Genomic DNA, 72,089 nt, shown 5'->3' with positions numbered 1-72,089 from the left:
TTTTCTACTCGTCCATTTATTTCCATTTGCTATTCGTCCATTTATACTACAGTGTGTAAGGGTTTGGAATAAATCGTTCCACAGTATATAAGTGACTAATTACTGTACCAGCTTCGTTCAAATAGCTAACAAATCAGCGATTCCGTTAGATTTTCCATTACTCAGCCCAAACTGCACGTATATGGTATAACCCCCTGTCAGATAAACCCTTGCAATGTCGAATGTCATAAAAGATTCTATACGGAGAATAGAGTCTTTGATATCATGCGAAATCAATGCTCACTAATTCTCGGTTGCCGGTATGCGAGGCACTCGTATAGACCAATTCGGTTTGGGCACTGTTTTTATGGTAATTTCTAATTGGGGGCTTCAAGCATGCCTGACAAAAGATAATTCATGCACTGACATTGCAACGCAGCTGACTCATCTCATAACCCATTGAAAGTGCTTTTGTTCTTCTTTGGAAGCTCCCAGTTACGGCTGCCATATAAGCTACAGTGCTCTGAAGTCAGATTTATCTATACTATTACCATGTGAGGCGGTTTGCCCTCGGGAGTGGGTAACATCGCTATAAACTATCTGTTACGAATAATGTGGTATTGTTAGGCAGAACAGTAAGGCCAAACAAGCAGATATTGATAGAAGTTGAATCCAGAAATTAAAGAATGGAAAGCTTATGACTATCGAAGTTTGTTGCATTTTCCAAAACTGCAATGGCCGTCACAAGCACATTAGTATTATGTGACGAGGATATTGTCATTGCCTCACAATTGATATCTGACTTGCTTGTTCATTTAAAAAAAAAAAAGATATCTAAAAAAAGTGTTGTTTTTTTTTTTCAATATGGACAGGGAGGTGTCATCTCCCTGTCCATATTCACAAACAACATTGTAAAGCCGAATGCCCCGTCCTACTAATTGACGCAGACTAATTGAAACTGATGCAAACTGATGCAAACTAATGCAAACTAATGCAAACTCAATACAAACTACTAGTTAATGCAAACTAACTCAAATTACTAATTAATGCAAACTAATACAAACCGTTAGCGGTGAAAATTAGGGAGAATTACAGCACCTGGACCTGGCTCTTCGTAGGCCACTTGGTCGCCTCGAAACAGATATCGATCAAGTAAATCCATCCTATCAAAGAATGACTAAAGTCAGGTTTACTTCAGTTCTTCAAGCAGCTCACCTCAACAGTCAACTAAAACGCGGAAAATCATTTGTATTGAAATATTGAAATATTTTTTGACCAAATAGATGTCAGGTAGATATTATTTTGCTTTTAATATGTAGAAAATGTAGAGCATAATGATTAATGATTACTTTAAGGCCGAAATACTAATTAATGCAAACTCAACACAAACTCCCAAGACACAACGCTATCCTATGTGAAAACCACGTAATATCGATTACAAATATCGAAAAATGACACCCCGAAATACTAATTAATGCAAACTCAACACAAACTCCAAGACACAACGCTAACTTATTGAAAACCACCTAAATCGATTCTAAATATCGGAAAATGACACCCCAGTACACGAGACGACGTTATCCTATGTGAAACTGACCTAAATCGATTACAAATATCGGAAAATGACACCCCGAAATCTTTACTCCAAGACACAACGTTACCCTATGTAAAATCGACCTGATTCGATTACAAATATCGGAAAATAACACCCCAAAATATTTTAAAAATCTAAATATTTGACAACCTAGGTTTCACTGAGAGTTGGTACAATCAAGCATCAAATCTCACTCTGGCAGAAGCAAAAGTTCACTTAGCGCCAGATTAAATGAAAATTATAAGGAATAGTGGCGCAGTGATGTATAGAAGACATTTTAATCTCCAATGTTTGCACTATCGAATTTTCAAGCAGGAGCTTCATTTTAAGAAATACCTCCAACACTGGAATGATTCGCAGGGAAATTTTCATGCAAATTCCGTTGTGCTAATCACAAATTCCCAACAATTTCTGGAAGATATTCAAATACTTCAAAATCAAAGATTGTGTAAATAAAAGTCGTGATGAATTCTATTACCTTTTCATTGCAGCCTCTGAATGAACAGCGAAAGAAATAGACCTGTTTAATAAGATAACACAGTAAAATACCCAAAATGAAGGTGGATCATTTAATTGTGAAAAGTATGAAAAGAGGGTAGTATAATGACACATGTTAAGATAACTATATTTCGTCCTTTTCTTAGTTACTGCATAAGCCTTTTTACAGACTGTGACTTCTTTATTTGTAACGTGTCTTTTCACTCTCCCCCTCCTTCTCTTCATTTCTCCTCCTCTCGCTCTCGTCTCCATTTTCCTTTATTCTTTGTTCACTTATCATATACATACATTTCCGTACGTCTTTGGGTTGTCTTTTTTTTTTAATTTTCCCTGTTTGTTTTTCTTAACTATACGTGACTCGTATTTCTTTCATTCTAAATTTGTACAGCTGTGCTCATGTCATCAGTTTTGGGTCCTTCTCACTCTTCCCCTCCCCCTCTTTTTCTCTCCCACCGCCTCTCTCTCTCTCTCGTCATATTTTCCTTCTTCTTTTTTTTGTTCACGGGGTCGTGTATTATAGTAGGCCTATATTACATATTATTTCTTGGTTCTTTTCATCAATCGTAACTCACTCTGATTTACTTAATTATAGTTATTTTGTATATTTTCAAAGTTACTTGCAACTCTGTTTGTATTATTGAATTGAAATATGACTTTACATTGGACTCCGATACCAAGAATATGGGTTATATAGTGAAGGAAATGAAATTTTAACTTTCCAATAATCACAGTACTGCAAACTTGTGAAAGGAAGGTGTCTATCGATTAACAGGTTCTGAAATGCAAACTCCTGAGTGCTGTTTACCCACAAATTACCTACAATTACTGCACCGAAACAATCAAAATCACATTAGCTATATTAATAGTTGCCTTTGTATGTTAGTACTTTTATCAATGTTTGTTCACAACATGAGGTTAAACAAAACCCCACATACAAAGAATATTTATATACTAACAAATTTATATTCAACATTGACACATCGACAGTCTATTATCATTTATTTTAAGAGACAATTTAGGAACCAAATATCACAACAATGTTATGTTTGAAATGTTAAATCCTTCTGTTCGATATCAGCTCCCCTCTCCATCTCTTCTTTCCCTTCTAATCTCAATTTGTCTCCATCTATTCCTTCTGTTTCGTATCCTTCCATCTCATCTTCTGTAATCATTGCGGGGCTTTATAGTTTCAGTTGTTATAGTTATTGGCTTGTTTTTAAAGATATGAATACTTTGTTGTTGTTGTCGTTTGTGTAAATTACGGTTATGTTATGATGGGATTTTTTTTTTCTCGGGGGCCTATCTAATATACTGGCTGTGCTTTTGATTTAGACTCCTCCACTTAGGTTCTTATGACGACTAGTCATTTACGGTTTGTTGCAAGCGTGTATGTTATTTGAACATGTTTTGAGATTATTATGTTTTTTACATAAAAGATAGATTTTCCTGTTTTTCATAATCATTGTGTGTATAACTCATTTTTTCCTGTTCTTGTGAACACAAAGTGGAAATGAATTCAGATCAATTCAATCAAAGTAACGATGTGATTTATTTGGGGGGCCCGTGAGGTAATACAAGCTGCGTAGGCTGCCCCTTTTGACTATATAAATTCTCTTCTGTTGCCAAAGTTTCACAATAATGCTTTATCATTTTTGTACGTCCAAAAAAAGGACAAAAATGCTATTGTATAATCATTGTAAGTCAATTATGTTTGTTTTTGTGAAAGCGAACACAAAGTGGAAATAATTTCAAATCGAATGGAATTAATCAATCATTCATACAATCAATCAATCAATCAATCAATCAATCAATCAATCAATCAATCAATCAATCAATCAATCAATCAATCAATCAATCTCCTAGACGGTGCATTTTGTTTTACCTATTGTTGTGAACAAGCATTCATGAAAGTATTAACATACAAATATAAGTCAATTATCAATATTGATATTACCTATTATTCCATCGTTTCGGCAGAGTAATTGGCAGCAATTTGTAGGTATCAGATATTATAAAGAAAATCGATCTAATGCGCTCGGGAGTTTGCGTTACACGATCTGTTAATCGATCGACACCTTCCTTTCATGACGTGTTTGCGGGACTGTGATTAGTCGAAAGTTGAAAGTTCATTTTACTCAACAACCCATATTGTGGCTATAGGAGTCCAATGTAAAATCATATTTCACGTTATTACTTCAGCAATACAGAGTTGCAAGTAATTTTAAGTTTATGCAAACAACTATAATAAAGTAAATAAGAGTGAAATACGATTGATGAACAGAAACAAAGAAGAATGTACAGAAACACATGCTTTACATAAACGATATATAGTGAACAAGAAAGGAAGGAAAATATGACGACAGATGAGAGAGGGAGAGAGAGAGAGAGAGAGAGGATAAATAAACAGTGAGAAGGACACAAGCTGATGACAAATTCCTTGGACAAATTAACAAAAAATATGAGTAACATATAATTGAGGGGAAAAAAAGAAAATTAAAAAACGTAAAACGTATAGACATATATTCATACGATGAATAACGAATGTTAAATGTTTCTTAGAGGCAACATGTGTGGGTTCACAATGTCTACGGGCAATAGTAAATAACTTTTGTGTCCCCTGACCCTCATTCTGGCTCAATTTATTTCATTTTCATTTTGTGTGACATATACAGTACAGTGTATTCCTTTGTAATGTTCATTCTGGTTTTGTTTCATGTTTGAAATGTTTATGATCTATGTATCCGATATTCTTTACTTGGTCGAATAATGGACACAAGAGCGAGAAGAGAAAGGAAGAGAATGAGGGGAGAATGGGATGCATGTTGCAGATAAGGAACAGGCTGTAAAAAGGGTAATGTAGGAATTAAGAAAAGGTCGAAAAATTATTAGTCATCTAAACATATTTCATTATTGAAAACTTGGTTTAACTAGAAAGGACTGCCCTCTTTTCACAATAAATAATTGATCCACCTTCATTTTGGGTATTTCCTGTGACATCTTGTTAAGGGGTGCTGTTCGTTATTCCGAAGGTTCGATATTCCGAAGGTTCGTTATTCCGAAGGTTCGTTAATCCGAAACACACAAATTCCCTATACCTAGAGGTTCTTTAGTCCGAAAATGAAAAAGGGTTCGTTAATCCGAACATTTGCGGCGTTATTCCGAAGGTTCGTTATTCCGAAGATTTGTTAATCCGAAAATGAAATTCGGAAAAACGAACCTTCGGAATAACGAGCTGTAACCCTTGTTAAGTATTTCTTTCGCTGCTCGTTTAAGAGGCTGCAATGAAAAACTAATCACCACTTTTATTCTTATTGGAATAGGTACAAATTCTTTAATTTCTAGGAATGTGATTATATCTTCCAGAAACAATTGGCAATTTGGGATTTTCCCTACGGAATTTGCTTTAAAATTTCACTGCGAATCATTGAAGTGTTAGAAGTATTTCTTAAAATAAAGCTCCAACTTGAAAATTCGAGAGTTCTTAACATTGGGAATTGCAATTTCCTCTACATCAATAACCCACTCTTGCTGGAAATTGTTATTCAGTCTGGTGTTAATTGAATTTGCGCTTCTGCAAGAGTGAAAATTTGTTACAGGAAAATAATAGTGTTTTGTGAGAATCGTTTTATATGTCCTATATATAATATCGTTTTGTTTTGTTTTGTTTTATATCGAGGTGTTCTTTTCCGATATTTGTAATTGATGTAGATAGTTTTCAAGCAGAAAAACTTTTTTTGTGGAATTTGCAGTACTATAGTGTTTCGATGTGTCATTTCCCGATATTTATAATCGATGTATAGGTTATTTTAACATTGGAACACGTTATGAGTTTGCATTTATACATCGGGTGTCATTTTCCGATATTTGTAATCGACATATGTGATTTTCACATAGGATAGCGTGTATCTTGGAGTTTGCATTAATTAGTACTATTACTACTAAAAAATCCCACCTTTGATGCCTAATAGCTCGAAAACTACATATCAGATAAAACTGTCATTGATATGAGTAATAGCTGAATAGTGTACATTTCAGTTGGAGGTGATTTGAATATGAAAACCTATATCAGTTTCATGAAATCCATGATTAATTTCAAAGTTAGGTTCCAGATTTTGGTCACATTTTAGCCCTCTGTACAAAACCTGAACTTTACACAGGAACTAATGACGTGTATGTGTGTACATGCAATGACCCTGAACAATGGACCTGGATACCGCCTGCTCAGAGCTCTGCTCAAGGCACATGAATGCTTTATTAATCATTCATTATGGATTGCCTGGGCACTGCTAGTTTGAATTCCTATCGAAGGGTGAAATGCATGCACATGACAAAAGTAAGCACATGTTTCCACGTGCTTGCATACACCACATTTTAGAATGAATAAAGACTAGCTGTGATAGTGGGATTTCTCATGAATAATATTGTAGCATTCATATCCTGGTCATTGTCCAGGACCATTGTCTGGGTGTCAACTACACACTCCCATAAGTTAAAGTTTTGTACCGATAGTCCATGGGCCAGGCCAGATATTGGTACCATCTGAGGTGGCAAAACCTTTTTGGTGTCATTTTGTTTGTCGGGCATAGATATGCTTATTAAGCTATGATAGCATTTCCAAATGAGTAGCTTAGTCATAGTAAATGAATTTTTAACCAATTTGGTCTCGATGTTATATCCCTATACTTCTGAATCGAAACTAACCGCTATACAAAGAAGAGCACTGTCTTCTGTATGTTCCATAGAGCTGTAAAATGCAGCTCTATGGTATGTTCACAGGTGTTCTATTGTAAACGCGGTGCGCTTAGTCTTTATTCAAGGCAGCGAAGGGAATATCCAAAGGTTATGATGTCCACAGCGCTTAGTCTTTATTCTAGACGGCGAAGGGAATATTCAAAGCGTATAATACAGTGTATATCCTTTTATCTAAAAACAACAACAACAACAAAAGCAATTCCTCGTGAATTTTACCGTATCTTTCAATTATTTATCATTTTCCGGCGAAAACGCTACGGTGAAAACGCTGATACCACTCCAATGTCGCTTTATTTCCCTCCAACAATATAAGATATGCAAAAACAATGTACCGGTACACTACAATACATTATAATGAATGATATTGTAAATGAACAGAGTGATTTTTGTTTAAAACTGATGTATTTGTTGATAGGGTAGTATAAAAACAGTATAGATAATCCCTTTTATGAGGAACTTTAGATATGATAACGGTACATTGGTCTAGATAAAGACTAAGCGCACCGCGTGACAGCTGTGGACATCATAACCTTTTGGATATTCCCTTCGCTGCCTTGAATAAAAACTAAGCGCACCGCGTTTACAACAGAACACCTGTGGACATACAGAAGGCAGTGCTCTTCTTTGTATAGCGGTTTAGTTTCGATTCAGAAGTATAGGGATATAAAAACGAGACCAAATTGGTTAAAAATTCATATATTATGACTAAGCTACTCATTTGGAAATGCTATCATAGCTTGATAAGCATATCTATGCCCGACAAACAAACTGACACCAAAAAGGTTGTGCCACCTCAGATGGTACCAACAACCCATTTTTCGGGTCTTGGCTCATGGACTAAGAGGGTTGAAATTAGAGCAAAATCTGAAACCTATCTGGAAAATTAATGTTTAATTTAATGAAACTGAATTATGCTGTCATTTTGAAATTGCCTCCAACAAAATTGTAAACTATTCAGCTATTGCTCATATCAATGTCAACGTTATCTGGTACATGGTTTTTGAACTATTAAGGATCAAAAGTGGGAAATGTTTTTTTTTTTATAACATCTAATATTATGGGGTGTCATTTTCCAATATTTGTAATCGATATAGGATAGCGTTGTGTCTTGGAGTTTGCGTTTGAGTTTGCATTAATTAGTATTTCGGCTTTTAATGATCGATCATTAAAATCCGTATTTCTGTGCCTCATTCTGTTCTACATTTTCTGAATTTTGAAAGCAAAATAAAATGTAAACGACATCTGTTTGGTCAAAAAAAATATGAATTTAATGATGTTTCTATAAAATGATTTTCCGAATTTTTGTTGACTGTTGAGGTGAGATGCTTGAAAAGTAGCAAGTACTGAAGTAAACGTGACGTTAATACTAGATTTACTTGATCTATATCTGTTTCGAGACGACTAATGGTGCGTTTATCAACTCCTTTTCTCGGCAGAAACAGGTTTTCAAGGAATTTTTTCGAGTTGATAAACGCAAAGCTGTTTTGAAAGCCCTTTCGGAAAGCCTTTTCGAAAGGGTGCGTTTATCAACTCTCCCTTTCTCGGCAGAAACAGGTTTTCCAAACAGCTTTCAAGTAATTTTTACGAGTTGATAAACGCAAAGCTATTTTTGAAAGTTCTTTCGGAAAGCCTTTTCGAAAGCAGCAAATTTGTGGCTTTCCAAACAGGTTTCCTTAAAGCCTTTTGAAGTTGATATAAACGTAAAGCTTTTTTGAAACGGCTTTGTAGTATTGTACTGAAGTTACGAATAATGCACGCCTTATATTATGACCTCTTCTCCTCGGATCGGGTCGAATTGCGCAATGCATCTGTGCATGTGACAGGCCAGTTATCGTGTTCGCGAAGAGTTGATAAACGCAACTATTTTGGAAGCCGTTTCTAAAGGGCTTTGGAAAGGGCTTTGGAAAGGGCTTTGGATAAGGCTTTTGAAGGCCGTTTAAACAGGGGAAAGTTGATAAACGCAGCCAAAGTCTCATGCCGCCACTCAGAAATATTTGAAGTATGTGCTAAACTGGAGCTGCTTCACAGATAGGAAGACAATTGATCCATGTGGCATTGCATCATGACTCGTCACTCTCAAGGGAAGATATGTCTTTATGATGGTAATTGCTTTTCGCCGTCCCTTCTTAGAAAACAAGCGGCACATTAATACAGTATAGTAGGCCTACAGGACTTTCAGACTTTGGAAAGGGCTTTCGAAAGGACTTTGGAAAGGGCTTTGGAAAGGGCTTTGGAAAGCCGTTTAAACAGGGGAAAGTTGATAAACGCAGCCTAAGTGGCCTGGGAAGAACCAGGTCCAGGTGCTGTAATTAACCCTAATTTTCACCGCTATAGGTTTGTATTGGTGGGCATTAATTAGTATTTTGCGTTAGTTTGCATTTTGCATTGAGTTTGCATTAGTTTGCATTAGTTTGTGTCAATTGACACTGAATAAAAAAAAAAAAAGAAGTAAATTCCAGGACTGCCAACTCTCACTCATTGAGAGTGAGACTCACTCATTTTGGTCCTTTCTCACTAAAACTTTATTTCATTTGCATGCATTTCTATTTATCTCACTCATTTTGACTCCTAAATTATAGCAGTGGCCTACGAGAGTCTTACTCTCAACTAGTTTCCAATGTTGGCAGCCCTGAAATTCAGCTGTAGCCTAGTTTAGGCACCTAACTGTTAACGTGAGACCCATGAGTACGATGTACCGGTATTCAAATGATCTAACTGTTAGGCCTAACCGTTAGACCTTCTTTCTAGAATTTAGATTTATCTTACAAATTTCCTTCTTATATCACTTGAGATGGATGCAGTATTTCATATTTCAATCAAACTTTTGTCAGCGTTAACTGGGCCTGTGTAACGTTTAATAGGCCTAACGTTACACCGTTTCGGTTTTGTTTGTTTGTTTGTTAGTTTTTTTTTTTTGGGGGGGGGCAGTGGGCAACAATGAAATGAAATAATTTTTAAAATTATATATTGTGTTTACAGATTAATTAAACAATACAAAGATCTGCCAGTGTTTATTTTGATTAATGCATACAAAGAGAAACTGCATGACCAGAAAGATATAGACCTATGTATAAATAGGCCTATATGAAAACTGCTCAATTTCTCTGTTGAGTTATCATTAACGGATATTTTCCTTACTTTTTGTATTGAAAAAAGTTTCACCAGGTGTGCACCAGTCATTCAATGAAATTCACATGCAGAAAAGGGCTGAGGAATACCCTATATCCCACATCCTCCCATTGCTCAGGTCATCTCCTATTGTTGTACACTGAAGTCTAGCAAAGACGCACAGACAATAAAGTAGGAAGAATAGATAGCAGTGGCAGATCCAGAGGGAGGCGCACTGGGGGGCGCATCCCCTCTTCATTTTTTGTTTTAAAAAAAATGGGAGGGGGCAGGTGCACCCCCCCCCCTTTAATTTTGTAAAGGCGACTAACTTTTTATAGAATTCCTGGATCTTACTTGCATGTTCCCCCAAGATATTGAACAAAGTCATATTCTTGCCCCCCTCCCCCCCCCCCCCCATGAAAATTTTCCTGCATATGGCCATGTTGATGAACTTGTGTTGTCAAAGTCAACCAATTGAAAATTTGAGTCGTGTGTTTTAATCATTATCACATACATATCACTATCTTCAGATTATTACAGTATTAGGCGATTATGATCATTAGAAGGCCCTGGCATTTTTATCATTCAATATGAAATCAGTACTTTATAAATGAACATCTTGATGTCACTTCGTATAAACTGGTCTTGATAAAGACTTAGAAAGAAAGAAAGAAAGAAAGAAAAAAGACTTCTGAACAGTCTGACTAGTGGTACAACAGACTAAACAGTGCATGACAAAGGGCACAAGACATACATGTATAAACATACACACACATACACACACACACACACACACACGCAGTCAAACACAATCACACACATCCTTCATAGTACCTTCCCGAAAACACATTGAATTGCCAAGTGCATATCAATGTCAAACAGATAAGGCATTCTTGTCATGTTTCTTGTCTTTTCTCTCATTTGTAGTACTGTTATCTAAGCAAAAATGTACATCGACTTGCAATAAACACAGGATTTCTACAATTGCCATGGGACTAATACATTATATTGCCAATGGCGATTTGCTGACTATAGTAAATGTCCTCTTTCATGAAAATTTTCATAAGAAAAACATTTAGAAAAAATGGGACTTTTTTAATGTATCGACTTGCATAATTTTCGACTTATGATAGCTTTTTCCTGTATTTGTCTTGTGCAATGTGAGAATGGTGCAATACTGAAAGGTGATTCAAGAGTATCATTATTAAAAGCAATTTGTCGTAACAAGTGGTTCACAAACTACATGAAAAGAGCACGACATGCCTGGCAAAAAGTTGGATAGCTTTAATAAGCAAATAATCATGTTCGCTCTCTAGCTCCAGTATATCCATAGCACAATGATTAAAAAAGATGTTGAAGATACGTAAAAAGAAATAAGTTCATACACTGTATTTGATTTGGAGTAGAAAGCACAATCAATGAGAGATTTAGTTACAGTTTATAAATGATACCATATTCACTACGATGTACCACAGTCCATTAACACAGAGCTGTAAAACAATATGAACAGCTGCATCCAACAATTGATGTTTGTTGACACTAACATTTCACCTTTTTATCCATTCAAGATTTATTGTAGCTTATGACAAAAATGGGCTGACAAAATAAAAGTATTAATGCAAAGGACAGTATTTACTTTAAGTTGCTGATTTGAACTTCTGACCATCACACATGTTCAATATCTACATACATGTATATCAGTCATAACAGTGGCCATTCTGTATTCCTTCCTTACAATGTATTACTGTGCATCTTTTGACAAGATGCTATTGCTTGCAATGTTTGTGTATTTGTTTATGAAGACATTACCAATAAAAGTCCATATCACAGTAGAACAGCACTCACAGAGCTAGAATAATATAAAATCCAATGCTATATGTGAAATGTTGCTGTCCTAATTTTTCACCTGAAAATATCACTCATAACACTCTCCTTTATAAATAGTTTTTTTTTTAATCTAAGAAAGTGTGGTCGTAACGATTGAATTCTCAGAACACATTCAAAGATGATCACACTTAATTAGACAAAATATGTTGAGTCACAGTTTTTCTTTAAAATCATGTCATACATGTACTGGCAAAGAAAAGGGAGTAAAGACAATTACACAGTGACAGTGCCCTTTGTACTCTCATAGCGAGTGGTGAAACATAACCAACATGTGTAACCAACATGCGTGACCTGTTACATACTATCCTTATAAAGCTATAGACTAAACAGCCAAGAAAACTGAAAGATATGGTCATATAGCTGACACATGTACTACAATTTTTGATAATTGTTCACAGATTGCAAGTTTGATATCTCGCCTACATCTCTTTCATATTCATTGTCTAGGAGCACTGAAATTTGAAAATGTCTGATTTGCATGATAACATTTTACACTGGTTTTTTTGTCTTCTATTTTTGCTTCAATGTACATTATACTGTGTTTATACGCCTTATCTTCTGCATACCTGACTGCATTCTATCCTAAAAAAGCAGTCCTCTCAAAACCTTGTTTGTCTGGTAGCCAATTTTCTCATTATTACCTCCCCCACGGAAGGAGGTTATGTTTTCATCGGCATTGGTTTGTTCGTTTGTCTGTGTGCAAAATAACCCAAAAAGTTGTGGACAGATTTAGATGAGACTTGCAGGAAAAGCTGATAATGACACAAAGAACATGTGATTAAATTTTGGTAGTGATCTAGAAATTTCTATGGATTTTTGAAGAATTTTTTATCTTTTTGCAGATAGGGTCAAGCTGCACATATCTGAGGTTTGTATACGTGCTCTAAAGCGTGTGCTCTGCTCGGGCGAGGCGCTCTCACTGTGCTTTTCTAGTTTTTGTAATAAGTTTTTAGGGGAAGAAAGTGGAACAATTATCATTAAAGCTTCATAGAGTGATGCTGCAACCATGTTGCCAGTGTTTGGTGGTGACAGGTCATGTACTGTAAAAGTGGTTTCTTTCGCGTACAGATACTTTCGCAGTTTCCATCGGTGCCGACTTTTTCGCATGTGTTTAAATTTGCGTTCGGCAAAATCGGTGAATTCACAGTCGGCAAAAACTGTTTTATTTTGCACATGAAAACCCAAACTATAATCCAATTATTCTTTTATTTATTAAATAGAAATTAAAATTACATGCAGGCTTACCTGGCCTGAAATCCCGTCTCTCGAGTACTTTATAACATGCTTGTACCTACATTGCGCGGTATCGCTGTGTGTGTGTTGACCATCAATACACTCAATGCGCGGAATCTTTGTGTGTGCATGTGCACAATAGCGTTGTAACAAGCGGCAAGTTCAAAACATTTCCATGCGTGGTTAATTTCGCGCGACTTTTCAAAACATTTTCGCGTGATGTTAAATTCGCGGTTCAACCTCAAAGCGCAAAAAGCGCGAAAATAAAACCACCGCAAAAGAAACCACTTTTACGGTATGACACTGATGATCATGGTGGTTATGTCCTTGTCAACACCAGAAAGATGCCAGTACACTAAGGCATTATTCACGGTGGCTGTACCAATCTGAATAAATAGTGTCTGTCACTGTCGATGTGACTGTTTAGTTACCCGCCTAAAATTTGCTGCTAGTAGTGAACTCATACCCTGGACAGTTCTCATCCAGTGATTTCCAAGACACTGTACGATGAATGACTGAAGAGACCCAGCCATTTACATTATGAATTAACAAATCTCATGATTGATGAAATGGGATATGTAGTAGAAGCTCTCATACAATGCATTTCACTGATCCATTACACTGAACAGGCTATTAGTTCTTCTGTATTAACTTTCAGCAAAATTACAGATCATGTGATATATAACCACATTAATTCATCATATACAGATCTTTGTTGATTTTTTTTATTTGTCTTTACATGATTTTACTGTTACTCTTCTCATTGATGCAAGTATATAACCGCCAAATCACAATGAGAGAACAACTCTATTATGATGACTTCTCCTGTATATTACATGGAAGAATATTTGCCATGTTCACCATTAACATGAAGCACTCTTTTAAACAGCTATTTGGTCATGCAGGTTTCTGCACTTGATATACAAGAACAGTGAAATGGTAAATTTAATTTCTGAAATGATATTTTTTTCTGGTGATGATAAATTGACATCACAGACAAGTAATATGACAATACATTCAATAAATGGAAAGAGGAAAAGTAGAGAATGCAATACTGCATTAACCTTTTACATTTGATAATCATCAGACCCATTGATTGGCTAGCAAGAAACAGCAAGAAAACATGCTGTAGGTTGTATCTTCTCATTTACAGTTTACCAGGAAACTGCGCTGCTTTATCGATGATTACAATTCTTCAGATTGCAGTTGTACTTCAGCATTAGGTTCAGGGAGTGGATACTAAGACACCATTTGAAACCTTGAACATATACCACAGTTTCCTACTCTGGAATGGAAATCTACAGAAGGAATGGGTAGGAAACAATGGTGCCATGCCAAGACATCATGCTATTGAGACGCTAATTGTGATCAGCACATGCTTCCTTCATGGGGCCCCTTCGTCATCAGAGTACACAAAGACTTGAGCGATGTCGTCATGTTCATATGTTCTCTTGAGGTACAGGTCCACCAGTCTCATGCCTGATATACTCTGTAGATAAGTGACATGGACAAAACAGTCTTCTACCATCTCGCCTCTACGAAAAGATATACCTAGTACACTCATATATACTACACACATGGATATATGTGCATGTGATCTTAAACATTCCATTATAACATTATGTGATAATGTATTACAAATCTTCACACTGAAACCCTTTCAATTTCTTAGAAACCTTGGTAGACCTTACATGGAGTAGGATAAAAAGGCATTTATCAGTAGTCATTTGTCATCTAATCAAATTCTTGCTAGAACTTTGGAAAAGGAATATCAATGCCTCATTTCGAGTGGGAGAATCTGAAAAAAAAATGTCACTGTTTAAACATAAAGTCGATACTGCTAAATCCTCTCAAATTAATACATCAAATTAATTGTTGGATTACCAGGTAAGCAGGTGGCAATAATGGATGACACTTCACAGTATGATAGAATGTAAGGGACTACTGATTTCTAAGTAAAACCCCAAAGTACCTGATAATGCAATTTGTTCTACTCTGAATGTTGTAAATCATTGCTTTGACAGATGGTATAGAATACAGAGTAGGATGACCCTGCCTCCTAAAATTAAAATAAATACCTGTAAGCCAGGAACAGTTGGTATAAGTTGTAGTTTGATGTCCATGCTTGCATTGGGCCCTAGTTTACCAAGCTGTTTGCCTGATATTCCTAACCACACAAGGCCAGTTACATTGTTCAACACTAACTTCAGATCCATGGTCCTCTCACTGAAATAGAAAATGCCAAAGAATGACAGTTAGTGGCATAGTGTATCACATAATGCAACAATTCAACTGAAAGTGTCCCCTTACTGAATCACACCACGATACATATTTTCTTGCATGCTATTCATTCAATGTTTAATGATGCAGTCTTTTCAGATGTGGTTTTTATTCATTTTTATCCTTCAGATAGTAATATTCTTTGGAAGTCTATTTACTAATAGTAAATAGACTTCCAGCAATTTTGACTACCAATGGTAAATCTTTTAACATTTTATAGCAGCTGTAATGTCTTTTTCAAACCCTCTCTAGGATTGCTACATCTCAGTCTAATTAGTAAATCCTGAAACCTTCTTATTCACATGCAAACATCCCTCCCCATGGACTTGTAGACAAGGACAATGAGAGTGAGAGCAAGAGCAAGAGAGTCACTTACCAGCAGCTGGTGACCCGACATGTGAGTTGAAATGGTTTCTCTAGAGGCACGCTGTCAGGAATTTGAGCAATACTCAGCTTGAGATCACCATAACCTGGTGCCTAAACAGCAGTAGAAAAGGACAAAAATGACAACTCTTGATACTCTACTGTAAAACTGTCTGCACAAAAACCCATTAACGGGTCAAAGAGGCCAAATTTCCTGTAGATGTGAAAATGTGTTTTTGGTCAACACAGTCAGTATTCTTTTATCTATCTATCTATCTATCTATCTATCTATCTATCTATCTATCTATCTATCTATCCATCTATTTATCTATCTTAACTCTAAAATCTCCTCTTTGAATCAAAAAGCATGCCAAAAAGTTGTCTTGTTTTCTATCACTTATTTGAATGCTTCGGAATATCCCATATATTCATGAGCTTTATGTCATTCTGAAGTTGAAAATCCTTCCTTTCAAAGTCTGACCCAACAATCAAAATAAATATTCATGGCAAATTAGGACATGACCAAAGTACATTGAAATTGCAAGAAACTGAATGCTCACATGAGGAAGAGAAAAGCAAGCAAAAACATAGATAGGCAAAGAGAGAGAACACTTTCATCTGATTTGTATAGTGTCCATGTCACAGCCTGACGCAATTTTGACTTGAACTTCACTTGGTAAGACACTATGGGCTACAATCGCACCCACCATTCTCTGTAACTGACTGGTCTGCAGTCGGCCCTTTTCCCCTAGCGTTGTTTTCCAGACAATGTCCAGCTTGCCGATGCTAGAGACGCCCTTGATGAGAGATGGACGTTCAGCGCCAGCAGGAGTCTTAGCTTTGAGGCAGTAGAGGTACTGTCTGGTATCCATTGGGTTGAGGTACGTAAAGCCTCCAAAGATAAGATGTCTAGTCATATAAACATGATAAGAGAGGAAAAGATATGTACAAGAGAGTTCTGGGGAAGTGGATTTGACTGCCCTTCCAAATCTATCCTGGGCCCACTTGCATAAGAGCTGAGATCAAACACAAGTCAAAAAATCAAACATGAGTCCCTGAATGCTCAATTGAGATTGTTTACCAACTTTCCCATATTTGAAAGGTGTTTCAATACCCACTATCAAAATGCATTTGCAAACACCTTTCAATCACATTTCTTGACTTGGTGCATTTATCAACTCTGTCATGAGTCGATTGTGAGACCTTGTCACCGTGCAGCTCCACTGTGGAGTTTGACCTAAATGTAGTTGGCAGTGGTCAGATGGTGGTTGACGTGGGCAGGTCCAAGCTATAAACACGTTTCAACAACTCTGTGTTTATCAACTCTACAGAAACATATGCGATTGCACCTTTTTTTTTTTCGGTATTTCAGAAACGTGTTTCAAACCCCATATTCAACACAGCTTTGCACTCATCAACTGCCCAAAACTCCCTGAAAGTTGTTTAGAAACCTTAATTCTGCACCAGAGGTGAGTTGATAAAATTCACTTAAATGCAACCTTAGACTTCCACTTGATTTTCTGACTTTCTGACTTACACTGTATATTTGATTGCATTTTGTTATGCAACAGAGCCCTGGCTCTGAATAGGCTTCATTGCGTTACTACGGGTAAGAAAGAATCAATAGAAAATAGATTGTTCACATTCAAAGTAATGCTGGTTTGATATACCATTGATACAAAGAGTCACTTTGTTTTCCTTCTATAAAAGCAAATCACATCAATGTCCTTACTTTTTGTCTTCTGCTTGTGTAGAGTTGAGTTCTTCCACTGTGTAGTCTGCTGCTGGTTCCAAGGCGACCTTCTCCATGCACATAGGAGACTGTGTGATGTTCTGAATCTGAGCCTCGAGGTACACTTCATCTGACTGTATCACAAACACCGGGAAAGTAAACAGTTTTATGAATTAGTCACAGATCAAATACTGGGATGTTTGACATGTCTTGGAAGAAAGATGAATATCGTATGTTCAAGGCTGATAGTAATTTTGAAGTACCAAAAACAGTAACTATAATGAATAATGATAACAGCATTGATGGTGATTACAGTAATTAAAGCTAAATTGTTTTCATATCAACACTGCTATTATCATGACCACTTTCAACTTCGTCATATCAAATAACATCATTGTAATAATCTTATCTTTGATACTCATTCCAGTATCTGCTATAAATCATAATAAAAAAACAGAAAACACAATTCACAGAGATAAAGGTGCTGAAATTGATGTGAAACTGTTTTTACAAGCATTTACTCTGTGTGTGTGTGCTTGTGTGTGTGTGTGTGTGTGTGTGTGTGTGCATGTGTGTACCATGTAAATGACACAAAAGCTGGACTACTCGCCATTTCACCAGCCCCAATCTCTCAGTTTTTGTTTTGTTTTGTTTTGTTTGTTTGTTTTTTGCTACTTGGCATACTGTGGTTTCCTTGGTTTTTGCACTGATCACATGAGAGAACTAGAAGCATCACATGACAACATAGAATAACAGGCATCAAAGAATGACCAGAGTCGATCTAACTTACAACATGGTCTAAAACTCAAAGCTAGGTACACAGTTTGCTATTCACACTTCATCTCCTACTGCATTTTACAGGTGTCAGCTTCAGTAAGGGTCAAGCTTACATTGGGTCAAACTCCCGGGATACTACTTAAACAATTCGCTTTTAAAGCAGTGGTGTCTTTGAATGGCCATCTAACCAATGACTTAAATTAATATGAATGAGGCACATCAAGAATAAATTTGCCAAGTTCATACTAACAATTTGCTGTCATGTTTTAATATCATAAAACAAATGTGATTACAACAGAAGTCACAGTAATTCTTATCACGTTTCCCCTTTTCCTGTAATGAGTCTAGGAGGTACTGGACGAACAAGTTAGGGGGTTCTTCAGTATTATGCATGATATACAAAAACATAAATACTGTCTTAAATGTTCAATTTGGATGCTTTTGTAAAATGTGTGATAGGAAAGGATAGTGGCTGCATGCCTCAATACTGACATCTATTCTTGCCCAGAACATCAGAGGAAAAACAATGACAACATTTACACTACCTATATAAGACATTATGCAGTCCTGCACAGAAACTTGGAAAAAAAAAGTGCTAACAAAAAATGTATATATGATCAGCTTTCTTGCAATAAATGCATGGAAGGATACTGACACATAAACAAAAACTTACATTTGATCATTCTTTGAAAATTAATTGAAAACTGATCATTGCAAGCCTGAAATATTTCCATCCTGTTTTCAATCATGTTATATGCATTACTGTATTTATAGGGTGATGCTGAACTAAGTGAATGGGAAAAAGTGAAACATTTGAATAATATTCTTTTTGATTTTGACTAAGGCTTGACAATCCAAATATGTATCCCCTAATCCTTCCAGACCAGTCCTATACTTGCCATTGCAAGCTACTGATTATAAGCCACGTTAAATCTTAAAGGAGTACCTGTATTCTTTTCTTAATCTCCATATCTTGGAAACATGATACATGCAAAAATATAGTAATTTCTGCCCATTTAGCATCAGAATAGTGCAAGTGTAACGAGTGTTAAGATTGTCAATTTTGCATTCTGATACACTAAAAAATTAGCTCAATATGAATGAATATAAAATCATGCTGACACCAGACAGAACAGAGCACTTTGAAACTCAAAAAGTACTACAAATCTTTGAAAGCGTAAAATGATGGATAAATAAGCAAATTCAACAAAAAATATATCAAAGAAATAAAAAAAAGACATATGAGATACTAATTGTGAAAAGGGCCAAAATAATATCAGCACCTGCTAAAAGCTGAGAAAATGAATACAAGGAAGAGGTATGAGGTACAAATGACTGGATGGAAATTCAGCAGTTGAAATAAAATGTTGAACACAACCTGCAAACGGAGAGTCATGCAAGGAATAATTACATGTACTGACAAAATTTCATTTGTGTGTGTGTTTTTTTAAAGACATGAGTGACAAAAGTGCAATTTTCCGTTGACAAGTGAAACATAGATATCTCTCACTTTTACTTGAGATGATACAGAAATAAATGTCTGTCTTAGAATACACACAGACTGACATACTCACACTCGACACAATCACATCGTATCTACCATTCTACATACTGTATACATGTACAGCAATACAGCACTATTCCTGATTACATGTCAGCGTGAAATTTTTGGTGATCAAATTTTCCCGAGATATTAGGAGGGGCAGTGAATATTTTCCCACTTGCTTGAAAGACACCATGTAACAAAGTCCTCACATTTTCATCCTTTGAGAGTCAGGCCTGTTACATAGACAGCCACACTCACTTAGTTGTATGTTGACTATTTAGAGGGCAGTTCCAGATGTTTAGTTGTTACTTTTTATGGAGAAAAGAAGGAGAAAGAGAAGAAGGGAAAGAGGGGAGGAGGGGAGTAATGTTCTAGAGAGGGGAGGGCTAAAAAATTCTAGAGAAGAAGAAGGGAGGGAAGAAAAGTTAAAATACATAAGGAGGGAGGGGAGGGAAATTCAAAGGAGGGAGAGAGGAAAAGTTGTGGAGAAGATGGAAGGAAGGAGAGGAAAGAAGATCAGTCTTTACTTTAGGTTTGTCTTTTTGTTTGCTTGCTGGTGTATTTATCTCTTTGTTTCTACATTTACCCTGACACTATCAGTCCTAAAGTTACCATCACGTTCATAGATTCTTCAATACACAGAGGGCATTGTGTTAACAGCAGGTGAAGTTTCCCATACATATAGTTCAAACATGGGACACAATAGGGAGCCATGTTATTAGTGCTTGTCCCAGGCTTAAAATGTGAGCATTTTGGAAATTTTCAGAAAATACTGTAAACGTGGAAATTTTCGCGGTACATTAATTTTCGCGGATTTCACGCTACGCTCGGCTAGCGCGAATTCAAAAACGCGCGAATATATCTTCACAATTTTCTACGCACATTTTGAACGGGATGAATTGTGTGCGCTTCATCGATGATACTGCTACGTAGTACAATGTACAGGCATGTTTACGCTACTAGTACTGTGCGAAGAGACGATACCCTAGATTGCTGTGTACTGTAGCATGCATGTGTGCACCGCACGCATCGATGCTACAGTCCCCCGTGACTACGGTACTAGAGTCACAGCTGTACTACGTATTTGAGTGCTTGTACTCGCAGTCGAGCCGCTCGCTACGTCGCTTGTCGTACGCTGGCATAGCAAGCTATGTAGCAGAGGCTTTGGATGAAAGCAGTGAATGTGTACTACAGTAAAGTAACCTGCTGCGGAGCGCGAATTTAAGAACCCGCGAATACGTTTTCGAGCCGCTCAGCGCGAAAAATTAATCGCGCGAAAATATTGACGTTTACAGTAGAGGAGTTATGAGAAATGTAATTCTGCAGAAAAGCCACCTCGAATTTCTGTGTTGCATTTTGATTAATTACAGCACATATGAACAGAAGGTAACAGGGTGAGCAAAGAATATCACATAAATGGAATGATATATATAATGACTATATGCATGACAATGACATAAATTGAAGATTACAGCATAGCCACCAAACTGTAACATAAAATGACAAGGTCAGCAAATCATAGAAATAATTCAAATGGTTGCAGCATGTGTAGCAGCAAGTCATCAGGGAGGACTGGAGCAACTGGGTGTAAAGTGGCAGAAACTTACAATGTAATCCTGGTTGGAAGGCAAATTGGTTGGGTTGAAAGTAGATGCATGCAAACAAGAAAAACAACACATCTGATTATGTCTTGATATCTTCTTAACACTCTACTCAGTGGTCAGGAAACCAATTTGTGAATACTCATTATGACAATAATACAGTGTTTCTGGTATGGGAGAAGCACCATTGGTATTATGTCCAGATAGAGTTACATCTGAAGCAGGGCCATATATTGAATAAAATATGGCTGTTTGATGTCAAGCACAAAAGCTACATATAACCTTGCTCTTATATGTCTGAATTCAGTATATTGGCTCCTTCTACTTATTGGTGTTGTTTTTTTAAGTTTCAAAGGCTGCTTTTAATACTTTATAGCCAAGAAGTTTAAGAGCTGGTCCATGTAGATGTACCTCTCTATAAAAAACAAAAAACAAAATTACAAGTCGTTGTAAAATTTTAAGTCACAATTGTTCTCAGTTTAAACATAGTAGTAGCAATAATAAGAGTAGTGAAAGTAGCAGTCCTTGTTGAGAGATTTTAGTAGGGTTGATCTTAGTACAAGAAGTGGTCATGACTCAAGTAGTCCTGGACAATCATTGCATTAGCCATATCGATAGTAGTAGCAGTAGAAGCGGTATCAATTGCAGAGTTTGCAGCAACAGCGGTGTCAGTACAGAAGTAGTAACAGTTACTGATAACAGCATTCCTTTAAAGAAGTAGAAGTAGTACAAAGTACCAGTGACAGCAGTGGCATTTATGTAGAAACTGTAGTAAAAGTAGTGCATTGTAGTAACAGTTGTAGTAGGAGTAGCAGCAAAAGTAGAAGTAGCAGTGGGGAATGTACAAGAAGTGGTACTTGTTGCAGTAGTGGGGAATGTACTAGACAGAGTAGTTGTGGCAGTAGTAGAAGTAGCTTTAATTACAGAGACTCCAACTGTCCCGCTTTCGACGGGAGATCTCCCGCCAAAAGCCAATTTTCACAAAATCTCCCGTTCTCCCACTTGAGAGTTAATTTCGCCCGCCCTGGCTCTGTGTCTCCGCGCCAGGACGTATTTTCTCCCACCGAAACACCTTTTTTATATGAAATTAAGTTTTATCAAGCCAAAATATATGATTTTTAGTACAATCATATGTTGAAAAATAAGCCAGAAATACCACGAGAGAGCATCTATAGAACCCTAGAGCTTCCAGGGCCGGGAACACTGGCCATATTATAAAGGGACTATGCGCTTTGCGCTCGTGATGTGCACCTTGCGCACATCAAGTTAGAGTCTCCAGTTTGCTAGGGGTTTCAGGCGGGAGAATCTCCAGATCAGAAGGTGTTTGGGGTTGGAGTCTCTGTAATACATCAAGCGGGAACAGTTTTAGATTATGGTGGTCATGTTGGCTGTGAACAGCTGGCATAAGCTCTTTACTGGTTAGCTGTACTTTAACTAGTGTACATACATGTACAGATGACCCTTCAGTATTAGGTAATTAAAGAAATTCAAATTCTTCTTTAGTATACATGAATATTTCATTCCTTTGTCTTTGAGAGCATAAGTCAATTCATTAATGTTTCAGACACTTCTTAGAAATCATTACAGTATTAGCATTTACTGTACTATCACTAAAAAAAAAATAGATTTAGAGTGACAAAGGAATCAATTCTTTTGACTATTTACCTTGTTACAAAGTCACATCATATAGCAAATAAATGTTTTCTGGGATTCTGGTTTGTTTCTTTGTGTGTGTTTGATTGCTTTTACATTATAGCACATGGTAAACAGCAGGTCATTGTCTCACAGGGGGTATAATAATCACAAAATTTCAACAGCTTTGCAAACTAAAAACATGGGAGTATGGTCTATTGACTGCTAAACATGCAATGTTTCCAGCCACAGAAACAGATTGTTTAATGTCTTAAAGCAAACTTATGGATTTGTCAACTTGGGGATATCCTAATACGCATTCAGCATGCATAAGAAGCACATCAGTACTAAGCAGCTATATAAAACATGGTCCAGAAAAGCAAAACAAAGCAAATCATGTACTCTTTACACCATTGCAACATTTCTATTCTCAAACTACTTTTTTTTCTGTTTTACCTAGCAGTTAGCACTGAGCTCCACATACAAATCATCCATCAAATTATTTGTCACTGATTGTCACTCATTTTAGTTATGGATGCATGGCGATTATATTGGGGCTGCCAGTCCTTAGCAAATACAAGGCAGCACTAACATTGAGACTAATTTGTAACAAAACAGCTCCTTGTGTTATCAACTCACTTTTTTTTTATTATTGCAACATTTTTCTTTTACTGTTATTTACAACATTTACAATGATTGTTATTTGTACAATTTGAAAATTACTGCTACCATTTTATGTTTTGCTACAATGAACATACACCACACTTATAAAATGGGACACACTGTTCAAATATCCTTGTTATTAGCAGAAATGTACTTATCGCCCACAGTATTTATATTTCATAATTAATTTTATAGTAACTGCTGAAGATTTGATGCCAGAATGTGTTCTACATTGTATTATACCCTGTAACTTTGTCAAATGTGAATCACTCTAATGAATCCCTTTTTCATCTGCTCCTGATCTAACATCAAGTTCAATGACTGAAAAGAAATTTTACACTGACATGAACTGCAACACAGAGAGATACAGTCTAGACAGAACAAAGCAAGACAACAAACACTTCAACTTCCATTATTCCATATTGCCTAGACAAAACGTCAGTGAAATCAAAGTAAGCATTAATTGCTGGCGATATACTTGTATAAAAGCTTATCCTGTGAATTTGGTAAAGTTTTCCTGCATATACTGTCCTTGTTGACAGTCTTTTGGGGGCAATAAGATTCATTAGGATCTATACCCTCATGACCATTGTAGGGAAAAAAAATCATGTGGACACTTTAATACTTATCTAGAAGAAGTATTACACTGACAACTTGACAGGAAAATATAAAGTTGTGTATTTTTGAAATATAAATAAGGTTTGGTAAAATGTTGTAGCATAGGCACAATGTCCACAACAGAGTACAAGCAAGGCACAAGAATAATATGTGGTTAGAAAAAAAATACACATATTTCATGAACTAACAAAACACTTGACTAGAAAAACACACAAAAAAGACTAGAAGCAGTTACTGTGGTCTAAGATGACAGGCTTCAAACACATCAGTAACCTTTAAAAATATTGATTGATTGTTGCTGCTGTTGTTGTTGTTGTTGTTGGTCTGTTTGTCTGTCTGTTTGTTTGTTTATTTGTTTATTTACCTGATAGCCTCCAGTGGCTCTCATTCTCAGAGAGTACTGTTTGCAGAATCACAGAAATATCAGTGGATGATATCAAAGAGAGTACATGCTCTGGTAAATACAATAATTATTATGCAATTGCATGAGTCAAAACAACCGATGAGCTCAGAGAGAATGGAAAGAATAACCATGACAGTGAATTCAACATCAAAAAAAAAAAAAAAAATTCTTCAAATGAAAAATATGTATATATGAAACACCTCTTAGATTATGGGCAACATTCATGTTCATGTATCTTGCTGTATCCCACTTACTTCCAATGACCTTAACATCATCATATCAACAGAGAGTAGCTGGGTAATTGTGACAGACCTAAAATTGTTCAAAATCTAGCCATGACAGATTGAATCATTGAGCAATGGGTTCAAACATGTGCTGTCATGTTAAGAGATGATTTCATTCATTTACAGCACCTAAAAGTGGTTGCTTGGTTGCCTAAGGCAAGGAAATGCTCATGAAGGCAAATCATTTTGGAACATGGGCTGCAACAAAAAAAAAAAAAAAATCTGCTGAAAGCATTTTCATTGGTCAATCATCAGCAACAATTAGATCTGATTGTAAGTTGGATACACATCTGAGAGAAATTTGCAGGCCATTTTGTTTTCAATGCCACAGTTCAAAATGTTGTTGTTTTTGTTTTACACTAAATTCTGGTGACCTTTGACCATAATCTTTATCTTTCATCCCTGCCATTTGAGGCAAGTACATTGTTAATCAATTTCTATTATTCCTACATAACATTACCACTTAGCATTAATAACCAAAATCTCCGCAATAAATGTGATTTTAACCAAAATATAGTGACTTTTACCTTGACATCTGACCTTTTACTACCATCATGTTTATGCAAATAATCATATATTATTTCTAGGGCCTACCCTGGGCCCCGTCTTATAAAGCCTTCAAATCAATCACAAGTCCCCAAATCAATCGCAACTTGCATTGCAGCTCACAAGAAACTTGTGATTGATTTCTATCACAAGTCTTTATAAGACAGGCCCCTGTTCACCGTTTCGCATTGCAAGTAGACATTTTTTTACTCACGTAATGACTGAAAATTACATTTTGGGGGACAATTTTAGTGGCAGTCAATTTCACCACTATCATCTTCTAGGAACTGAATTACCACTAGACATTTCTAATTGAAGTAACAACTGAAAGTGTAATATTTAGCAACCAGACTGAAGTGGTCTTTGCTCCTTGACCTTGAGGGATTTTGCCCAATATCTCATCTGCCCATCCTCACTTCATTTAGCACACATAGGCCAGAAACCAAGAAAATCCACATAACAGTTCTTCTTAAATTGCAATAACAAAAGAGGGGTGGGATGGATAATAGGACTGATGGACAACCTGAAAACATAACACCTGCACCCTTTGGGGCAGAGGCATCCCCCCCCCCCCCAAAAAAAAAAAAAAAAAAAAAGTAAAGCAGAAAAAAAAAAAGCCATCCTTCATTCAATGAGTCTTGTGATGACCCTCATATTACAGTTAATACCTATAAAATAATGCTACCTCTCCATAAGAATAAGACTTATTGAACTAGTAGTGACTGCAACAACAAAAAATAATAACAATAATATTAATGATAATAATAATAATGATAATAATACAATGTAAAAAAAGATGTCAAAGCACAGAAACTTGAAGTCCATTGTTTGGGAATCATAACAAGAGCAGATGTATTGCTTTGTAAAAGATTTAAAAAAAAAGATAAAAATATGTGAGGTACGTACACTGTACATGCCAAGAATCCATTTATATGATTTTATGCTGCATTTACTGAATATTTTCAAGCCACATCCAATAATGGAATTCTTTCATGTATCATCACAGTTCAGGGAAAGGAAAAATCCCTTGCAAACCTTACCCATTATGAAGAGTGTCATTCCTTGAGTAAAACTTTTACGAGAAATATTTAACACATTTGACATTAAAAAGACAAGAAAATTCTCCAGTGAAACATGACTGCATTATCAGAGTACAACTTACACACCTCAGCATTGTAGAACTTTGTCTTGACATCCAATGGCTTTAAAACCTGTTGAAAAGACAGAATTATTATTGGTACAAAATACAGGCATATTTTTAACATACACTTGTACACTTTGTACAAGTTCCAGTAATATCAACTGAATATGGAATACATACATATTGTATCAATGCTTGAAGTCCCCCAAAGCAGAGCCAGTCTGTGAATATGCAAATGTCGTTTTCAATGATTGCTATTGTTTTGTGAATAATTTCTGTATTCTGTTAATTTCACTTCTAATGTAATTTTCATTATTTCTATGATTTTCTATTACCCAAAAGTGATATTGATTTTGAAATGTGTACATCATGGATTTTATATTGGTCTAACAAGACACTTTCAGCTAGCTATTCAAAATGCAAGTATTTTCCTGACATAGGATTTTCAGAAAGACAGTTGTAAAATTGAATGAACAGACAATTCATACTCATTGGGAAAAAAAAAAAGATAAGCACATACGCCAAATGTTTCGGCATACACAGTTCTTTTCTCTGAATCTATTCCAGACATACCTGAAACTTGTAAAACTTTCTGAAGCTCAAATTCTCTCCTGATGGGGTTGTGTAGCTCACAGCACACACTAATCTGCAATAGAAGAGTGGTTGTATGTGTAAACCATGGCAGTGCAATCAGGAACATTTGGAATACTTGACAGTGATAGAATAGTGCTGTGTTGGCACAATATGGATATTATTTCTTCTTTACCATAAACTCTTAAAAGTATTATATCAAGAATGTCATCTGGTGCTGTGTAAATCAGCAAAACTGTTCTGTGTCCCAATTAACATGAATAATTTTTGAGTCCTAAGCAATCAAAATCTGGGATAACACATGGACTGTTCATGAATATTTAAATTACTTTGGAAACAGAAATAGCAAACCAATCCTCACATATCAGAGAAGAAATAAGACCCTTCCAACTATATCCCTCATCAGGCTGAATGCAGCCACTTGCCAATCTATGGCATATGTTACTTCACTTGTCTCCGACCAATACTAGTGAAAGCTCTATACTGCCTTGATAGAATCCAATCACTTACATGTGTGTGCCTAGCTCTTTGACCTCATGGTGGATGACCTGGTCAATGCATGCCCCAGGGGCAAGGGACGGTGAGGGCGGGGTGGTGCCTCCTGACAGTGTCAGCCTCTGAGAGCTGGTTTGGAGGTCTGTCTTCACGTGAATATCCTAGAGGGCAGCAAACAGTCATCACACACACACTTCAGAACTCTTCATTGTGGCAATAATGTGCATAATGGTTCAGTCACAGCAAATGTTTTATGATGAATATTAGGAACATCATGGCAATATTGCTGAACATCACACTGAATTCCACAAATTCAACACTCTTTTGTGCCATAGCAAAAACAGACCTTTTGTAACCATAACTAATTTAATATAGTTATTACAAGAAACAGTTCAGACCAGGTTTGCATTGCACGAAATGAAAACCAGTATGAATGAATGAATGAATGAATGAATATACAAATGTATGAAAACAGTGTATTACCTGTGTATTGTGAATACTGTCATTGTGGACGCTGACAAAGCACGAAAATGTTTCTCCCAAATAAATACTCCTGAAAGAGAGATAAACAAGAACAAAAGAATGCAATTTAACATAAGAAACATTTTGTTCTTTTGTTTTAGAGGTAAATAGAAATATTCAACAATCTGTTTCTGATTTTTTTTCTCAATGCCACTAACCAACATACTGTACATGCATTAAATGAAAAGTAAACAAGGAAACATACTGACCCACACACACACACACACACACATACAAAGAGAAGCTAATCCCCTGGCAAGTCATATGTTCATATACAGAGGAATGGGAAAATCAAGTGATGTTGCACAATTCACAAAGGCAGAGTAACTTACCCAAAATTTTGCGGAAGGGTCAACAGTTCCCCCATGGTGAAGCCAGTCAAATTTGGTGCAACTCCTAGACTGGGGTAGAAGTCACTCAGCTTGCCTCCTGTTCAATAATTTGATAATATATACATATTTTTTTTATCAGACTGTTTAGTATCTCATGTCTCTATCTCTGCCTTCTTACTTGATGTTGCTATCAACTAATCACATAAAATTTAGTAACAAAGTAATGCCTTCATAAGAACAAAAATGAGTTCATCAGATTTTGTTAAAAGACATTGCTGGCTTATAGATGATACAATACAATTTGTACTTTCCCCACGCTTTCCAACTTTTGTGAAATCCTGAGCTCTACGGCGAAATGTTGTAAGAAGAAGGTAATGCATTCATGATATTTTCATGTGGTAAAATCTTTCAAAGGAAGGCATTTATTCTTCAGTTAATAGACTTGGTAGCTAGAAATGTTGATGATGCCACGTTGGGTAAGAAAATGCAAGATGAAGGAACTCACCATTTCCAGGCAAATCTTTGCTCTCACTCAGAATCGGGATGTTGGAGACAAAGGAGGGCTTCGTCAGCCTCATCACTGAAATTACAACAGGACTCAAATTGTTCATAAAATGTACATAAATACTGGATCTTCATCAAACCTTTGTTACAGAAGTGCCCCAGGTTACCATTAATTGTACCTTCTTAACTTATGCATGGATGCATGCAGGCACATTTTGCAAGTGTTAGTGAGGGGACACTGTACATCTGTGCATGTATAGTATTTGAATTTAACTAAGAGTAGGGTGGTGTAGTTAAGTGTAGAGCACTTGGTTGTATTGCAAAATTAGCTGGGGAAGACATGAGGAAGTCTTTCTGATTTCACTTGTCATAGAGAACATACAAATTGTAGCTGTTGGTGTCAAGGCTTTAAAGCCAAAATATAATTCTTGTAATGCGTGCAGAACTGTTGATTATTGCTCCAACATGTATAAGTATGCATAGGAAATGTTTGATTAACACAATTTCAGTTGTCCAACAACAAAAATGTGAAATATTAACCAAAAAGTCCACAATCTCAGATCTTACCCGATCATGGTTGATACATGTACAGCATGTACATAATTTTTCATAATCGATTATCAATAATCAGCAAATCAGGCCACGGTAGTATCCATCAGTCTTCTGCGCTAGCATGAATTGCATGCAGATTACTATTGCCTGACAAGATCAATCATCGTGTACCGGTAATATTCTCCCTCCCCATGATGCTGAATGAGGATGGCCTGGCCTTCTAGTTTAAAAGTTTTACTACGATCAAAATTATTCTACACTTTTGATCTCGAAAATACTCCAAAACAACTCATAGTCTTGACACATCATGCCATCTAGGTTTCTTAGTAGACACTTTCGAGATCCAGTTGGTGGAAATTAAAGTTTAATCCCTTGTGATAACTATGTTTTAGCTTTAACAACAGACAGAATTTCCAATTTCATTCAGAAAGTTGTGTACATGTACACAAGTGTCAGTGACATCCTTTATTTCTTTTCTCCTTCAAAATGGTAGATTTACCAGTAGGTGTTTTTTTTTTATTTCTTCTACTTTCCTTGTAAGGGAGAATTAATCTATCATTGAGTAAAGGGAATTAATCACACACACACACACACACACACACACACACATCCACATACATGTTGCCCACAGTGTATATACACTTGTACAGTTTGTGGTGTACATTCAATCAGAAAACAAAGATTTGAATTCGAGTAACACTAACACTAGTAACAGCCTGACAAGAATAGTGACATGAACATGTTGAGGTTAGCATGATTTTTTATGAGCCCAATCAAGAGTTTTATAAAAACAATTGAGTAAAATACCCTTTTTACAGCAGGCTATGTACAGGATGCCTATTTGCAGCAGAGGCCATCTCATTCATTGATGAAAAGGCCTAGTCAGTTGTCACTTTCCATAACACTTGTGAGTAACTCCTGCTTGTGTTCTAAAGCGGGACTATAAGCACACTAGACAGAAAGATCCGTCTGTCTGGATGAGTCTTTTATTTTTTTGACGTTATTGCTCTCCTCCGGAGACATACAGTGTATAGGTGGGGATCCGTGAAGCCAGATGCAGTCTCCGTGGATCATATCCCCGACGACCAGATACAGACCGATCTTTCGGTCAATAAGCACATATGATATTTATTAGCTGTTTTATTGACAAATGAAAGTGCCCCTGCCAGAAATAGGCACCCTGGCCTGGCACTCCTGCTGCAAACTGGGTTGATTACTCTGTCTAACTCTACTGTTAGCACGGTTAGGCCGATTTGAGTAACAGCGACCAGCCCGAACAGTAAAACTGTGAAGGAGCGCCCAAGGGTTTCAAGGTTAGGCCTCAATTTACCGTAGTATTTTATCTAACGTTTAGATCTTTTTTTTATATTAGACTAACATCGAATACCATTAAGTCACCACTACCTAAAGTCGCAAGACATTCACATTATCGCATGTAAACGCGCGCCGCGAACGGAGATTAGCTGAGGCGAAAGATTTTCATCCACATCGCTCTCAAAAGACATGCCTAATTCACGTTTTTCCTCCATAGAAACACATGTAATCCAAATGTATTTTACCATATATATGTAACAGGTGACAAAAATATTTTTAATGCGAAAATGTTGGCATACTCGTGAAATAGGCCCCACCACTGCGTGTCCGTACCAATACTACAGCTGCTCGCCTGTTTATACTCGTGAATTCAACCCCACCGCATGGCGGTCATCGGTAGGTAAGCACGGTGGTGGGGCTTCCTTCCACAGTATAATACTCGTGAATGAGGCCCCACCAAATGGCGTTTACACGAGATTGATACAGCGGTGGGGCCGATTTCCACAGCATAGCATCTTTCGTCCTCCCTTTATCCCGTTTTTTGCTTTGGTCTTCAACTTCTTATTCTCGGAAGGACTCCCTAATGTCCCTCGACTAAATTTAATGGCTAATTTAGCCATAAATACAACCCTACCTAACCCTAAACCCTAACCCTAACCCTAACCCTAACCCTAGCCTAGGACCTACCCTTGCTTGCTAACGCATGGGTGCACGCGCACTGCGGTGGGGCCTATTTCACGATTTTGCCAAAATGTTTTTGATTTCAAATGGATTTCAGGTGGCAGATTAACAAAGTTTTTCAAAGAAGATGATGCACAATTCATCCTACAACTAGACTAGTACCGGTAGATACAAGTATAGGCAGGTATCCTATTACCGAACAGTATCCTATTACCGAACGCGTAAATTTTCAATGGAAGCCCGTTCAACAACTCGTATACGCGCGCATCCATTGCACTATGCACGCGCTGTTGCTCACAAGGGAGGCCGGTGCAGAAAATTGCTAAACTGCAGCAAAAAACGTTAAGTATAAAATTACAGTGCAAATTTTTAGTAATCGCTGAAATGTTGATGTTTGATAAAGCGTTAAAAACATTGACCGAAAATGCAATGCCTAAATTTCCCCATACAGAGGGGGCATGTTCGGGAAATACAATACGATTTGCGTCGGTAAAAAGACACGGTTTTTGTGGAAGGGTTATTTGAAATACTGATTTTGTTAAGTGCATGGCTTAGTTTTCAAATAATACTGTTACAGCTAAATTTATCAGAATTTTAACTACCTTCTAGGAGATCTTTAGCTAAATTGAAGCATAATGTTGCGCGTCTGGAGAAATTAAATAAAAATCGTTCAGTAATAGGATACACCTCCATACAACCTTGTTGTAGAGCATTGAAGTGTGTGTATTTAAACACACACGTTTATGTGGCGTGCGTGCTAGTAGTAGTACTGTATGGGCGGCGAGCTAATTCAGTGCCTATCGTAAGTTCGCCAACCCAGGAGTGCACAGGAAATACACGCAAGTGGAGACTATAGTATAAGTATAACTTCATAACGTAAACTTAAACTTTAATTGACGTTCAATAGACCAGAGTCTAGATCTAACAGTGTTAGACAGAGACAGGCAGAGTGGAGACTAACTGCGACCAGCCCCAACACGCAGTGTTGGGGCTGCGCATTGTAGCAGACATGATCATGACAGGCGAAGTATAGCGCCTAAAAATCAATATGAAATCGCAAAAATTCCGCAATATGAAGACTTACAGGTGAAGATGTAATGTTGAAGACTGACTGCGTTCAACTTTTGGTTCTGGTAATAGTCCCTTTCTGCTCGGTTTGATGAGTTAAATGCGACTCGGTCGAGAGGAACTCGGGAGAACTACATCTTATACAGTAAATGGATTTGAGATTTGTGCGCATGCGCTGGCCATCAAGTCGTGTAGCTTTGTGGCAAGGCCTTATCATACTGTTGGCAAACCCTCTCGCTGTATATTGCGTTGCTTTCTGGGTGGGTGCGCGCGCGCACGCCTTGTCAGAAGGCTAAACGCATTGCGACTCCGCCAGCACATGAATATTTACGTGCGCAGTGTACTGCATACTGATTTCGAAAATGGTGAATGGGATGGGGAGCTAGGACTACGGACCCGTATATGGTCGTGAAAAAACGTTTTTTCAAGATCATTGGACCAATGTGAACAAGAACAAGGTGAACGAAGGGTATTAATTAGATAAGAATCTTATGTATACTATAAAAGTACGTTTTTTCCTCGTGATATTCGAAACCTACGGAGGTGCGAAAATCTGTGACAGACTGTGTATGTTTTTCAAGCTTACCGATATAGCACTCTATTGACTCAGGACGCTCCCACAGTGTGTAACTGTGTATACGGAGCGTCCCGGGGTTAAGTGGAGACCGAGTTAGTTACGGTTAGCGGAAAAGGGGTTAATTTACTTTTCACAAGCCTTTTTTACAAGCATTTTTACAACATTACAATGATTCTTGTCTATACAGTCTACGGTCTAGTGCGTCTAAGAAGTTAGTCACTTATTTAGTGTGATATTCCAGAAATGCAAAATGGTCAAAATAACAAACGCGTAATGAGATGAATGGGACTACTGACAGTACTGTTACATTTGACACGCACACACACCCACTGCAAATAGCACAGCCACTGAGCCACACAGGCATGGCACAGCATTGCACAGCACACGTCATTCATGGTTCGAGGGGCGCGCAGCATCAACTTTATGGTTTAAATTCCCTCAAATTATGACAATTCGGCCACAACTCATTTGCACAGCATATTAACCAACCTTTAATTGAAAGAAGCTGCTCTTTTTCCCTTGCAACATCCATTTTTTCTCTTCAGCAGAAGGCCGTAACGTTAAATGTACGTGTTATATCTGTCAGCAGGTTGTGTACGTGTGTATACGTACGTAAGGGACGTGTTTTTTTTAGACGGCACAGATTGGGGAAACTAAAAATCTATCGGGGACCCTATCCCTAAACCTGACCCTAATCCTAATCCTAACCCTAACCATCAAACCCTAACCCTAACCCTAACCCTAACCCTAACCCCAACCCTAACCCTAACCCTAACCCCAACCCTAACCCTAACCTTAACCCTAACCATAGCCAAAAACCCTAACCCAACGTTTTTCCCATAGGTTTAACACGCGCCATGCCCCAATCTGTGCCGTCTTTAAAAAAAACGCGCGCCGCCCGCTCGATCGCGCTACGAAAGTCTACATCCACGATGTAAATAAAGATGCTATGTTATGTGTGCGTGTGTAGTGTACAGTAGTATGGTACAACTGTACGGTGTATCGATCATCCACAAATGTGTGGATACAGTAAGAAGAATTGATACTGTCATCGTATACCTCGGGATCTTGGTGCTTTTAACACCATGTAAGACCTCTGCTTTGGTAGAAAAATCACTGAAAAAGCGAAGATATGGCTTCAGCAGATGTTAGCCTTCTGAGACGTTTGTCTGGGGCACGTCCAAAACAGAAAAATTCCAACGTAAGTCAATAAAATGTCGATTCAATACTGCACTGGCACTGCCATTGATTGGCACTGAGGATGATACTGAGCTGAGCTTACCTGGGAGCATTTCATGAAGCGTTTTGGTCAGATATTTTTCTGATAAGCTGTTATAAATCACTGAAATCCTTGCGTCTGATTGGCTGAGAGCAAATTTGTCAGACCAAAAATGCTTCATGAAATGCCCCCCCCCCCCCCTGAATTGTTGGCTATCTGTACCAGTCGAGCTCACCTTGGTTGACAGAAAGATCCGTCTGTCTGGTTGAGTATTATTATTTTTTAATGCTATCGCTCTCCTCGTATAAGGATGGGATCCGTTAAGCCAGACGCAGTCTCCACGGAACATTTCCCCGATGACCAGATACAGACCAATCTTTCGGTCAACCACGTACTCGCCTAGCCTAGACGGAAAGATTCATCTAACGTTAGTGTCGTTAGGTCCGGAGCGGAGGAGTCTTTTATTTTTTTTTACGTTATCGCTCTCCTCCGGAGGGGATCCGTGAAGCCAGACGCAGTCTCCACGGAACATATCCCCAACGACCAGATACAGACCGATCTTTCTGTCAACCACTCACCTGGCTCGTCATGGTCGTAGACGTGTTTATCGTGTTTATAGTCTATAAAGATCTACAGACTACACAGCTGCCTCTCAGGTAGCCCGACCAGATGCTGTTCGAAGCTATTTATACAACAACTGGGCTGTGTATAGTTACCTCTCCGGCAGGAAAAGTAGCACAGCTACAGTAGGCACTATGTCTATGCATATGCTGGTGCAGTGGAAGCTGGCTGCTAGCTGCTAAATTCCATGAATAATGTAGTGTAAAGAGCAGGTACTGTAACTGATAAGTATTAGAGGTCTAACCCACTAGTAGTACCATTATCAGTAGTTTCACAGTTAAAAGTTTTACCTGCTGTGCCAGCATGACAAGTAAATTACGTAGTAAATAAAAACTGAATCCAGTGAATGCAGACACGTTATACCTTTGACCGTGCATGTTCACCTTAAAATGTATTCAAATCCAAGTGTCGACCAGGTCCATCGGGCATCACTCCATATTCTGTTTCCACTTCAAAATGTCTGGATCATCATGTTCTGGTACAGGGGGATTCAAATCAAAGATATAGATTTTATAACAGATTTTATGTTATGCCCTTTTTGTTAAGGCATGATATTTTATGAATGGACTTACTTTCCTTTAACTTACTTTTACTTTTCACTTTTTTGTGTACGTGCAGGAGTTGTCTTTATGTTTGTGTGTGTGTTTGTGTTTTATGCGATGTCTGATTCTAAAGTTACATTGTAGGCATAGTGTAACAAGAACCTAATCAAGGAAGCTTACATCTGCACTAAGATTTCACTCTCTTTTCTCTATCTGTCTGTTTTCCTACTTTCACGATTCCTTGTTTTGTAGGTTCTGGAATGCCGTGTTTGTGAAGACATTTTCAGTCTCCAAGGCGACAAGGTGCCCCGCCTCCTTCTGTGTGGCCACACCCTCTGCCATGAATGCTTGTCTCGTCTAACCCTTCAAGGTCGGGCAATGCTTTGTCCATTTGACCGCCAGCCTACTGAACTGACGGACTCTGGAGTGTGGGGCCTGAAAAAGAACTTTGCTCTCCTTGAACTGTTGGAGAGACTGCAGACATCCAAAGACAGCAGTCTGGTGTATTCAGACAGCAGCAAGACTGATGAGAATAAAGTGGTATGATGCACTGAGTAACATAATGCACTGAGTAACATAATGCACTGACATGCCTTCATTCAGCAATCATTCATGATACGCAGAATCCAAACAAAGGGTTTACAATTGTGAAAGTTTTGCTTCATACACTTGTATGCATCTATAGTAACTTAAGTAAGCCAAATATTCTCCTGTAATTAAATGCCATGTGGTATGTATGACAGCTCTTCTGTGGGTGACTCCTATTATAACAGAGTCCTCGGGACAGGCAGTTTTCTTTCATTATAGCGAAATTCTGTTATATCTCAACAAATTAAAGGGTACAAAGATATCTAGACGATAATTTTGGGCCCTAAGTTTTACTTTGTTATAACCTTGTTCATTAAAACGGGAGTGTACTGTATTAGATGTGAATGGGACACCAAGAATTGTTATCAGTTACATGATTTAAATGCAGAAATGTAATGATACAGAGGACTGAATGTATGGATTGTAGTGACATGCATCAATAATCAACATCATTTTACAGTAATGTTACAAACAGAAGCATGAAATATGAGATAAATTGCTTTTTACGCAGAAATATTTCACACATGCTTATAAATTGATTGCTGCTACATTGACGGTCTGTGAATGCATGCTGAAGGTTCTAGGTTCAATCTCTTGTCCGAGTCCAGGTCTGTGGAGTTCCCTGTGATGAGAATGAGCACCACCAAGCAGAGATCTACTGCACCGTGTGCAGCACCAACCTATGCCGTCCCTGTGCCCAGTCCACCCATGCCACCCGCACTCTGGCTAAACACAGACAGGTTCCTCTTTCTGAGAAGCCCAAAGAGAAGTCCATCTGTCCTGAGCATAGCCCTCATATTATAGAGTTTGCTTGTCTGGAGACAGACTGCCGGGCAACACCCCTCATGTGTTTTGTCTGCAAGGACTACGGTAGTCACCGAGGGCACAAGGTGAGAACTAATGGGAGCAGCAGTCCGCCAGTAAAGTCATGGCTCATTGTATATTTTACTTAACTTTCATCTAGGTAATAGACTTTGGATGATGAACTTAAATCTGATTGATACATTCCTCTGATAACTAGCTCCCCTGTTAGATTTGGTGAAAAGACTGTCCGTCTTTGCTGTAGTGAGATGTGATAATTTTGCATTCTGTCCTGCATTGTATACCCCGGTGATCAGTTGTGAGTGACATATATTGTACTGGCATATATGGTGATTGGTTGGTTTGATGATCAAAAGTCATTTCTCATTTATTTCAGCACACATTACTGGAGCAGGAGGCAGACACCTCAAGAGGTATGGTGATGGGGGTAGTCCAGCAGGTCCGGGTCTTCAGTGAGGAGATATCAGAGTCTGCTCGCAGGCTGAGCGACATCATTCAGCAAATAGAAGGTGGTGTTGGCATTGTGGAGGATCTAGATGGTGTCGCAGAGCCAAGACATGTAAGGGTTTATCCAAAGCCATGCTTTTATTTCAGTGCATTTGTAGTACTTTTTACTTGATGCAATAGCTGTTTTTCCAAGTGTATCTTCTAGTACTTCATGTACAGTTAAGTTATGATATAGTTTGCACACTCTTTATTTGGAAATGAATGAGCCAAAACTAGTTATGCAAATTTGATTTTTCCCTTTGTTGCCATAATATTTTTGTTTGTAGTGTAATTGTTATTCCGTGGAAAGTAGGGGCTTTGTGTAATATCTGTTCTGTTTTATCTGTTCTTTTTTACCAAATCATCTCATTGATATAAGCAGAGATGTCAACCAATACAATTTTATAGTATTTAGTACCATAAACAGTGTGAAATACGATAATACAATATTGCCTCCTGAAAGTACGACTTTTCATCTTTCAAGTAAAATTTAAAATGAAGCCAATATCAACCGCAGAAAACTGCAGAAAACAGCGTTATCGTATAGAAAGATATACTGCTAAATACCTGCAACCCCTACAAAAGCATTGAATGACAAGCCTAAATGGGCTGGAAGTTCATGGATGCTTTACAATTTTCTCATCAACGTTGATGAAGTAGCAACATTTTTACATGCCTGTTCTTACCGCGGAAACATTTTTTCTGACATTTCACTTGCCCAGAGCCAACGGGCTAGTGATGGTGCCAAGATTTCATGAAAATCTGATTTTCCTCTTAAAAATCTGATTTTTTGGATATTCCATCTGTTTTTCCATGTCAAGAAGTTGGCATCTCTGTGTAAGATGTCAATATCAGGGACTGACCCAATTACTCCTGATGTCCACCATAGGTTCCAGGGACAGCAGAAATGGCCAGGGCCAAGGTGCGGACCTACTTCGAGGAGCTTCATGAGACTTTGCAGCGGCAGGAGGAAGTAGCTGCCAGTGTCTTGGATACTCACATCAGGGAACGTCTCCACCTTCTCAGACAGCAGCAGGAACACTTTGCACTCATGATGTCCAGCATTACCTCCATCAGCTATGACTGTGAGGGTATCCTCAACAGAGTAAGAAATGAAGTATTATATGCGCCATCTATTTCATAGGGTTCTTATTTTTGCAAATTTGCACGAGTCACGTGCTGTTCAGAAATTCAACAACATGCAAAAATGTTCACTACGATCCTGACATAGATGTGGCAGGCAGGTGCTAACATTTCTCTGTTTATTGCTGTGTTCCACGAACATGAATTTCACCACTTGCAAAATTGCTGGAAGTCCTTATTTGTGAAAAATTATAGTCGCTTCGTATATGGTGTATATAGTAGTGGTTCCCCTGTGGCTGATAAAGCTGTGGATTGATGACATACATTCTGACATTATGGATTTATGAATACTCCAATGCAAAACATATGACAACATTTAGGTAGTGCTACAGCTGATGTTCACGCAGATCCAGAAGTCGGCATAAACTCATAACATAATGCCTATCTATGATATGCAGTGATTGAGGATTACAATGTCAAGCCAAGTGTTTGTATTGTCAATATGCTATCTTGTTGGCTACATCATTAGAATGTCATGCACCCACTTGAGTTGCATCTGCTATGACTCATTCTTGAAGCTGGAAATGTGATGAAATGACAAACAAAGAGTATACCTGGTAAAGTAGACCTTTGAGCAGTACATGGTAGTCATTGTGACACTATTTGTGTGAATGAATAAATGAAGACAGAAACAAAGAAACACCGTATATAGTCACCACAAAATGCAAAATCATATTGAGACATGACTAAAGCCAAGTTGACTCTAAATCTATCTTTTGTAGGATGATGCCAAGCTGCTGCTGTCCAAGCAAGAAGTGACATCACTCCAAGACTCTCTACAGTCCCACCAACAGCAATTCACAGAGGTCACTGAACACATTCAACTTGATGCCACTATACCAGTGACATTTACAAAGGTCAGAACCTTTATTATTGCTCTATCATGAGGCCATAGATTGATGGGTACAGTTGAGTCCAAATGTCACACTATTAGATATGTTGTGTCTTCAACCTTACTGTGCTTAGTTTGTTGACTGGCAAGCATGCTGATCAAAAGATGGCTTAAAAGTGAATATCAATGGGAGAGATTACCTAATCCCCCTAATCCCTATTTTGTCACCATGGCCTTCCTGGTGGACTGGGGAACATTGAAAACCTGGGTGGGCTTGCTAACTTTACAACTAGGGTCAACTTTCACTTAGTGCTGATTGCTTAAAGTCCCTTGGCACATAAAAGGTTAAGTATCATTGGTTAATACGCTATGGTCAGGATACTTGGGTGTAGAGAACCATGGGCCTTGAAATGGCATGCACCAATGTGTTAGTCAAAGTGTCAATAAGGTATTGAGATGTTCCATGCATTATCTCTGCATGTCAAAGTATTATTTGATATTCCTTGTCCAGTGTATTAAATTGTTACATTTGGAGGGACTGTAATAAATATTTCATTTTGGTGTGTTCTTTCATTGAGTCATTAGGTTCAGTGTAAGATTTTTGTGATTGAGATTTTATTGTAAAAGGAAATATGTATTGCATTCTCCAACAGGACAATCGAGTGCACATTGGACCCAAGATGGAGATGAGAGTGGTTGTTTTAGGACTGGATAATGCTGGCAAGACCACCATTCTCTTCAAGCTGAAACAAAATGAGTTTATTCAAACTATTCGAACAATTGGTGAGCATCAGTCCAGTTCATTCTTTCTTAACATCTTAACGCCTTGCTACATTTGTGTTGACGCTGTTTCCACTAATGATGCCTCAAAGTTCCCAGTAGTTCACTGTCAGTTGGTGAGAACTTCTGGGTTTTTTTCTTCAGTTATGAGCTATGTAATCATTGATGTGTCTAGAACATGTATGTAAGAATAGCTTACAATGTAATGTAGTTTAGTTGTCGGTAATTACTGCTGTGGTTCAGTATTCATGATTGCAATGTTGTGAAATCAGTCTTCTTCATGATGGTCACTCTAGAAGATTTTGCAGATTATAATGTATATAGTCATAAATGGTTGTGAGCATCAATGCACACCATAATTTCTTCACCTGTCCTGTATGAGATAACTTGTTTTTATGCCTCCGCCACGAAGTGTCGCCGGAGGCATTATGTTTTCAGGTTGTCCATCCTTCCGTCCTTCCGTCCTTCAGTCCGTCCGTAATCAATTTTGTGGACAGCATAACTAAAAAACTGTTTGAGGTATCGTAATGAAACTTGGCAGGTATATGTATGAGGAGGTGAAGTTGTGCCTATCATCTTTTGGGTCCAGATGCTCAAGGTCAAAGGTCAAAGTTCAAGGTCAAATACTCAAAATTTCACTATTTCCCTCATATCCATGCAATGCTTGAAGATATTTTCTTGAAACTTAGTGTATACATGAACTACCAAATAAAGATTCTCCAGAGAGAGTTTCGGGTCTTGAGGTCAGAGGTCAAAGGTCAAGTGAAAATGTTAAAATTTCACTTTTTTCTCCATATCTCACAAATGGTTCAAGATATCTTCATGGAACTTAGTAAATATGCATGTACTGACTGGCAGTGATTATCTAGGGAATTTAGGGGTCAGGGGTCAAAGGTCAGGGTCAACTCCTCAAAATTTCACCATTTCCCTCTTATCTATGCGATGCCTGCAGGATTTTTCTTTAAACTTAGTGTATGCATGTATTTCCCAATAGAGATTCTCTTGGAAGATTCTTGCCAAAAGGACAAAAGGTCAAAGGTCAAGTGAAAGTGCTAAATTTTACTTCTTTAAACTTATAAATGGGTCAAAAGTCAAGTGAAACTTCTCAAATCCCCAAATACCTGCAATCTTAAACAATATTGCCATTTACTGTAAAAGTGGTTTCTTTCGCGGTGGTTTTATTTTTGCGCTTTTCGCGCTTTGAGGTTGAACCGCGAATTTGATATCACGCGAAAATGTTTTGAACTTGTCGCTTGTACAATGCTATCATTATCGACCGCGAATTTAAACACACGCGAAAAAGTCCGCACTGATGGAAATCGCGAAAGTTTCTGTACGCGAAAGAAACCACTTTTACAGTATCCAATTCAACCTAGTTCAACTACAGTGGACATGCAACACGTTGGTGACAAACCTGTCATTTAGATATTTTGCTAATTATGTGAAACTGTCATCACACATTGTCAAGACATTGTACTATAGACCTATTAGGAGAACCATGCATTATGGCAGAGGCATACCAGTCACCATAGCGACATTTCTAGTTTCTTGTGTGAATTTGAGATAGACATCCATAATATTCACAAAGTATACATTCTTAGAACTGTCACTGAAGGACTATTTATATAAGCATTTGACTATAATATCTTTGCTGTAACAGGTTTCAATGTGGAAACAGTGGAGTACAAGAATCTCAACTTCACCATCTGGGATGTGGGAGGTGACACCAAGCTCAGACCTCTGTGGAAGCATTACTATCTGAATACACAGGGTAAGTCTTTGCCAATCAGTATCTCAATACAAAGGAGCAATGCCTAATGTGGAGCAAAAAAGCTTGCCGCTTGTAATTAGATGGTAAAGAGATTGCTGAGCTACCTCTTGAGTTCCTCTCACAGTGAATGTCATTGGATCATGGTTTGTATATGTACTGCTTTTGCTGACAAAAGTCAGACTAAAGTCCTTTTGATGTTCTGTTTATATTCAGAAGAGAAGTTGTTCTGTTATGAATAAACTCATATTTGTTACTGCAAGGTGTAAAAGTTTTGGTGATGGGTAAGTAAGTTGCTTGGAAATGATAATCTACCCAAGGAATGCTAGAAATAAAATCAATTCATAAAAGATAAAAAATGCCTGGAAACTGACAAAACTAAGTAGTCTTTATATATTTCCTGTACAGAAAGCTAGAGCAATTCCTGATCAATATACCCACATAGAAAACCCTTATTATTTGTATCTGCATTGACTCAAGTGTTCTGAGTGGCATTAACTTTTGTTAATTAAACTCCTATATAAATCTCTCTTAAGAATAGCACATTAAGCCATTCTTAAACATCTCTAGTTACAGACCATTTTTGTAATGTATTGCAATTTATTGGTGTTTCTTTTCCTACAGCCTAGTAACGAAGCATTTCATTTACCGGCAAGCATTGTGGTCGCTAAGGGCGACTTTTATGAACAAAGCATGCTTAGAATTTGAATACATTACCAAAAACAGTCTATTGAAAGTGATCTTTGAATATATTGAGTGTTTTCATATTATCAGCATCATCATCATCCTTGTCACTGCTAATCAATGAATTGGTCATGCTAATCACCCACATTCGTGGTGGCCGTGTTGAAAATACTAATGATTGTTATCATTATTCTTCTGTCTCCAAAGCTCTCATTTTCGTGGTCGATTCCACTGATGGTGACAGACTGGATGAGGCATATGACGAGCTTGCGATTCTCATGTCAGAGAAACAACTCAGGGATGCTCTCCTGCTGGTCTTTGCAAATAAGCAGGTACTGTTCTCTTTTCTCCTCATAATTTGTAGGTAATGTTCATGTTCTTTGTACATGTAATTAACCAAAAACACTCCTGTGCACAGCCTGCTTTCCTAGCTTTGCTAGGGCAATTGATGACCACCGCTCCTGGTTGCCCCAGGTGACTAGCAATGGTCAGCAAACGGTATCAACCACGCACATAGCGCTATATGAGAAGAAACAAAGATGACAAAGAACATAAATGCTTCTGTAGTCAACCTGTTTGCATCAGACAAGCTTCTGTCCATCCTCCTGGCAGGTTGTCTGTTTCCCATTTCATTTTATCATAATGAGTGAAAAAAGAAGCATTGGTGGTCAGTGCTTGAGTTCATGTCTTTTTCTCTAGTTTGTGCATTTTGTATTATGCTGAAATGTTTACCAGGTAGTGTCTTTTTTCTTTTTTCATCAATCTGCTTAGGATCAAGCTAATGCTCTGAACATAGACACCATCAGTGATCGACTAAGCCTCAACAAACTGTGCTGTGGGCGGAGTTGGTTCATCCAGCCATGTGATGCGTTGAGTGGGGCGGGGCTGTGGGATGGTCTGGAGTGGCTGTCAGCTCAGTTGGTAGCTGCAGGCGTCATGGACCTAGCATGATGGCAGAATAGACTGGACTTGCAAATTAAACACACTCCTCTCTTCAAGCTCTGACTACCCACATGCCGTAAGGCACATTCTTTGAAGTGAAGAAGCTGACATCATAACCTTCATGCTTTATCAGAAAGTTTTCACTGATCGTCTGCTTCATGATTTCATACTGCAAGAACTCAAGAGCATGTCTCCTAAGAGCTATGTCAAAGTAGCTATGCAATGTTCACCAAAACTGCTGTAGTGAAGAGCAGATGATGACCCTTAATATCATGATGTAGTCAGCAGGGCAAGAAGTGATCTAAAGTGCAGCAACCGTGCATGAACTCTGAATCCAAGAAGCATACATGAGGGCAAAGATCATGGGTAGTTGTCCCCACCACTCATACAGCCACCAAATGACTTGAATAAAATGGCTTTATGAACGGCTGCAGTATTGGGAGCAGTATTTTTAGCGAAAGGTAAACATTTCAATCAATTATTAGAGATGGTAGGGTAGGTTGGGGAACCTACTCAAACCTGGATTCCCCCATATTTTGCAAGCATTTTGTGGCTCGCATAGTTTCGTGATAAGTGTATTAACCCATGTTGATTTAATGGTGATTCAGATTATTTCTATAAAATCTGCTATTGATGCATAGCATAGTATTGGAGATAACATGTGCCACCAAGATACTCATCAGGTTCATGGTAAGATGGAATCATGTTTGATGCCTTTTCTTGACAAAGCAGCATTTTTTGAACAAGACCAGGGCCCCATTTCATAAAAGATGTTACGATGGTAATTCTTGCTGGAATGGCAACTTCCAATAGCAACAGCCAATCAGGAAGCTGGATTCTTGTCGTTGCTATGACAATTGCCATTCCAGCAAGAGTTGCTATCATATCGACTTTTTATGATATGGGGCCCAGAAGACATCAACTAATGATGGTAGCAGTTATGTAATAACACTAAATCATATGTCCTCATGATGACCACTTGTAACAGGTCATGTCAAAAGTCAAGTTCATGTTACCAAATCCTCAGCTGTCATGGAGGGTATGAACACGACCTATGCATGTAAATGAAGGGATGACCTAACAACTCAGTGTACGTTTTATACAGGCATCTGTGCAGATGTAGAAACATTTGCAAAGTCACACTGAGTTATCTTTCGAGTTTCATCCCAATGTTTTTTTTTTTTTGCCAATTTGTCACATGTAGGGGATTTGTGTGTGTCTATTTTGCATTTTTTGGCTGTAGTTTTTAGTGATTTATTGGAAAGCATGGCGGAATTAACCTGTGCAATATCTGTGAACAGCCATGATGAAATCTGTTGAAGAAGAAGAACAAGTTGTATAGGATGGACGTGAGTTTAAAATGAGTGATTAGTATTCAAACAATCAGTTGCTTGTTGTAGACTATGCAATGTTATATACAACATACATGAAGTTTTTTCAGTACAATGTTTATGGTATATTGAAGACAAACCAAGAACACACGAGAGTATATGGACTACTGTAAATGATTATTCAGTGTTCATAACAACTTTGACCTTGTACATTTTGTTACGAAACGTTGCATATTGTAATGCTGCTGTACATAATCGAGCTCATCAAATCAATGTATTTCCTAATATACTACGATGTAGGTATAAAAGTGTGAAGTCTTGGCATTGTTTTTGATGCTGATTTTCTATGTTGATATGATATATGTAAGTATATCTGAAGGGCTGGATAGTAATTCCAAATTATTACATTGGAAGAAAACACCTTAAGATGTTGCACCATAATGCTGTTTGAGTTTACTGTGTAATTAAATGCTGTATACTAAACTACAATAAACAGGTCTGGAACTTCAATAATGTAGAGATAAAATGGTAAAATCTTAAGATGCAGATGTATTTGATTCATGACACAGCTTATTTTGTCTTCAGCACATTGAAAAAATTGGAATGTCATGTGAAGCATCCCGTTTCACCTGTAAACTGTTTTATTGGCAAGAAGTTAAGAATTTACGGTATGATGGAAATTCCCTTCATATGTGATTCCTTAGTCTAATTTTTCATAATGCCACCACAAATCTTAACATATATATAAATAAAGGCTTTATTTCTTCTTCAGAAATTAATGATGAATACATATGAAATCACTTTACATGTGTTTTACAAACTCGGCCAGTAAGCAGGGAATTCCCCCCCCCCCCTTTCTCCCTCATACACTAAGTACTAGGCAGTATATCCTGATTGATTTTTGAAAAAATGATCCATGCCAATGTAACATTGACTGAAAATAAAACATGCAGATGATCAGCAGTCTGAAAAAAAAAGATAAAATATTCCTGAGATACAACCACATAAAGTACACTGAAACTTCAGTTTGATGGAACCAAAATGGCTGTCTCTAGTGTGAGTAATCAATCAGTTGAGACACATCGTATAACAGCCAGTCTCGGCATGATTATAGATTTGATCTCTCCCTTGTACAAAACATTCATAAAGTTCGCCCTCTACTGGGAGGTACGTGTGCAGTGCACCATCCTATGATCAAATGCATGTTACATGTGTATGCAGTATTATCCATGTGTAGGATTGAGGGAATTTGCCTTATGACTGTAATTTGTCACACAGACCGCTGGCATTACTCTGTAGTCTCGTAACTTTCCTCCTTTGTACAGTTTGTGAGGCTCAGATTTCCAGTCTTATATAAAAGTCATGACAAGATGCAATTTGTGTGCCACGAGGGACAAACCTGGTTTATTCTCATTTGTTCAAAGAGAAAACCTATGTAGTAGGACTGTGTGGAGATGTGCAATAGGTAACACAAAGTTTTCTTTACAAGATTTGTCAAGAGGCTGTCGGGGTATGTCTGTTATGGAGAATAGGTAGATTTTCCTTTGATATATTCTATAGAGAGGAGCTCACAGTTCAGTCGTTTTAATTCAAGGAGAAACATGTTACAAAGTGTGTTTGTAATATGCTGCTTGGTGGTTGAATTCAATCTGGCTTGCGAATAAATTTGATGTGTCTCTCGGCATGTTATCATTGCCCTGTAAAATATGCAAGATAGAGGCTGCTCCAAACTCTCTACCCTTCAAGTCAAAGCTTCGTCATATGTTCTTACATTGACTGTATATGCACTAATGCAGACAATAGTACTGGAGCAGTGCATGGATAACACCTGAGCAATTTGCCATACTTCAACTTGTACAAAGGTTCTCACTTTTTATCATGTCATCCTCTTGTTTCTAAGCAAGCTTGTTCATTATATCTCAATCTTTATATTGACCGTTTTGTTTTTCTTCTCGTACTTCTGGGATTCTCAAATGTCTCTTCAGTTTTCCTCCTCCTGTTCTCTTTTTGTGTGTTTTTCATTTAAGTTTTGCTTCAGTTCAATTTCATTCCAATTCAAATTTCATTTCCAGTGTCACATAAATTCTTTCAAATAAGATGACTACAACAGGTAATGTAATACAGAATATGAACATAATACGAGGAAGTGAAAAAAGAATTGGAAATGCACAACATAATTTATATTAAATTGTTTAATCTTCTGTATCTCCATCATGAAATGCCACTCAGTGTCAAAGTGTATGGATGAATGTTGTAATATCAAACAAATAGAATGACTGAATTTCATTGAATTGGATGTGAGATGAAGTAGTTATGGGAGTGTTAAGTAACATTGTGGTGACAGTTGTCACATTTATACAGTATGTCCAAAAAAAAAAAATACAATCAGATTTTCGCATTGATAACACCCGATATTAAACCGTCTAAATGCTGCTTCAGTGTCTTAAAATATAACATCTTAGCTCTACAGCGTCAATTTGGTTAAGCGGTCACAGAGAAATGTGGATTGCTGTAAAGCATGTCATGAGTCTGATTCTTCCAAATTTAGCACTTGGATGCTCTTGGAACTGCATATTAATGTGGGAACATAATAGACAGAACTTGGAGGGAAGATATTTCTGACATGCTCTACAAAATTCCTAATTTCTCTTTGACCACTGAAGCAAATTGGATGGGGTTTTATGTAAGATGTGGACATTGAGTTACAGTTTCATACCCTGAAATTGTATTTGGATTGATTTACTGTTTTTTAAGTTATCGTTGCGGAGGGTACTGTTGTAATTTGTGGGGGGACATAAGGTATACAGCTGTATGCAAATAAGATGAGGTAATAAAAGCATCATCTGACAAACCCCCATATGACCTGAGCACAAGTCTTTGCTAACAAGCCTTAGTTTAAATGTAATTTTTAAAAAATCAATTCAATCTTACACATCATTTTTGTACAGTGTAAATAACTTTGCAACACAAATGCTTTTTAAGGGGAGGCAATTGTAGTTAATAAATCATCCACATAAAAGCTTTATTTCCCCCAAACGTTCTAATAGGAGAATTGTGAGGCAGTGATTGCATCGGGCATTTGTGGTTGTGGCCATATCAATATTTTGAATTTCGTGCATTAACAATGGTCCTTCAAAATTCAGTGACTGTCTTGTTTGAGTGATTATTACCTGTATATTTTTTAAACCAAACTCACTGTAAATCTGTTTGATATTCCCCTAGTATACTATGAAAATATCACAACAGAGTATCTGTTCACTAAAAACCCGTAATAATTTAGGTATACACATGTAGCTGCATTCCTTTTCCGAATAGACAACAGTCTTCGTCACTAGCAGCACCTCCGAGAATGCCTGCATATATAACGGTGACCATTGCAGCATCATGTGTATTTCAAGAATCAATGTTTATTTTAAAGGTTATTATACCCCCACCCACACATAGTGTGTATGGGGGTATATAGGAATCACTCTGAGGTCGGGTGGTCGGTCGGTCGGTCGGTTAGTCCATTGCAAAATTTTGTGGATCAAACTACTCTCTCATTTTTTGAGCAGTTAACCCCAAATTTGGCATGTGTGACCGCTATCAAAGGTAGATGTGCAATACACCTTTTTTGGTAGTATTGTATAATACGTTGCCATGGTAGCGGCATATTTTGATAAAAACTTATGGATCGAATTACTCTCTCATTTTTTGAGCAATTAACCCCAAATTTGGCATGTGTGACCGCTATCAAAGGAAGATGTGCAAGACACCTTTTTTGTTGGTATAGCATGATGTGTTGCTATGGCAACGCCAAATTTTTAAAAAATCTGGCAAAATGTTATGGATCGAGCTATTCTCTCGTTTTTTTAGCAATTGACCCCCAATTTGGCATGTGTGACTGCTATGAAAGGTAGATGTGCAAGACACTTTTTCGTTAGTATTGCATAATGCGTTGCCATGGCAACGACATATTTTCATAAAAACTTGTGGATCGCACTACTCTCTCATTTTTTTACGTAATTAACTCCAAATTTGGCATGTGTGACCACTATCAAAAGAAGATGTGCAAGACACCTCTTTTGTTAGTATTGCATAATGCGTTGCCATGGCAACGGCAAATTTTAAAGAAATCTTACAAAATGTGGATCGAACTACAGTGGTTGTACTCTCAGTTTTATAGCAATTCAGTTGAAACTTGGGATGTATGATCAATGTAATGTGTAGTTGTGCAAGATACCTTGTTTTGTTTGTGAGTAAATCTGTTGCCATGGCAACAGCAGTTTTTTTTTTTGCCAATCATACAAAAATATGTGGATTGACCTGACTCCCTGAGTTTTTGAGTATTTACTTGAATTTTGGTACATGTGATGGCTATGGTGCGTAGATGTGCAAACTTAATTTTTCGTCATTGTTGAACAATGCATTGCCATGGTAACAGCATATTCTGAATGAAAATCGTACGAAAATACTGTTGATTCAGTTACTTCCCTCGGTCTTTGAGCACTTGGCTTGAAAGTTGGTACATGTGACAGCTATAGTACGTAGATGTGCAAAGTTAATCTTTTGTCAATGTTAAACATGCGTTGCCATGGTAACAGCATTTTTTCGTTAAAAAACATAAAAATGTTGTGGATTCAGCTTTCACCCTCAGTCTTACAGCATTTAGCTTGAAGTTTGGCACATGTGACCACTATGATACATAGATGTGCAAACTTAATCTTTCGTCATTGTTGAGCGATGCGTTGCCATGGTAACAACATTTTTTCACTCAAAAGAATACAAAAATAATGTGGATTCAGTTAACTCCCTCAGTCTTTGAGCATATGGCTTGAAATTTGGCACATGTGGCGGCTATGGTATGTAGATGTGCAAACTTAATCTTTCTTCATTGTTGAACAATGCGTTGCATGATAACAGCATAAAATTATCCTGAATGAAAATCGTACAAAAATAGTGTGGATTCAGATATCTCCCTCAGTCTTTGAGCTCATGGCTTGAAATTTGGTACATGTGACCACTATAGTACGTAGGTGTGCAAACTTAATCTTTTGTTATTGTTAAACATTGTGTTGCCATGGTAACAGCATCTTTTCAATAAAAAGCATACAAAAATATTTTGGATTCAGCTTACTCCATAAGTCTTTTAGCATTTAACTTGAATTTTGGCACATGTGACCCCTGCGGTACATAGATGGGCAAACTTAATCTTTTGTCGTTGTTGAACGATGCATTGCCATGGTAACAGCATAGTTTGGTTGAAAAATCATACAAGAATACTTTGGATTCAGTTAACTTCCTCAGTGTTTGAGCATTTCGCTTGAAATTTGGCACATGTGTCCACTGTATTACCTAGATGTGCAAAATTTATTTTTCGTCAATGTTGAAAAATGTGTTGCCATTGTAACAGCATATTTTGAATGAAAATTATGCGATAATATGAATTCAGGTAACTCAGCTTTTGAGCATTTGACTTGAAATTTGGCACATGTGACGGCTGTGATATCATAGTTGTGCAAACTTCATTTTTTGTTAATGTCAACATTGTGTTGCCATGGTAACAACATTTTTTAATGAAAATCATAGAAATTGCCGATTTACCTATCTTACTCCTCAGGTTTTGAGCACTCGACTTGAGATATGGCACGTGTGACTATCAGTGAGCAAAATATACATTTATTCATTGTTGAACAACACATTGCTATGGTTTCTATTTTTTTTTCCAATAAAAGGTAGACAAAGTAAAATTGCTGGTTAAGCTAACTCCCTCAGTGTAAGGTGGGGGTATTAATCATATTGAGTGATAGTTCTAGTTAAAGACTATACGAGTTAGCAATACAGCACTGGCAAAAACCAACTAACTCAAAACTCTTGCACTGCTGCCATCAAAATTACAGTGCAATCAGTCGAAGACACCAGAGCTGCTACAACAACCCGTAACACGTACACCAACATTCACTTCAAAAAGTTTGCTTCCATATTCTACCTACCACACCCAACCTTTCACATACCAACATTCGCCCATCACTACCTCCAGTAACATATCTACGCTTTTATTTGCCAATAAACACTGCCGCCATTATCAACAAAATGTATACCCTGTTCATATACTTTCAGAATGAGGTCTGAAGTAATCATATACACTCGGCAAAAAAGGAAGAAAGTTAACACTTTTTCCAGCTCATATTTTTGATAGAAAATTTTGATAAAAATCAATGTATCATATACCATGTGATTTAACTGGCAGGTTAGTACAAAGGGAAACTTGACGCATGAGTGAACACATTAGTTTTTGTCCTCCAAAGCAAAAAATTAAAAATTGCAGAAATGGACATTTTGTCATTCCTCTGCAAATACCCTTCAATATAGCAGTAATAACAAAATAACCAATTTAGCGCAATAAGAGACATGAATGAAATCACAAAAATAAGTTTTGTTCACTTGCATCTATGTATCTCCTAATGTTCTCGAATAAAAACAAAGTGGTAAACTAAAGGGGGGAAGTGGGAATTTTCTGTCAACTCAAACTTCAAATGACATAGGGAGTATGCCGCAAAGGTTATAACATGGACAGACTTTATTTTATTCTTTTGATTCAGGAATATTAGAATATTCATTAGACGAATTCAAAAAACCAAAGGTTATTTTCAGTTTTCCCAATTTGAAATAATTCAAATTTCTACCATTTTTTTTAAAATATTGCTTCTTTAATGTCATTTGAATTCGTATTTGACAGAAGATTGTTCATTTTTCTCCATTATTTTAGCCTTTCTTTGTGTTTTGGGGCAACAAAGACATTACAGAGATCATAGGTTGATTTTTGCAAATTTACTTTGTTATTTTGTTACATTTGCTTTAGTTCTCATTGTAATGTGGAAGAGCACGCGTATGAATGACAACATGTTCATTTTTGCAATTTTTACTTTTGTGCCTTGAAAAAGAAAAACGAACGTGTTCACTCATGCGTATAGCATCCCTTTATACTGACCCTCTCTATTGACAGCCAATCAAATTACCTTTAACATGGTGTACAAAGCATTAATATTGAGCCATACAGTATGTCCACAAAAAAAATACAATTGAATTTCCACATTGATAACTTTCAATATGGTTAGACTGTGAATTCTATGTCAGGGTCTAAAAATATAACATCTTACCTATATTTTGCAGAAAACCCGATTCAATTTGGATAAGTGATCACAGAGAAATGTAGATCGTTGTAACGCATGTCATGGGTCAGTTTCTTCCAAGTTTAGGACTTGGATGCTCTTGGAACTGCAATGTGTGAACACAATAGACGGAACTTGGGGGGAAGGGATTCCTGATATGCTCTACAAAGATCCCCATTTCTCTTTTACTACTGAAGCAAATCGGATGGGGTTTTCTGTAAGATATGGGTAATAACTTAAGTTATAGTTTCATACCATGAAATTTTATTTGGATTGATTCACTGTTTTTAAAGTTATCATTGCGGAGGGTCCCGTTGTATTTTTTTTTTTTTGGGGGGGGGGGGGAGGGGGGGCATACGGTACATTCTGTGAAATATGGACTTGAAAAATGTTACTTTCTTTGTTTCTGTTCTTCTGCTAAGTGTAGATATATGTAGGTGTGTGTGTGTGTTTTTTAATCCAGCGGGTCAAGATCTAAACACCCGATGTCACATACATCATGAATGGAATGTATAGACTTGACAAGTCTCTATGTTTCGACCGTATTATAGGCTCCCGAAAAATTAACTACATTGTACATGTATTACCTCGTGTCCTTAAAGAATAGCCATTATCACTTGAGAATCGTTTCCCGTACAATATTCCTTGATGTCTGTGCCACCTCCAACGATATGCCGAGAAGAAATCAACTTAAGCAGAGCTGTATATAATACATTGTAGTCTGATACACTTTACATTCATACATTTAAAGTAAATCCAACTGTGCATTATGTTGGTGTGGTTGTATTTGTGTTATTATTATTATTATTATCATTATTATTATCATCATCATCATTATCATTATTACTATAACTATTACTATTACCATTACTATTACTAGTACTAGTACTATTATTATCATCATCATTATTGTTACTATTGTCTCTATCATCACAAAATGTATTTTGGAGATCAATATCACGTTAAGTTCCATCCTGGAACCTTAAACTTCTATTGCTTTTCTGAGGATTGCTGTTGATGTTGTTGTTGTTATTTTTAAGGAAGAAGAGAAAGAGAGAAAGAATGGGGCCCTATACATCAAATAATTTGCCCCATGCACATTGCAGTTCCAAGAGCATCCAAGTCCTAAACTTGGAGTATTGCTGCTTTTTGGAGCGTTTGCACTCGGTCGAGCACACCCACATTGTCCACGTAACGTCGTAGCTGTTTTGGCGTCATTTTTTTGAGTGCTCCGGCTACAATGGGGACCACCTTCGTTCTTGTATAATTCCACAGGCGGCGAAGTTCTCTGGCCAAGTCCTGGTACTTTTATATATTTTCCCGCTCCTTTTCAGTTACTCTGCATGCTGTCTCCCTGTACAGCGACATCGACCATCATTCACATCTGTCGATCCTCTTCTACTACGATGATATCCGGACGCCTATATGCTGGATGACATTGTCAGTTTGAACATTAAAATCCCACAGGATTTATTAAGGCCGTGTCACACCTTTGCGTGCAACTTGCGAAGAACAATTTTTACTACCCGGAGGTCCCCGCAGATGACCCGCATATGACAGTACCTACCACGTATCTTACCCGTAGTCGCCCGGAGGTGCGCACGCAAATCCTTTTTACCCGCAACCATGTTTAGGCCCTGTCACACCTTTCCGGGCAAGTTACGCGGGCTTGTTGCCTGTGGGGATTTTCCAGCACACCGGACAATTTCTGAGGGCGGCCGAGGATTTGGGCGAGTTTTGAATGTGTCTTACTTGCTGGACGCGTTCTACTTAGGTTCTACTTGCGGGTGTTCTGTGTGACCTGCGTGCCAGGTGCGTGGGGGTCGACAACTCAGTGAAGGAATTCCTCCAAAGGAATGGCAGAAGTCCCACAGAATGTCATTATCTTGGCCGCATACGGGGACTGCGAAGTACCTGCGTGGGAGTTGCCTGCGAGGTGCTGCTGCTAAGGACCTCCTACTGACATTCTGCCTGGACCTCTGCGGGCAATCCCCGCGACTCACCCGGAAAAAGTTTTGGTCATGCTCAAAACTTGGCTTCGGGTAAACCGGACTTGCGTGCGCACCTCCGGGCAACTACGGGCGAGATACGCGCTAGGTACTGTCAGGTGCGGACCAACTGCGGAGAGCTCCGGGTAGCATATTTGTTTCCCCGCAAGTCAACCCGCAAAACTTCCCCAGATATATACGGTATAACAGGCCTTGAGCATGCTCAAAAATTGTTCCGAGTGACTCGCGGGGGTATGCCCGCAGAGGTACAGGCAGACCCTTACCGGCAGCACCTCGCAGGCAACTCCAACGCAGGTTCTTCGTAGTACCCGTAAGTCGCTTGTAACAGAAAACGGATCGCTTTTAAAGCTCTCACGCAGGTCACACGGAATACACGCAAGTAGAAGGTAAGTAGCGCGCGTCTAGTAGGTAAGACACAAGTGCGAAACTCGCAAACATTCTTGCCCGCCCGCAGAAAATTCTCCTGCGTGCTGGAAATTCCTACTCACAACAAGCCCGCGTAGCTTGCCCGGAAAGGTGTGACACGGCCTTTAACTTCATTTTCGGAAACTTTCCGCGGTTCGTACATAGTTAAAGGGTGTGTACAGTTCTGGTCGAGGTGAAGATTTAGCTTTTAACGTTTTATGAGATATTCAGAAACCACTCTATGAGATGTCAAAGAGCATGCGGTTCTAAAGGGTATCAAAAGTTTATTCGATGAAAATCGGTTTTGAAATGGCTGAGATATCCAAAAACAAGGTGAAACAAAGAGATACTAATAAAGTTGGGGCATGTCGCCTTTTATTATTAGCACTTTTTTGGATATCTCAGCCATTTGAAAACCAATTTTCATCAAATAAACGTTGAATCCTTCTTAAAATTACATGTTCTTTCATATTTCATAAGAGGCTTTTCATTATCTCACTTAGGAATGTTCTAAACATGAATCCCTACCTCAACCAGTACTGTACAGTCCCTTTAATATATATATAGGGCCTACATGTACATCATTCGCTCTCACATGGCATAGCCTGCATGTGGCATCCACATCTTTTTTTTCTGTAGCCTGCTTATGGCTTTTAGAGCATTCGTTGTCAGTGCTTGCTCTTGGGCATCGATGATCAGTCCTTCTGTCTTCTTCGTCAGTTCTCCTTTCTTCAGCCCTAAATATGTGTCATTACTGTTGATGTTCCCTGTCTCTCTGCAGAACTGCCCGTGCAACTGCTTTTCTCTCCACTTTGCTGATCTTTCTGCTCGTTTCTGGGTTTTGAAATCTAGTGAATTAATGGTGCTATCCTTGCCAAATTCTACATGCACGGCTTGAAGGAATTTTTCCTCAGTGCTGTTCTTGTAATCATTGAGGCTGATCCGTTGCTCCATCTCCACGCAGTCAGACGCGTTCACGAGCCCTCGGCCTCCTTTCCTCGGCAGGTACAACCGGTTGACGGGTTTAGTGTATCGAGCTATTTTTCTTACATTTCGATCCATAGCAGCCAATTCCGCCTTCGTCCATTCCACCACTCCTCCTGTGTATCTCAAGAGTGCTATCGCCCAGGTGTTTAGAGCTGTGATCACGTGGTCGCCATATAGATGTGATTTTAGTATACTCTCTGGATCTTCACTCGTAAGAAGTATAGGCCTACTCCTTCGTCACAGACCCTTTGATCGCATTGCTCCGCATACATGTAATCATCAGATTCCAATACACCGAGGCATTTGTAATTCTCTCCTCCTTCTAAACTCTGTAGCTTTCTTCCGTCAGGAACTCATTTTTCTTCACTCTTCACTTGTCTCGCTCTCTTCATAACCAGGGTAGCACACTTATTGATGCCGAAGTCCATTTCGATTTCTCTGCTAATACCCCGGTCACACAGCACTCCACGTCTAAATCACGTACAAAAAGTTATGAAAATCTGGTGGACGTAGTCGTAAGTGGTAATTTTTTGGTCAATTTTGTTTTGGCAGTGCTTTGTACGGGGTATGGCCGTTGGCGGCTGTTCCACTCCTGAAGCACTGCCTATAAGCACGGCTAACCGCGTCCAGCCACGTGTATGTACGCGGAAAAATCAATTTGTCAGAGATAAGCCGCTAAACACACGCTATTTCCAGTGATATCAACGCGTAACACGCGTCAGATGACCGTGCATCTGCCTGCTAAATTTTCGCGTCTTACCGCATCTCCCCAAGATTTAATCACTGCCGGAACACGGATTATCACGTGTGTTTCACGTGTGTTGCACGTCTTTACCACGTGTGCCACCCGTGGTTGTCCGCGGAGTAAAATTTTGAGCAGTTCAAAACTTTTTACCGCGTCCGATGCCGTTCCGATTTTTCCCCGCGTCCTGCCACGTCTATAAATCGACCGTAGCTCGTCTTAAACTCGACATCAACGCGAACAACATCGTCTGCTTCACGGGAGACCACTTTTAGACGGGTTTTGGCCGTGATTAAGCCGTAAAGCCCTGTGTGATCGGGGCTTTACCAGACGAACCGTTTGAACTAGCGCACTGCTTCCCGTCTGTACAATACAGCTTCATGTCGTCCATAAATAGAAGGTGATTCAAAGAGTCATGATGTCCTCCGAGGTCATAACCGCCCGAGACATTTCGTAGCACAAGTGTAAGCGGGGTGGTGATGATTATGATGATGACGACTGTCATCACACTGTATTATTTGTCTTGAAATTGTGTTGAATAAGTAATTGATATGATTGTTCCAGAACAATTTTTCAACGAGAATCGCTTCTGACGAATTTATGCTTTACACACTGTGAAGGAAAACGCAACGTCATAACATTACACCACAATTTTTACCTCATGTCGAAAACATGGTTGCACTGTATTCTACTCTATTTTTGCCTTATATAGGTTATGGAATCCTGGCATGGGAAAACTGTTGTATAACTAGACTTAATTCTTTATTATTGATACAGAAAAGAGCTATACGGATGATTAACTTCGCCACATTTTTGGAACACACTAATGTCTTATTCTTTTCCAGAATAAGAACACTTAAGATCCAGGATTTATATCATTTCAATATCGGGTCATTTATGTATCAATCAAACTCAGGTGGTCTCCCTGATGTGTTTTCTTCGATGTTTGTCAAAAATACTGAAGTTCATTCTTACCCTACTAGACAAAAAGATTCTTTTCATCTTTCTCCTGTACGGACCGTATCTGCTTTAAAAACAATAACCACTACAGGACCTTAATTTTGGAATGAGTTGGCTAGAGAAATAATCCAATCTCAGTCTCTTTATTCATTTAAGCATAAACTTAAACTAGTTTTTCTGAATTCATATCTATAGTTATTCTTCAATCCTCCTCGACATTCTCTGTTCATACTTCACATTACTGACATTATCGATTATGTAGCATGTGCCTCGCTCGTGATTTCTGTATTATCTCCTGAACTTCCTTTGTACACATTTGGTATCTCTGCTATTGTACACTGCATCTGACTTGTACCTCGCTCGGGTGATCGCGCAACTCTCAAGAAGTCTTGTGCCGCGGACATCGTTTTCTGTGTTTGTTTGTTTTTTCTTTTTACTTTTTGGCGTTTTTTCTCCAATTCACAAATTGTCATTCCTTTAATTACATATACCAAGTAAGAAATAATCTCACATCCGCATCTGGGAATCTACACCCTACAAGCAATGCTTCTATGTAGATTCCTCATATTTCACATGTTTTATTGTCTTATAAGCTGTACTTGACAATTCATTCAGGCTTTTGTATTGTGATGTTTATGTTTTATGTATTTGTTGAAATGTGGAATATGGAACAATTAAAAAAAATTTGATATTCGGTTTTGATAAACTACAGAAATTCGTGATTTTTCTTAATCCCACATTTTGAAATAATGTCAAGACTTTAGCTCGAATATATAGCAAGAAACACATTCAGGAACGAGTATATGCATCAAGGTTTTTTTTTCTCCACCAAGTTTTTTTTTCAGTTTTTTTTTTAAAGAATGGCCTACATGCTCATTTATCACGATGAAGATTTTGAGTTTGATTATGATAACAGTCCTAATCATCGTTTTTCTTCATCGTTGCATTCCTATTCGGCTGTAAGGATGCATGTATCACAGAAGGATGTGAGGAAAGAAACGGGAGACCACCGTCATTTGCTTCACTAGGATTGAGGGCTTGCGGGACTGTTGCAGTGCGTTATTCCGAAGATTCGTTAATCCGAAGAGAAAATCAAGTTCGTTATTCCGAAAATGAAGTAAGGTTCGTTATTCCGAAGGTTTGTTAATCTGAAAATGAAAAAATGGTTCGTTCATCCGGAAACCAGATAAGGTTCATGATATCGAAGGCTCCTTAGTACGCACTTTTTTTTTCATTTTCGGATAAAACATAACGATCCTTATTTCATAATCGGATGAACGAACCTTCGAAATAACGAACTTTATTTACTTCCGGATTAATGAATATTCGGACTACAAGTAATGAACCTCATATCATTTTCGGATAAACGAACCTTCGAACTGATGAACATACCCATCGCGGGACATGTTCATACCGAAATCGTTGTAAACCCTCGCGCGCCTATTGATGTGTTCGGCTTAATTGACGCTGTAGTTTATTTCATCGCCTTCAATCAGAGAAGTAACCCCGTGAATACAATGTTACAACAAATCACAATACAAAGCTAAAAAGCTAAGTGAAGAACCGACTAAGTTTCGTAATTAATCAAGCTACTTTGCACGCCTACTAAACGCATTGGCGTAAACATTTTTTATTCCATTTCATTTGCAATATCAATCTTTTATATTGTTACCTTCACTCAACCACGCACCAACAATCCAGCTGGCGATGCAGCTTTCTCCTGGCACCTAGGCTGTGGAATAGGCTCCCTTCCCGTCTGAAATCATCATCAACACTGGATCACTTCAAACAGAATTTGAAGACCTATTTATTCTGAAATCCCTATGTATGCACTGGACTTGCATACTTTCACTGGCTGGTAATTTGTATGTATATTTTTTATCCTATAGCAACCAGGGATGACATCTCCTAGCGCTTTGTATCCAGTTGAAAAGGTGCTTTGAAAATATCAGCTATTACTATTTTTATCATTATTATTATTAATAGTAGTAGTATAGTAGTAGTAGTAGTAGTAGTAGTAGTAGTAGTAGTAGTATCATCATCATCATTATTATCATCATCATCGTCATCGTCATCATCATCATCATCATCATCATCATCATCATCATCATCGTCATCATCAATATCATTATCATTATATTGGCAGTTTTGTAAATATAAATCATCTACCATGTCTACCGGTATTTCAAAATCCACATTGTTATGGAATACATTCTGTAGAAATATACTCTTGTGTAAATGCTGAAAAATATAAATCTGTTGCAGATTCCAGGATTAATGCTGTGCTAAATTGATTCTTTATCTAATGAGTATAACACCTATACTTACTACACGGGCTTTACTGGTCATAATTAACTTCACACAAGCTATGCATACTCCAGGAAATCAAAAGACAATATGATGTGTTTTAGAAGATAGCAGAGATTAGATATCACTTATTTCGAAGCTGTAAAATTTCTTAAGTGCGAGGAAGGTTGGATTTTCATTAGCATTACCAGTAATTCCCAAAATTATCCCAAACCCCAACAAATATGTCTTCAGAGAGCTTAGTCAAGGCAGATTATTTACGCGTTTTTATCAAAATATCGTTCAAGACAAGGACTGGAAATCCATGTTTGAGAAAGGATGGAAATAATGTCATAAGTTGAAATGTTCCTTTAATGCAGAGATGCTTTCTAACACTCTCAAAGCTGCAATGTTTAACGAGTTGTACGACAAGTGAGCTAAAGTTTCGCCATATTTCACCATATTTCACTGTCTCTCTCCATCTCTCTCTTCGTGGCCTCTTAAATTATCTCACCTCGACTTGTGATCCAAACCACTGTAACGTCGATGTGAGTGTCAAGCGTTAATCATTTGTCATAGTTTTATTTATTTTCTCTCTCTACCACTTCTCTCTTTCTTCCTCTCGGAACAAGAAAAGCGAAAGAAAAAAAAATCACCGCACTCAAGATTTAAAGTGAGCCGCATTCAAAGTCGTTATTTCTTCCGATAATTAAGCAGCGGCTGGGCCTTAAATGCTTCCGTAGTACAAAGTTCTTGAACTGCCTTCATCTAATGTGAGGTTGAGTAAGAGTCGAGAAGTCTAAAGTGTGCAAGAAATAGACTACAAATTAACAGAAAATAAGAATGTCGATACCTTTTTATATCACCTTCCTACCGAGCTGGAGACGTGTTTTATGTGATGGACGCGTTCATGCAGGATAACAAATGACTTTTTCTCGTTTTTGTACAGTGTAAAGTGAAAAAAAAGTGAAAACACTGGAAAATGAAAAGGAAAATCGAAGGTGACTGCTTCGGTGTGGAGTTTACAAGGTTACCGATTGCTGCACGACATGTTAAATTGAGCGTAATAATAACCGAATGCGAAAATATTTGACTCTGGTTTTTAGCTGTTGACGTCAGAGGCGCCCAAACAATTGACGTTAATAGTTTGGGAATAAGCCGTTGCATTCCCCTCACTGTCATTTTAGCCAAATTCATCGTTTCATTCTCAAGTGTCTGTGTTGACGGCCTGTAATGTTCATATTGACTTCACAGCTACAGGTTTTTATGTTTTGTTTTTTAACATTGTTTTCATCACCATCGGCCTCCAGAATAGGCAGGAAACATGAGTTTGTGGTGCTTGCTATTTCACACATACATACATACACACACACACGCACATATACACACCCACGCATACGTACACACGCACATGTATGCACGCACACACACATACTCTCTCCCTCTATATATAACATACTGGTTATCTAAATGCATAAGGTATTTTTTTTCATATATATTATATGTATTTGTGCCTGTGTCTGTGTGTGTACACGACGTGTAGGCTAAAATGTCCATGATGGTGCGTGGCATATAATGGAGAAATGAAACCAGGAGTCAGGAGCTCTTCAAACGCTGCATTACCCCATACCATAATTCTTGTACAAATCAATTTCAAAAAAGATATGTCGATATGCAGATTGTCAGAATATCAACCAGAATGGTATACTTTTAATAATCTGAAAAACACCCTTTAGACGACGTACACATTTCCGGTTCATTTGAAATCTCACTGAACTATGCTGAAATATAATAAATGAGGAACATATAAATCTCAGCTGGATTCGATAATCCTCGAGTAATCTTCCGTCAGGGTAATCTAGAATACCACTATGTATTCTTATAAATATGTATTTATCATTATACATGTATAACATATAATGATTATATACCGTGTATATGTATGTATGTATGTATAAAATCCCACGCCACCAACAGCTTTGCAGAAGTGAATTTCATCCCGTGTTGTTATCAAAAGAACGTGATTCAAATCTCAAACCTCTCTAAGGTAATGATGATATAAGGTGTGTTTCTAACACCCTCCTACTGACTTCATTATGCTACCTGCAAAGTTGATTTCTTATCGTAGAACTCGTACAAGCCAAAGCTGAACGAAAGGACAAACTAACTCTCCGCATTTATCATCTTCACTCAGTATGTTGACTTCTGTGATGTTTCTGCATATCAGTATTTACCCAGTCATTAAGATCTCTCTTTCCTCTTCCAATAAATTCCTCTTCGCTATCTCCATCCCTCCCCCTTCTCTCTCCCTATACATATGTTTCTCTCTCCCTTCGTTGTCCAATCTCTCCCCCTCTCTTTCTTCCCTGCCTACCCAGGGTAATTGACCTTTTGACAGCCATGCTAAAGTACTGCAATAGTACTTTGGTCACGCCGAGGGGTACATCTGAAATTTCATGGTGTATGATTTGATTTCCCTTGTAAATAGATATAGAGCCATTTTTATATTTTTTTCTTCATAAGTTTCATAACTTCTTGACGTAAGATGTTATCCTCCTGACCTGTTTAGGATGCATTCCCGAGTAGGCCTGGGGAGTGAAGTTCATTAATATAGTTACAAGAAAAAATGGTGACTAAGGGCACAACCACCAAGACCAGTAATGTAGGTCGTGTTCTTGATGGCCGATTGTTGTACGCCAATTTGATAATTGTCTGTGATTTAGCGTGGCGGTACTTTGTTTGGCTGTCGCATTGCCGTCAGCTTCAATATGAATGGAACGCCTTAATTTGATAACAGTTCGGTAATTCTCACGTCACAATTATCTCTATTCATTTATTCTACAGTCCAACTTTTTGAGAATGAAACTGGTGGTAGCCTGGTGGCTATCCACGAAGTAAATGTAATGACCTACTATCAGCATGTAATTGGAAAGGGTTTGATGGGAGAGGATGTCTTCATAAAGAGAAGATGAAGGCTTGACGTTCAGACATGACATGAATGACAAGGAGGTAACGAACGCCCTGAAAATAATGTGACAAGGGGAACAAAGAAAACGAGACACTGACATGTAGTCAGCGTCCGTCCCGCCTACTCGCTGCAGCTCACCGAGTTCGTCTGAATTGACGGCTGAAAACTGCAGAAAAATACAGAAATGCCAGCCTCCGTCGTGGTAGAGAGACATGTACTACAACAAGACTAGTGCAACTAATCTGTGTAAGCCTGTAATGTCTATACGTTTGCGTATATGTTTGAGTGATAGTGTGCTTGTGTGTGAGAGTGTGTGTGTGCATGTCATGTTAACAGTTTAGAGAAGAGGAGAAATGTTTAGATCTATATAACAGATTTTATTCTGATGAATCATACGATGTTTTGAACTGAAACTCGGGTATTGAAGTAGGTCTTCTTAATCTTCTGCAGTTACATACCTACTTGTTATTGTATACATCTACGAGGTCGCATTATGGTTGTTTTACGCTGTGATACCAGTAGTTTTTGTATTTAAATGAAATCAACAATTAATCCCATTAATAATGTGCGTGGCAATAGATATTCATGACTCCTAGCACATCATAAGCCCTACAAATAGACTGGACGTCTGGAACTCCACACTTTTCTTTACCATCTCAATTGAAGAGAGAATACAACAAAAAGATCACTATCTTTCAATCTAATGCCATAGGTATGTGAAGAAAGCTGAAAACTTTCGCCTTCTGTTTTTCTTGCGAGACAGATTGATTTCGGAAATTGGGCGTGCCATACCCCGTCGTGTTTGTGGGGTAAAAGTAGGCTTGAGTCGGGGGTAAGACTAGTTTCGAGTCGTCCAGCCGTTTTTTGTTCGCAAGTTCCATTCCCCCTTTCATTCCAAAACGAGGAGAGGCAGATCTATTTTGCAAATTACTTTTTTGTGTCACCTTCTGGATCACGACATTCACGGCGCCGAAGAGAAAACAATTACAGGGTATTTTGCAGCAATATAATGACCTAGGTCATTGATATTTTACCGTTGTCTCTCTCTTATTTCGTGAACCAGCGCTACTGGGACCACCTAGACATTATTGCTGCTGGGAGGAAACCTATACCAGACCTCGGGGCGTAGAGGGAGAGAAAAAATACATTTGTGACGTATCAATCAGCAGACAAGTGACAAGTTCATGTTTCCTATAGCAACCAGTTAACACCCATGGTAACATTTCGCAGAGAAGAGATGTAGCCAATATATGATCCACTTTAACGTTTCCCTCTGTTTCCACTGATAGTCTGCAGTGCTGTAAATAATATCATGAATTGCTCTGAGAAACCAGTCAAAGATTTAAACATATTTGAGAGCTATGGATTTGAAACAAGTAATGACCACATTGTAGTATTGAAGCATTGCAATGCCGTAGCATAAAATTGTACTCATGTTACTAGTATACCTTCATTGTGGTGAGTATGTTCAGGCCCCCAGAAGGTTATACATGATTGTTCAATCTGCAGAATCAAAACCTGAAACGTTGAAACAGTGAAAGTATTCACGGTGGGAAACCATTGCCCTTGCCACAATGTTCACTGCCGGGATGGATCTGGAGCTTCCTTGGTGCTTTCTTGGGGTCGTTTGCACAGATCCGCCTGTCTGTATATAGCTGAGTTATCGCTGCATCTAATATATAAACGCTTTTATGGCTCTTTTAAAATCAGTTAAGATGTAAAACAAGATGCTTATCGGGATGTGCACAATCACTGTTTATCATGATTATAATCGTGTGCATTGCCGTGCGCATCAACAAGGCACACGGTAAGAACGCATAGTGCAAGTGTTATAACTTCTGCTTCGCAGTGATCATTCATGAAGAAACTACAGGTTTACATCATTGTTTTGTGTGTGTGTGTGTGTGTCTATTTAGGATCACTTTGTCATAATTTGTTTGGGTATTTCTGGAGGTTTTGTAGCTGCTGTCTTTCTGTAAAGATAGCACATTGACGAAGTATGCAAAAAAACTGAAAGCTTAGAATTGTATAAAACAACTTTCTGTATATACTCTTTTGATATCCGATAAAACAGCAACAACGCGCGAGTTACTCGGCTGTCTTAGTACACGTATTTAATCATACTAAACGTAGTCAAGCTAGACCTGGATCATGTGAAAGTAAATAGTTGTCATAAGCTTCATGAATTTAGTCAATATTTTCTCATTGTGTTTTGCCTCTATTTCTCATTCTTTGCTGATGAAGTGCAGCCACTTTCTGGTAGGATAGGGACAGTCCACCCGCACACCTATAAGGTACTATAGCCCGAGTAAAGGGGTCATCGCCATTGGTATGCATGGGGGGGGGGGGGGAACCATACGTGATTTCCTTCTTTCCCAAAGGTCATTAGTAATCCATGTTATCTGCATCTCACAACCGAATACAGAAATCACCAAATTCATAATTGCGATTCGCTTCGTCTTGATCTATGCCTCGACGGAGGTACTAAATACGAATCTAAATGTACGTCTCAAAGAGATACGCGCATATTTCCACAAAAGTATAACAATTTCGTATTGGTGGATCTATATGTGAAATATGTCATACAATGCTGTGACTAAAAAAAACCAACAACAACTCGAAATTGAGATAGAAACTCCCAAGATACCTCACGCCGATCAGCTCTTTTATGGCGAAATACGTTCATTCTTCCAAGTCCTGCTTTAAGGATCGCCAATATGGGAATACTCCGTTTCCATTTAAAAGATATATCTTCTGTCGCAGTAGAGAACAGTGGTGCGTCAGCTGATACTAGGTCTGGTCTTGCGTTAAAGCACATGACTGGATTCCTGGGGTTTAGGTTTCAAGTCTCCTATAAACTACACTACCTTCCTCCGAAGTGATCAAGACATTTACAGGAAGACTATTCGTCAGAATTTCTGATGAGCAAGATATGGTACATTAAAAGAAAAAGTAAAATCATCGGGTGAGAGAAGGGCTGAAATAATAATGAAGATGCTCTTAGAATCAGAATAAAGAAGAATAGTAGACTTTGGGTTCTTTTAGTGATCAGGTTGGTTATAAGCCTTTTGATTTAAGAAGTTATTATCTTTCTTAAGTAACATGGAAGCTTTTTATGTTTCGAAACATAAATCTGGGTTGATTTAATACGTCTATAGTTTACTGGTTCTTTTTGTTCAGTTTTAATTATGTTTGTCTAATCATCTGTCCATTGGACAAATTGAAATTCATTTTTAAGGCGTTGTTTACCATTGGGAATAGTGGTTGAAAATGTTCGAGTTATCACATTCTATGCATATGTGTAGGTCAGTTGTATTACAAAACATCCCGCCATATAAACATTTTTCAAAAAGCCTAAAATATAAGGAGATATCTCTATTTTTCTCGATAAACCACGACTGTAGATGGTTTATTCCAGAAACAATTTTGATATGACTATTGCTCACATTTTGTATATTGAGCAATACTTAACATTGATTATACTGATTAACATTTTTACATTGGTTGTTTCTATCCCTAACTAACGCTTTATAACTATTTTGAAGCACCACAGCTAGATTTCTGTTTCATCTGCAGAATGACAAATAATGTCTTTAATGTTATTGTATGAGCAAACTTATACAGATATAATATTGTTCAAAAGGACTAAAAATTATGCCAAAGTCATGATGCAACGTCTCTTGTGAGTCGTCGCCTCTTCAGCTGTCAGTGCGAACACATTCTCACACCTCTGACTTCTGACCCCGAATAGATTAATCTCGGATTGAATTGAGGCATCAACTAGAGAAGGAGAAAACATATTCAATAATTGGCTGATTGATGCCAAGGAAAACTGTTTCCAGTCAACTCCAAGCATGCCAAGAGGGTAAAGCTATACTCAATTTTTTGTTCCAGACGTGTCAGTGGAAAAGAGTGCAATGACTGCCCGACGAGTTCTTCGAGAAGCCCAAATGGGTAATTTGTCAAAATTTTATTGCGATCGTTTCACAACTATTTCCCGTCAAAATATGTTGCCTGCATCCCACTCACACTACGCGTGGACAATTCTTGGTTGAGGGCAGCTCGTTCGCCCCATCACGCGTAGAATTATTCCCCTTTAGAGTTAGGGTGTCGCCCGCAATTACGCACATCCAATCGCAACATCTTTGACATTTTCCAGAAGGACTGACTAAAATCATGCTAGAATTTGTAAACGCCATACTCGTCATACCTCCATGACATGTTCCATTTGATTTTGATGGACAGAAAGCCGCGGGGGAGCAGGCAGTGTGACAAATTGCTCCGCGCTGGAGCAGCGGGCAGCCGCGTCACCAGTCCACGGCAGAGCTCAACGGCTTGCTTGGTGGTCGCTACTAACTTAACTCTGGCATAGAGAGTTACAGTTTAAAGTTGCCACACAAGCAGAGGTAAGAAAACCCGCGGTAGTCGGACCAACTGGGTGTTTGTTTAGTGAGTTCTATTCAGCTAGAGCCGAGCCAAACGTAATCATTTCATATCGCCAGTCATATTGGTTGCACGTCTTAGCTAAATTGGATAGCAGCTCCGAGCGGAGAGGAGCGGCGGGTATGCCTCGCCGCATGCCGGGGTCTCTGCAGTCTGCTATCGTAGGGAGACAGCACATAGACTTCAGCGGACAGCAGTTCCAACAAATTTGACGACTTGTGGTGGACTACATTATAATCCATTTTCGTTCATTTATTTCATCCAGTGTACCTCGTGGAATCGTCATGATCAGTTGATATTGTTTTGGTGTTTAACATTAAACCCTTCGCTTATAATGGGACATGCGTATGCCTCAAAACAAAATGTGGAAACATTTTGTTGTGCACTGATGTCGTGTCCATCCGACGTAGCCATGATGGATAATGAATCAAATCTCACATGGTGAAATGAAATAGGCTGTACCAAACTGCCTCAACATTTGTTTTTCATAGCATCGTGCTTCAAGACACGATGTGATAAAGAAAACTGCGACTTTTAAAGGACTCATTGCAGAGACTTATCGTTAGACCTTACAGAGCCTGCAAACCTGTCTGGCGATGAATACCTTCTGTCTATTATCAAAAATAGTTCAAAATTTGTGATGATACCAGATTCTAAAACACGGATCTTCCATCCGTCTGACGTATTGTACAAAATGCCGCGTTTTCCTTTCATGTGAGTCTCTCTGGTATACACAGCGACTGTCGCTATATACTTCTCATCGCACTTCGCACAGCTCCTCGAATTTTGCCCAGAGAACGAAGGGGACAATACAAGTAAATCCACCAGTCAGAATGACTGGTAGACGACTATGCATTAAACTAATTACGTTTTGACACAGGGGGAAAAAGTCTTGGGTTTTCTTCTTCGGATAAAGCTACCCCGGCCCCGGCTCTGGAAGCTAGAGACTGGTAGTCATTTTTGACAGTGACTCCCTCCTTTGTGATGTAGGGAATGAAAGGTTGTGGCATGCCCTCAGCCAGAGCTCTGATGGCCTACTATTAACATAAATACTACACCCACCGGTCATGGGTATGGGGCTAAATTGGATTTTGTGACGCGACTCGACAGGGGTGAACCGACCAGCTGGTATCGCCTCGCTCGCACAATTTGATTGGGTCCGCCAAGACATGTGATTAATTACGTCAATGGGATTATTACTCCCTTTTAGTTATGTCTTGCTCTGCTTTTTGTCACATGCCTTTCTGTAATTGTATTTCATTTTGATTTGGTTATCATGTATCAAATTGATCGGCGTATTATTTTATTAGGCACTGTTCGACCCAACTTCTCTGACCGCGCATAATCTTCGTTTAAAGTCGAGTGTGTTTGTTTTGTGCTGGTGAAAATATTTGAGCAAACTTAGACGCCAAATTATTCTTAAGTAAAAAAAAAAATCAATTCACCTAGTAAGGTCATTCTAGTATTGACTGGCATGTCTTGATATCATATAGCGCATCACTTAAATCAGCTCTTCACGTTTTGAGGTAATGTTCTCAGTCAGGTTCATTGGAAGAGGAACGTACTTCACCCCGAAATGACCTTTTTTATTGAGACTCATGTCAACGCACACACAACTCAACCGGTTACACGCTTTTCCATATCGAATTCAAACTGCACGTATACGAGACCTATGAGGTTTAAAAAAAGAAGAAGAAAGGATCGAAATTCTAATTATGGCTGCTGCAATTTCAGATTGTTTGGTTTGATATTTCCATTTGACGATGGAGTAAAACTAAAGTCAATAAGATACCCCGATGCCGACGGTCGCTGAAACAGTGGGATTTTATATTGTTGTTGTACTTGTTGTTGTTTTCTTGTTTGGGGTTTTTTGTTCGTTTGTTTGTTTGTTGTTGTTGTTGTTATTTTGTGTGTGTGTGTGTGTGTGTGTGTGTGCTACAGCGTTGACTTTCAGTTCACCGTTTGGCAGACCGGAAGATGTCTTCTTTCGGTATGATGAGATTTGATAAGTTTGTTTTTGTTTTGATATAAATGTACCCATTCTCTGATCGCCTCGCTAAGATTGTAATACACTGTACATACAGTGTCTAGCCAGTCTGGCTTACAAACATCTTTAGTGCAGTCTGCTACCGTAATGCCTTACAGCCAGCGACGGCAGACATAAGGAACTGTTCTGTGTAGCACAAGGCATGGTGCAGGACACTGGCGTCATCCCACACGACACCGTGACATCCCACACCGTGTGGGATGTCTTTGTGACCCCGGTAGGCCATAGGCTTGTCTTGTTAGAGCGCCTTTATTGTAATTTAGGTGCCAGCTGGATCTACCTTTGAGTATAAGCTTCAAACTGCTGGTGAACAGGGCAATAAGATCAGCGACTCATGTTCTTAAATAAGGCTATATCTAATTTCGGCCACAAACATTTTCCTTAAATCACCTGCACGTGTCAAGATTAACGGAAAATTCTAGTCAAGCTCAGTTGTGGCTTACGTTTCAGGAGATGAACTCAACGACAGGTACATATATTGGAGTACCGCAATCGCAGATGCTGCAGAACCTGACCACACACCACATCATTTTGGTCATGAGGACATGCATGGTTATAACGCGCTAACAAGCAAACGGTCACATAAACGGAGAGGGTGAGGCCGCGGGCCTTCTACTGTTAACAATGCTACTGGGGAAGAGCAGAGCACACTCCGAGGAAAGCTGATATGTGGTACTTTGTGATAATGACTGTAGGCCGAACCCGGCTTCTGAAGAAAGCCTGAAGCCTTTAAGATGCTCCCAGTGAAGAGCGGAGATCGAAGTGTCTCGCAACGACAGGCAAGATCTAAGGGGACCTGGAATGTCCAGGGAATGACTACAGGAAAGGTACTCATTATTGAGGAGATGATTATCCTAGGACTGGCAGAAACCTGGTGGCTGGGAAAAGGGATATTTACATTCTCTGAAGGGAACCTTTGTATGTAGGGCCATACTAAGAGAAAGATAATGACAAACGGAGGAGTGTTGGTGTTACTGAACATAAAGGAACAACCAAAATGGTCAAGGGAGACTGGAATGCAAAGCTAGGACAAATAAACGCAAGACAGAGCATATAGACGTCTTTGGTCATTACAGCCGTATTGGCAGGGGAGATCTACTGGAGGAGTTTTGTGTCTACAAATGACTATGTGGTTTGTAACACTGGCTTCAAGCAACACCCTCGGAGATTGCACACATGTAAGAGTCCAGTATAGAGGTTCCACAATCAAGGATATAATCATGGTAGGAAGAGGTGGCGCTCAGTGCTAAGACTAGGCCAAACGCAGATTGTGGCAGTAGTCACCAGCTACCGGTATTCCGTCTGAATCTCAGAATTTATACAACACCAAAAACTGAAACACCAGTGAGGAAATGGTGTAGAATCCTTTCAAGAACCATGTCAAGTTTCTGTACAGAATGAGTTTTCTGCTCCTCTACAGGAGACGGATGAAGAACATGCACCAAATAAACTGTGAGGATTGTAGAAGAAGTTGTCACTATACAGTATAAGATATATGATAGGCAAAAAGGAATGTAAGAGACGGAAATGGATATCGGATGTATCGAATGTAAGAGACGGAAATGGATATCGGATAAGACATTACATGTGGCTGAAAAACGGAGGCCAGCTAAGAAGAAACGGGACAATGTTCGATGGGAGGAACGAAATCAAAAATTGGACACGAAGGACAAAACAATCTTTTAAAAAAAAGGTACCTGGACATCGGCAATGTGCGCCGAAATTTCAAGAAAGGTTGTAACATTCTGAAGGAAATAAGGACAGGAGCTTCCGAGTCTGGTGCTATACGGGATTAGCGTGGAAATGCATTGACAGCTAGAAGGCAAGGGCATATCGCAAAGATGGGCAGAATATTGTGCCAAACTTTATAACGACAAAGAAATGATAGATACTGAGCTAACTCCAGCAGATCATGCAGACCTGGGGGGTGTTTCATGAAACTTTTTGTCAGTGATCTACACCGACAACTGTTAAAAGCTACTGAAATCCTTGCATCTGATTGGCTGATAGCAAATTTGTCGGTGAAAACCTCTGACGAACTTGTTGATGAAACGCCCCCCTGGTGGTGATAAAACATCCCTCACTGTGATCAGAGATAGAAAAGAGACTCTCGAGGAAATTAGCGATGTGAGTCATCTGGGGTCTAGATGACATACCAACTGAACTTTGGCAAGCATTAGGAGAAGGAGATAACTTTTCTCTGGAAACTGTTGACTGTAGATTGGTGTCGGAAATAGGAAACTGGCCAATGAATTGAAAGAAGGAAGAAAGAAGATCTCAAAAAGTACTCCAACCACAGATCAATCAGCTTGATCTTACATGCTGTCAATGTATAAATTGATTGCTGTATATCATTGTATAGGATCAAACAGAAATACAAGCAAGAGATGGCAGAAGAACAAGCTGGGTTTACAGAGGACAGGGGTACCAGAGAGCAGATTTTATATGTCAGGAATCCCATAGAGAAATGTCGTGAGAACAACCTTTCAAATGCACACCATTTGGAGAAGCCCAGTCACCAGCACACAATGAATGTGCAACTTTAACGGGCCATAGCATATCCCATTGCTACGTGATGGAAGTTAGACTTTAGCAATGAAACAAGCTGATGTCAAGAAGTTGGATGGACTCGAAGTGTGGCGTTGTACCGCAGAATGTTTAGAATTTCATGGAAAGCACACAAGGCAAATGATTGGGTACTAGAGAAGATTGGATCTGGAATACATAAGCGTCGGGTTTTTTTAACATATTATGAGAAAAAAATGTGAGGAAAAAGCTCTTATTCAAGGGAAAGTGGAAGGCAAAATGCGGCGAGGGATACCAATAACAGCGTGGAACATTGAGAAATACACAGGATTTGGTTGTTCGTCTGCATTACATCGGGCAATAGACAGGGGAGGCTGGTGTGAGCTCATCCATGTCAACACAGCGCCTTCGCTCCATCTAAAATGATGATGACGATGAATAATTACGTTACTCTTTCGGAAAGTGTCGACTTCACTCTGAAGACATTCTTACTTATAGAAGTATTTGGTACGCTCTCCATAGTATTAACCATAT

General features: G+C 38.4%; 2 protein-coding genes across 2 annotated transcripts; one reads left to right on the top strand and one right to left on the bottom strand.

The window, feature by feature from the left end:
• Window positions 1-12,899: 12,899 nt before the first annotated feature.
• LOC139717432 (trafficking protein particle complex subunit 13-like) lies at window positions 12,900-33,826 on the bottom strand. Its single transcript, XM_071628931.1, has 12 exons — window positions 33,763-33,826; window positions 29,083-29,157; window positions 28,578-28,674; window positions 28,207-28,276; window positions 27,739-27,884; window positions 27,211-27,283; window positions 26,663-26,707; window positions 17,427-17,560; window positions 16,402-16,603; window positions 15,708-15,808; window positions 15,130-15,277; window positions 12,900-14,540 (listed from the first exon to the last, which is right to left on the bottom strand). The coding sequence occupies exons 1-12, from the start codon at window positions 33,803-33,805 to the stop codon at window positions 14,436-14,438; spliced, it is 1,239 nt and encodes a 412-aa protein (XP_071485032.1). The 5' UTR covers window positions 33,806-33,826; the 3' UTR covers window positions 12,900-14,435.
• A 514-nt stretch (window positions 33,827-34,340) lies between these two features.
• Window positions 34,341-44,528, top strand: LOC139717431 (E3 ubiquitin-protein ligase TRIM23-like). Its single transcript, XM_071628930.1, has 10 exons — window positions 34,341-34,474; window positions 35,908-36,195; window positions 36,852-37,133; window positions 37,442-37,624; window positions 38,441-38,656; window positions 39,417-39,551; window positions 40,180-40,309; window positions 41,967-42,077; window positions 42,966-43,090; window positions 43,530-44,528. The coding sequence occupies exons 1-10, from the start codon at window positions 34,406-34,408 to the stop codon at window positions 43,707-43,709; spliced, it is 1,719 nt and encodes a 572-aa protein (XP_071485031.1). The 5' UTR covers window positions 34,341-34,405; the 3' UTR covers window positions 43,710-44,528.
• Window positions 44,529-72,089: the final 27,561 nt, after the last annotated feature.

The sequence above is a fragment of the Diadema antillarum genome, unplaced genomic scaffold, assembly GCF_040938485.1.
Source record: "Diadema antillarum isolate AM-2024a unplaced genomic scaffold, OU_Dant_1.0 scf00000075, whole genome shotgun sequence".
Taxonomy (NCBI): Eukaryota; Metazoa; Echinodermata; class Echinoidea; order Diadematoida; family Diadematidae; genus Diadema; species Diadema antillarum.
This window is presented reverse-complemented; position numbering and strand designations above follow the sequence as displayed.

Coding starts and splice junctions, on each gene's coding strand:
- LOC139717431 (XM_071628930.1), top strand. CDS start 34,406: ATGGCTTCAGCAGATGTTAGCCTTCTGAGACGTTTGTCTGGGGCACGT. Junction 40,310..41,966: donor TCAAACTATTCGAACAATTG/GTGAGCATCAGT, acceptor TTGCTGTAACAG/GTTTCAATGTGGAAACAGTG. Junction 43,091..43,529: donor TGGTCTTTGCAAATAAGCAG/GTACTGTTCTCT, acceptor CAATCTGCTTAG/GATCAAGCTAATGCTCTGAA.
- LOC139717432 (XM_071628931.1), bottom strand. CDS start 33,805: ATGGATGTTGCAAGGGAAAAAGAGCAGCTTCTTTCAATTAAAG. Junction 27,284..27,738: donor AAAGAGCTAGGCACACACAT/GTAAGTGATTGG, acceptor CTTCTATTGCAG/ATTAGTGTGTGCTGTGAGCT. Junction 14,541..15,129: donor CAACTGTTCCTGGCTTACAG/GTATTTATTTTA, acceptor ACTTATCTACAG/AGTATATCAGGCATGAGACT.